Below are 71,214 nucleotides of genomic sequence, written 5' to 3'. Positions count from 1 at the left end.
GGGGTTTTATTGGGGTCAATCACACAGCTAAGGCACACCCGTGTGACTGACCCCAGCTCTCAGACTCCAGCTGCCCCAGAGCCGAAACAGGCATTTAGCAAAAATCACATTGTTAGCATAAACTACCTGATCCTCCTGGTACCATGAGGTCCAACTGTCAGGAATATGAACTAGGTGTCCGCCACACATCACGTTGTTACCATAAATTATCTAATTAGACAAGGATAGCATGGCCCAAGGCCCCAGGTGTACAAAACTACTCATCAGGCAGGGTGTTCAAGGGCTCAGAGCTCATCTCCTGGGAGCTGGCTAAGGGCCCGTCCTGAAGAGCCTTTCCTGTGAAGGTGCAGGGCTCCAGCTACCCGGGTCTGCTGAGTTAACCCTTTCCTGAATAAATATGTCCTCATCTTTTTTGCTTGGTTGCATTTTTCAGGTTCTCTCTCTCTTTGCATTTGGAAGCAGCATATGGCTGGGTTTTGTTTTTCATTCAAATTGATAAACTCTCTTTCCTCTGGAGAAATCACCTTATTTGCATTTAGTGGAACAACTGACCTATTTTAGTGTTTTAATGTAGCTTTATGCTTACTTTTTATTTTACTCTGTTGTTGTCTATTTCTCCTCTCCCTCATGTTTGCTAGTGTGATCTCATAGATGTATATTTCTCTTCCCCCTTTGTTAGTTTGGGCATATTTCCATTCTACTGGTGTTCCCTTTACCTACCCTGACATCCACAGTCAACCACATTTCTTTATCATGTATGAAATGTCATACCAACTATTCTTTCTCCAAGATCTCCATTTCCTTCTTCGGCCAACCCCAGGCATGAGACCTTTAGAATACACTCCCTCCTTACCCTCTCCCCACCAGCTGAGGTAAGATATTGGGAATGCTTTACTCTGCCATCTGTCCCTCCAACCCCTAACTGCTCTATTTTTCTGAAATCATTTAGTAATTCCAATTTCAGAATATGATTGGGACTTCCCTGGAATGTGTGTTTTCTATTTCAAGAATTCTTTTTTTTTCTTCTTCTTCTTTTCCCCAAAGCCCCATAGTACATAGTTGTAGGTCGTTCTGGTTGTGCTCAAGAATTCTTATGTGCAGACTCTATATTATGAATTCCCAGGCGGAATATCATATTATGATTTGCACACACAGACCTCCCACCAAGGTTTATGAGTCACCGCCAATTCCCCTGTCATTGGAGGTGGTTGTCTGTGTGATGTCTCCTCCTCGGGTGGGGTAGGTGCTGATGACTTCTTCTCTTCCTTGTGTATCTGCAAATATCATTCTTTCACTCTCGTGGGTGACTAACATCTTGACTGGGTGTAAGATTCTCGGCACATGGTTCTTCTCTCTCAGTAATTTGTATCAGGTTTTCCATGGTCTTCCAGCCCCCAGCATTGCAGACAAAAGGCCCAATGACAGTTGATTTTATTCCTTTATAAGTAATCTGATTTTTCTGTCTGGAATCTTGTAATATATCTTCTTTGTCCGTGGTGTTCAGGAGTTTTACCGGGATACGCTTGGGCATGTATCTTTCCTGATCGGTCTTCACTGTGACTCATCGAATCTTCTCATTCCACACACTCAAATCCCTTTTCTCCTCAAGGAAATGATTCTCCATTGTCTGTACATCGTCTTTCTCTCATCTGCTCCCTTTCCTCCTTCAGGAACTCCTATCCTGGATCTGTCCTCCAGGTCGCTCTTGTTTCCCTTCATGATTTCCACCCTTCTTCATGTATTTTGGTTCCATGGTTTGAGCTGTGGCTCTCATTTGGTTTTCCACAGCACTCTTGCTAGCCAGCTCACCTGCTCTAGGTCCCAACAGTGACTATAACAGTGACTCATTTAAATCATCTACTGAATTTTTGGCTTAAATATATGTATTTTTAAGTTCTAAGATATCTTTTTTTGTGCTATTCTTGAAAACCTCAAGGTACTCTTATTTCTTTTTTGTCCAAGAGGTAGCATAGTGTAGTGGTTAAGACCATGGTTCTTGGGGGCTGGCCCCGTGGCGAGTGGGTAAAGTTTCGCGCGCTCTGCTTTGGCGGCCTGTGGTTCACAAGTTTGGATCCCGGGTGCAGACCTACACCACTTGTCAGCCATGCTGTGGAGGCATCCCACATAAAAAGTAGAGGAAGATTGGCACAGATGTTAGCTCAGGACTAATCTTCCTCACAAAGGAAAAAAAAAGAAAGAAAAAAGTGTGGTTCTGGAGCCAGCCAGACACACTGCCTGGGTTCAAATCCTAGCTCAACCTCTTACCAGCCATGTAATCTTTAGCAAATTATGTATCCTCTTGGTGCCTCCATTTCCCTATCTGTAAGACAGGTGTAATAATAATGGGGTTGTTATGCCAAAAACTGTAAATTCTTCACAATCTCAATTTTGTGCATCTTGCTGTCTGACCACAACTTCTGTCTTTGCAGTTGACTCTCACTGCTATCACAACCCTGATGATCCTTGGGCCTCACTTGTCTTCACTCCACTGGAAGCTCCTATTTGAGCTTCAAGACTACTGGAAGGAATTATACCCCCTCCTTGCATTCACCTTCCATCCCCCTGCTCCTCTCAGTTTTTAGCTTGCTTTACCAAATCACAACTCTGGTTATACGAAATTCTCCTCCCTTCCACTGTGCATTTGACCATGGGTGCAGAAAACACACGTCCAAGCTGATGGGCATCACTCTAAATGCTATCCACAGACCTCCGTGGGCCCTTCCCCTGCCTGGCATTCATTTGTACTTCACTTTCCTCCCTGTCTCCCGGCCCTCCATTCTCACTTCCCATGTAATCATCCACAGTGGCGAAGCTCCCATGCCAGCTGCAGCTGATGAATGAGCACCGTGGTTTGTGACAGAGTTAAATTTCAGAGCTCTTCCAGCATCTTAGGCAATTCGATTTTGCCCCCAAGTCTTGAAAGGGCCTGAGATTAGAAAAGTGCTTAACCCGCCTGGGTGCTTGATTGTTTAATTCAAAGAAGAAAAGACTGTTTGAAAATTTCTGTGCTAGACAGCATTCCTGACGGGACCGCTCCTGGTTCCCTGCGCTAGGCTTCAAGGAGCACATGGCGATGGGCTACGGAATCGGTCTATCAGTTGCGTTTGCACAGTTTTCAGGGAAAGGTCTCAAGTCACCTATGTGGGAGCAAAACTGACAAGTGGTGGGGTCCCCAGCCCTACCAGGAAGAAAGACTAGGAGTTCAAATGAAATTAGCTTCTCCCCACGAATGCTCTCGTGAGTGGAATGTGTTCTGTGAATCCAGGAAATAGAGTTTGGGGGTGAACTATTTCTCCTACTCTCTCTCCAGGAAAGGAAAGTCAAGTCAAGCCTTAAAACAGCCAGACTTCTCAGAACTGAGGTCATGCTCATTGACAAATGCGTTTTTACACTGGGATTTTTATCTTTGTGTACCTTACTGTTTTCCAGAATGCGTCCATCAGCCACTCCCAGTTGGAGGGGGATTCCCTCCGTGTGAACAGCCTTCGTGTCCAGGAAGTGGTCCCAGAGGAAGAAGGAAGAGCTAGCCCACCTTGGGCAAAATTCTCAGGGGCTTATGAAAAGCAGGTGTCAAAGGGCAATCCCAGGGAACTTACTGGGCACTGTGACCTCGGAACTGGTTCTGCCGAATGAGTCCCTGGAGTGAGAAGAAGCCCCTAGCTTCGATCCAGCAGAGTGCAAGGAGAAGCCGGATCGGCAAGCTGAAGCGGGAGTGGTGTCGGTGGTGGAGCCCACCCCCGCTTTAGCTGTTCCCACTAGTGGGACAGTTTGCACCTCACAGGGAATTGTTTACCTGGGCAGTTAAAAAGGCAGGATTGCGTGGTGTCTGTGGGCTGCAGGAGACAGACGGGTCCTTTCTCTGTTGACCCTCGCCACGATCACTCAGGCTTGAGTCCAAACTCCGTGACCAGGAAGGAAATGTGGAAAGGATCAACGGGCCACACGTACCCCAACAACTCCCAGCAGCCAGGTCCCAACATGTCCAGGTGGTAAAGACGAGAACCTGCAGCCAAGCATCAGGGCAGAAGTCCTTGTCTTCCCGTGGACATTCTCTAGAAGAGAGTAACGCCGATCTGGGCTGTTGGAGCAGCGTGCACTTAGGAAGCCAGTCGATCCCAGGCTTTCTCCACGCTTGAGTGGCTTACAAAATGTGCTTGCCTGAGTCCAAGGCCGGTGTTAGGGAACTGCGGGGGACGGTCAGAGATGAGAACAGCCAGGCTTGCTCTGAGCTTGTGAGGCACGGCTGGCGAGGGTGGGGGTGTCTCTCCAGCCTGTCGGGCACCATGAGTGGGCAGGCTGGGCAGAGGCAGGAGACGGACGCACCGGGCCCCCTTCCCTTCCGTGGTTCATTTTATCCCCCAACTCTGCGTGGGAACGTGGCTTTAGGAAGAATAACACCATCCTCGTCTTCCTGCTCTGGGGATCTGAGAATAAGTTAGGATCTGCAGAGAGGACAGTTACCCAGGATAACTTTCTGGCAGTGAATTTGGGTGAAAAGGTAGAAACATAGATTTCTAGTGTTCATGGCCCTTTCTCAGGATTCTCTCTACCCAATGAGGGCTGCGCGCCAATGGTGCCTCCCTCCCTGTCGCTTATCTCCTCTTGCGTCGCAGCAGAGGGTAGGTGGCAGGACTGTTTCTAGGGGAGAAGTCCTTTATCTGGAAAGAGAGGGTCAGGGAAAGGAGACTGCTGTGTCCCCGACCCCGTGTTACTGTTTTACCTTAATAAATATGTATAAGGACTATATTTGGCTCATTCCTAACCTTAATACCATAAACTGATTTTTTCATAAGGTTCAAAGAGCAGTCCCAAGGTTTGTTGCCCACCAGAGAGCATGTGTGTAGGTGCACACTCACCTCATACACACCCACACGGCCTCATCCACTAACACAAAGAAGATGCGTGCCAAGTTCTAAGGCCTCAGATGACTCAGCCAGCCTGCCGGTTGCCTGGCCTGTTGGCCTCTGTTACCAGAAGAGAGTGGAGGTTTGGAAGAAAGGAGGAATTGGAAGATGACCCCAATGCCCTTCCCACCAACCACCTACTTCCTCTCCTAAGCCGAGCAGCAGTGGGGCTGGCTGGCAGGAGGGGCTGGGAGGGCCGGCCAGGCCTTGGTTCCACAGGATTTTGCCCCACTGGGCAGGATGAGAGTCTGGGGACTAGAGTTAAGAGCCTGGGGCGAGGAGAGAGCGTTTGTGGGTGGAGATCTGGGTGTCCTGGAGGGGCAGTGGTGGCTGTGAGAGTCTCCATGGAGGGCCCACTGTCTCCCTGCCCCTGGAGGCCCCCCTGGAAGGGATGAGGCACTGAGACCCCTCTATCCGTGGACTTGCAGAGTAAGAGGTCTTGCAGCTGAAAGATACCAGTACTAAACCTCACTGTAACCACGGTCTAGGAACCGTGCTAAGCACTTGTCTTAGCTCAGTGAATTGTCACAACAACCCTATACTACTACTTCTACTGTGTTTCCATTTTACAAAGGAGAGAAGTGAGGGACAGAGAGGTTCAGCGATTTGCCCAAGGTCACACAGCCAGCACGTGGCAGAGGTAGCTGCCAAATCCAGCAGTTTGGCATCTAACCACCATGCCACACTGTCCTTCTGGGCTCAACTGTGGTTTACTTATTACATGTTGCTGGCACCACTAACCCTCATTGAAAGAAAGTAAAGTTATACTCCTTCCTGATTCCATATTCAACAAGAAATTACAAATAAATTAAATGCTAAATATAAAAATAATTAAATAAAAAATCATGAAAGAGAATTTAAGCAACTGTGTTGTCCCGTTAGGATGGGGGAAAACTTTTAAGCCAAGATAATAAATCTGGAAGGTATGTTAGAAAAGACAGATGTATTTGATTTTATAAAATTTTCTGAATGACAAGTTATACTACAAATGAAGTCAACAGAGTAACGGTAAAAAGCGGAGGTGTTTTCAATTTTCAATGCATGTTGAAATACTACTAAAAATGCTTTTAAATTTAAGGAAAAAATAGTAAACAAGTAGAAAAATGGGCAAGACATGTGAATAAGTATTTCATAGGAAAGCAAATAAGAAGGCTGATAAATATATAGAAGGATGTAGAACTTTGTTAGTAGTGAGAGAAATGCAAATTAGAATAACATGATTTCCAAAGTTAAGAAGTGATACCCATTATTAACGAGAATTGGAGGAAAGATCTTATATACTATTGGTGGAAAAATGAATTGTGTAGCATTTGGAGACAGCAACCCAGTAATAACTGCTATAATAAAAAATATGACCCATGCTTCTTCCCAGCAATCTTACTCTTGGGCTCTAACCTAGAGAAATCAAAGCACCAACACGGAAGGATTTATGCATATAAATTGTTCTGCACAAAACTGGACACAAGGCCAATACTCATCAGTTGGAGAATGTTTAAATACACTTCGTACATCCAGCTAGAGGACTATTATGCAGCCATTGAAAGCATGAGTTAGACTTATGCTAGTGACTAGGAAAGATTGTCATGACGTGTGCTTTTTTTTCCTTTTTCTTTGGAAATAATTGCAGACCTTCTGGAAAGTTGCGAAAATAACGCAAGGAATTCCTGTATTCCCCTTCACTCAGATTCCGCATTTGTTAGTTTTTTTACCACATTTAATTTCTGTCTCTCTCTTTCTCTGGGTAGATGTAGATAATTTTTTATGATTCTTCTTTTTGCCTAAATATTGCGCTATGTGCTTCTTAAAAATGAGGACTTTCTTTTACATAGTGCAAATAGCAAAGTCAGGAAATGAAAATTGTTATAATGCTATTATTGTACTGATTGTACCACTGATGTCCTTTTCGGAAAAAAGAAATATTAGGTCTCTAGAATACAGTTCAGGATCAACCCAATTCAGGATCCACATTGCATTTACTGGCCTTATCTCTTCAATCTTCTTCAGTTTGGGACACTTCCTCAGTCCTTCATTATTTCTCTTGACCTTGATCTTTTTGAAGAGGACAGGTCAGCTGTTTTGTAAGATGCCCCTAATTTGGGTTGTGTGATGTTTCCTCATGATTAGATGCAGGTCATGCATCTTTGGCAGGAGTATCACAAGCGGGATGCTAACCTTTCTGAGTGCCATCATGTATTAAGACCAGGGCTTTTTAGTACATTCACAAAATTGTGCAGTCATCATCACTATCTAATTTTAAAACATTTCCATCAACCCAATAAGACCCCATACTCTTTAGCCACCACTCCCTATGCCGCCAGCTCTAGGCAACCACTAATCTACTTTCTGTCACTACAGATTTGCTTATTCTGGACATTTCATGTAAGCAAAATCATGCAACATGGGTCCTTTGTGTGTCTGGCTTCTTTCACTGAGCATAACATTTTCAAGGATCATCCATGTTATAGCATGTCTCAATACTTCATTCCTTTGTTTGCTGAATAATATTACATTGTATAGATATGTTGTATTTTATTTATCTACTCATCTACCGAGGGAAATTTGCATTATTTGCAAATTTTGACTATTATCAATAATGCTGATGTGAAAACTTGTGTGCAAGTTTTTGTGTGGACGTATATTTTCATTTATCTTGGTTACATACCAGAGAGTGAAATTGCTGTGTCATATGGTAACTCTATGGTTGAAATGGTTGTATTAGTCAGGGTTCTCCAGAGAAACAGAGCCAATGGGATGTGCATATATAAAGAGCTTTATTGTAAGGAATTGGCTCAAGCCATTATGAAGACTGGCAAGTCCCAATCTGCAGTGTGGGCTGGCAGGCTGCAGACCAGAGAGCCAGGGGTGCCGGCAATGTCTGAGGGCAGGTCACTGGAGAATTCTCTCTTGCTTGGGAAGCCTAGTCTTTTTGTTTCAATCAGGCCTTCAACTGATGGGATGAGGCCCACCCATGTTATGGAGGGCAATCTGCTTTACTCAAATCCACTGATTTAAATCTCAATCTCATCCAAAGACACCCTCACAGAAACACCTTGACTAATGTTTGACCAACTCTCTGGGTGCCCTGTAGCCTGCCAAGTTGACACATAAAATGAATCACCAGGATGATGTAATCTTAAGTGATAGAAGCAAGATGCAGAGAAAGGTATATAATACACGCCTTTTTTGTAATACAATGATCCCAAATCCCTGCTTATATTTGTCATAGATGAGTGAGCTCCGGAGAAGGGAAGCAGGGAGGCACACCAGCTCCGGGAAGTTGCTGGGGAACTGTGTGCAGACAAGCAGCAAGTGAGGAGACTATGTTTATGAAAGGCATGTACAGAAAAAAGAGCATATATTCTATGTAAAATTTTAGATATGTGTGTGTGCATTCATCTGCAGATACATAAAAGATGGTCACTAAAAAGTTAATGATGTTTCTATGTAGATGGCAAAGTTTTACTTTCTCCCTTTTAATTTTATGTAGCTTGAAAGCTTTTCAGTGTGTATTATTTACATAATTTTAAAAAGCAACAAAACTCTTTTCGTTGTAAAAAATTGAGACTTTGAGGTGAGGTCTCAGACCTTTGCATTATTTGGCATTTTCATGTCCAGCCCTCATGTGCCCCGCTACTCAGTGTCCTGCCTCCTTGTCATGCCAGCACGATTCAGTGACTACTGGCCATCCCAGGCCTTTCAAAGGCCTCGAGCACAACTACCAGCTTTTATCACAACTCCTTGCTTACTAGGAGTTAGGAGCTTGTGCCATTATTTCACATGGGAAATGGGAGGGGAAGATATCGTGACTAGGTGATTTTTTTTTTTTTTTTAGGAAGATTAGCCCTGAGCTAACTGCTGCCAATCCTCCTCTTTTTGCTGAGGAAGACTGGCCCTGAGCTAACATCCATGGCCATCTTCCTCTACTTTATATGTGGGATGCCTGCCACAGCATGGCTTGCCAAGTGGTGGGTAGTTCTGCACCTAGGATCCAAACCGCGAACTCCAGGTCACTGAAGCCGAATGTAGGAACTTAACCACTGTGCCACCGGGTCAACCTCCTGACTAGGTGATTTTGAAGGGCTGTTCCAGCTCGAAGATGCTGACTCCGAGTCAGTTACAGGACTTGGAACCACCCTTCCTCTAGGGCTCACCCCAGCTACAGCAGCTTGGGGAAGTTCCCATAGGACCTCGCTAGGAGGCCGCTGCTCCAACAGCCTGGCAGAGAAAAGAAGGCAGTGACGGGCCCAGGCCCCGAGGTGGGATGAGCGTCTGGAGTGATGGTCCTGAGAGTCCTGCCCGGCCTGCTGTTCTGGAAGCAGAGCGCAGGGGGTTTTCCCCTTGTCATGCCTGTCCGCCTGGGGGCGCTGGGGAACCTCAACGAGCGCTGTGGCATCAGACGGCCAGTTCCACATAGACCCGCCTTATCAGCAGGCTGTTCTGTGTTTGAAATGACACAGTGTTTGGTTGACATGGCTGTGCTCTGGCCGTGCCTGGTTTGGAACCACCCCCAACAGGTGGCACGAGCCAGGCTGCCCCGCTGGTTTCAGGCAGCAGGCGGTGCTTCCTGGGTCACTGTTGTGGACTGAATTGTGTCCCCCCCCTCATTCATAGGGTGGAAGCCTAATCTGGAAACGCTAATTCCCAATGTGACTGTATTTGGAGACAGGGCTTCTAGGAGGTAATTAAGGTTAAATGAGGTCTTAAGGCTGGGGTACTAATCACATAGGATTGATGCCCTTATAAGAAGAGGAAGAGATTTCTCTCTGTGTCCTGTTCCTGTCATCCCCCTCCCTGTCCTGTCCTGGATGCACAAAAAAGAGGCATGTGAGCGCACAGCAAGAAAGCTGCTGTCTACCAGCCTGGCAGAGGGTTCTCACCAGAAACTAAGCCTGATGGAACCTTGATCTTAGACTTTCCAGCCTCGAGAACCGTGAGAGAAGAAATCCCTGCTGTTTGAGCCCCGCACCTGTGGTGTTGTGCTCTGGCGGCCCCAGCGGAGCTGAGGGACGCGCTCAGCTTCTTCTCCCCTCCTGCCCCGTCCTTCCTCGCCGATCTGGGCCGGTTGCTTTCTAGTCTGCGGCACCATCATCAGTGCCATCCTCAGACCAAGGCAGGAGGGACCCCTGCCCCAAGGTCTGTGCTTTTGAAATCCCTCCTTCAGGCAGAGAGAGGAGTCTGTGAGGTAATGGGGCCGGCCAGAACCCGTGTCCCTCTTTCCAGACCGCACTCTGGGGACCTCGGATCCTGGAATTCCCTGATCACATTGCCCTGAGTCTGTTTCCAGGGCCTGTGGGGGCCTCTTCTCTGGTCTGTTACCCTGAGTGTGGACTTTGCTGTGTGTGTATACTCTTTGGCCTGAGGAATGGCCAGGGCATCTCTTGGGGTTGGGGGATGCTGAGCTAGAGAGTGAACAGAGCTTCTTGATCGGTGGACTACGGGGTCCATCTTTGCATGTGAGGTCCCTTGAGGTGCTGGACAGGGCCTGGGGTGAGAGGAGGAGGGGATGGGCTGTCCTCAGGTCTCCACATTCCTGCCTAGAGCTCCTAGTGGGAGTCCAGAATCCCTCCTTCTTCCAGGTTGGCATGTTGGTGAATTTGCTAAGGTAGGAGTACACATATTTCATTGCCCTGTGTGTTGCCTGAGTCATATCTTTTAAAGGTTTAGATTTAAAGTACGTAGGCCTCCATCTGTGGTTTTGTCCTGGGCCCTGCAATGTTAGGGGCAGGCCAAGATGTCATCACAGGAATTCTTTTCTTTGTCACTTTCTTGAGATAAGCCCCCTATTTGCCGGGTCACCTGTTTATCCACTAGCTTTCACCGGGTAACAAACCACCTTGAAACTAAGTGACCCAAACAACAAAGATTTTGATTATTTCTTATGATTTTCTGGGTTAGCTGGGTGATTCTTCTGGTCTGGCGTGGCTCAGCTGAGGCTCCTGTCTCTACATGGCCCCTCATGCTCCGGCAGGCCAGCCTGGGCCTGTTCACAGGGTGAGGGGAGAGTTCCCAGGGCGAGAAGAGAAGCTGCAAGGCCTCCCGAGAACTATGTAAATTGTCTTTTTGCCACATTTTATTGGTTAAAACAAGTCACAAGGCCATCCTGATTTCAGGAGTGGGGAAACAGAAGGAGCTGCAAAGGATCTGTGGCTTTCTTTTTTATTTGTTTCAATCTATCACAATATGTCTTCTTACTTTTTGGTTTATTCCCTGGTTCTGCAGGAGCACAAATTCCAGTGGTTTTTTCAGAAGGGTGCATGGGAGCTAAATGTTCTGAGTCCTTTCATACCTAGAACCAGCAGTGTGATTTCGTGTGGGGATGGTACACTCAGTAGTCTCAGTGTGGGGACTGGCCACACCAGAAAGACAGCAGCTTCCTGCTGAGGCTCTGTGTCTTACCTGGAGGGACTAGAGACTGGAGCCCGCAATCAGCCACGTGAACTAATATACCTACATGATGGATAAAACTCTGGAAACACCAATAAAAACTCTGGACAGTGAGGCTCAGGTGAGTGTCCCTGGTTGGCAATACTTCATGCCTGCCATCACATATATCACGGGAAAGTAATGCGCCCTGACTCCACGGGGAGAGGATGACAGAATCTCTGTGTTTTGCACTTTTCCTGGGCTGTGCCCGATGCACTTCTTCCCTTGGCTGATGTTAACCTGTAGCTTTTACCTGTAATAAACTGCAACTGTGAGTATAATAGCTTTCAGTGAGTTCTGAGTCCTTCTAGCAAATTATAGAACCTGAGAATGGTTTTGGGAATCTCTCAGACTTGCAATTGGTATCAGAAGTGAGGGAGGTCTTGTGTGGACTGTGTCCACCAGTTTGACCAGTGGATAAATTTTTGCAGTTTCCCGGGGAAAGCTTTCTTGTTCTCTGATTATTCCTTTATTTTAACATCTTATTCTTAAAATATATACCTGGAGGGTGGGTGCAACATCTTCCCTTATTTCTCCAAGGACATTCTAGGGTTTTGTTTCCTGTTCCCTGTTTCATCGCCCTTCAATTTTCTGTGGATTTGTTTGTCTCTTTTGGTTCCTCTCTTTCACGTTGGGCACCTTCCTGAGCTGTCTGGTGATTCAGCACTGTCCATTCATGTTAGGAACGAGGCATGAGATGGCAATCAGAAGCCCTGTGTCCTGTGCAGGCCTTGTGGACTGGGGCTTCATTAGGGGGACCAGATGATCGGTTGGCCTTTCCATAGGAGGATCCCCAAACCTGGAGATGTTTTCTCGGGGATTTGCGTTGAATTTCTCACAAGCCCTCAGACTTCTTGTGGTGGAGGTGATATAGACCCAGCTAACAAAATTCTGGAAACAGAATTTTGTCTGGATCAGATTAAGATTTATTTCTTTTGTCTTTGGCCCTGAAGTTATACTGCTCTTAGTATCCTGGAGTCTGACACCCCTATGGTTCAATTTACTCAAAGAATATACTTCTTTCTTGTGGGTTGGGTGGGGGTGAGGATGGGAGTGTGGAGGAAGGCTAGTCACCTCACTGCTTGGAATGAGGAGGGACCTGCCACTCTTAGTTGGGAGCACTTGATTCAGCAGTTACATACACTGCCATGTGCTGTTCTCCAGTGGCTTTTGTCCACGTCTTTTCTCCTCAATGAGTATCAATCAGTCATAGTGCTTATTGGGATTATTCCAGGTAGCCAACATTAGGTCAAGTGTTGGGAGAGATCAAAAAAAAAAAAAAAGGCAAAGTCCCTGCCTCAAGGAGATTAGAATTTTAAGAGAAAGGATAATTGCACACAAATAGCTACAATACCAGATGTATGTCCTATCTACTATGGGAGAGAACAACTATGAAGTTGTAGGAGTCACAGAGAGGAGAGAGTGCTTCCAGCACACCATCAGGGAAGGTTTCCTGGAGGAAGTAAGATCTGGCTGAATTCTGAAAGGTGAGGTGGGTTCCCATAGGCAGAAATGGGTGTGGGTCAGGGAGTGAAGCGTAGAGGAAGTGGAAGGCTTCTAACCTCTTTCCATGTGTTTTTCCACCTGGAACATCAGCTTCTTTTTTGATGTCGTGGTGTGCAGGTTGGTCCTTGGCACATGCTGGGTACTTACATTCAAAGGACTGGAGCAGGCTCTAGGACAGGCCTCAGGGACTGACTCCCAGAACAATTCTGCAGAACTGGCTCACCAGGGGAGCTGCTGTCTCTGCCGTGGTCAGGCAGGTGGGAAATCAGGAGACCACCCCTGGAACCACTGAGTTAATGGCTTATTAAATAGTTTGATCTGAGAGTGGGAAGCACTCCCTCCTCTTAGTGCAACTAGCTTTCAACACCCACAAAGCTGATGAGAGGCCCTTGAAATGCTTTTCAGAAAAACCCAATGTCTCTATGGTCGTGCTTGTAGGTAGCAATAGCAGAAGCTACTGGACAATGGCTATGCTGCCCTTTGGCATCTGGATCCATGAGGAAATGCATCTAATTGATGGGACCTAGTTTGCACCTAGAACCCTAGCAGCAAGGGCTTTTAGATCTGCAGTACAGGAAGACAGGAATGGGTACCTGACGTCTTACCATATCTTCCACATGTCTTAAAAATAATGTGATTGGTCTTGGACCTCTGGAATTCCGTTAACAGTGTGTCTTGCAATACCCACTTCAGCTTATAGAGCATATTTATGGTGATAGTCTGGATGGTGTGGTTCTTTATCTGGGCTGATCCGTAGCAGAATGCCAAGGCTCTCCGTCTTCCCACTTTGGTATCGCCGGGGTCTGGGACAGTGGATTATTTGTTGTTCATAGAGAGTAAAAATTCTATCCAAAAGTTTTGCTGAGGAACAGGGAGATGGTGCCTCTAGAATCTGTGGCAATTATATTGGGTGCCGACTCTGGGATGGGAGGGCAGCACTTCTTGGTAAATGTGTACTCAAGATACACCTTTGGGGCCGTTTGTTCAGGTGAATGAACTAACCACACGTCGGAGGTTCCTCCAACATGCTATTCCTTCTGCCTAGAACAGCAGCTCCCTCACTTTTGTACCTAACTACTCACTCTTTAAAGCTCAACTTCCCTGGAAAGGCCAAACATCCCATTGGGAAAGCAAGTCTTTGCAAACCAAACAGGAGCTGGGGTTTGCTTGATCCAGTGGCCCTTGCTACATGGTGATATTTTCTTCCATTGCTCACCTTGAAGGGCTGCAGATTGATATTGTCAAGGGCAATAGTGGGTTCCCACGGAAGGGGATGTGATTTCTAAGATGGTCTATGGTTGGCTCAGCCACGGGGGAAAGGACAGAGGAGGGAACACCAGGATGTTCAGGCTGACCCTTCTGCCATCAGTCTAGCCCGGGCCAGAAGTTGCTCGAAGGCTGGCTTCCCTCAGCAGGCAGGCCAGCAGGGTGGGTGAGGCCTCCCCGGGCCTTTGAGAAATGGAGAGCCATCTCCAAGGTTATCTCAAAGGTGACCTCACTCATGCCCCTCACTTGATAGAGGGAGAAACTGAGGCACAGAGACGCCATAACTTATGTCCAAAGTTGTTTCTTGAGTTCTGCAGAGTGAGAGCTAGAATCCAAGGCTTCTGATTCTTCAAATTTTCCTCCACTGCAAGGGCTAAAACATCTTGCGTTTTAGCTGATGAGGTCGTAAAGGAGATGGCTTTTTTTTTAAGCCAATTTGTAAAAGCAGATGCTGTGACTGTGGGCTTTGTGTACCTTGAGGTAGTACAGATCTTCCCAGACACTCTTGAGGATCCTGGCATCTTGATGTCTGGGAAGGCAGGAATTGCTGGCTGTGCCTTTTGCAGGTGAGGAGGTGAGGACCGAGGGAGGCTAAGTGATTTGCCCAAGGACATATAGTGACAGCAGGACCAGACAGTGTCTGCCTCCGAGCTGCTGCCTCTCTTCTTGTCATGTGCCTGCTCACTCATTCTCTGAAGGCAAAGCTTCCCAAAAGATAGCCAATATTTTCTTTGGAAACCCTGAGACATGGGTCCTCCTCTCAGCATTGTGGGGGTCTGCGAGCTGACCTCAGAGTCTAAAGAATTTAGGTGCCTCTGGGCCAAGGTCATGCAACTGCTTGGCCTAAAGCGATGTTTCCCAGGACCCCCTCCTCCAGCCTCTCCCCTGGAGCTGGGAACTAATCCTGGCCACCTGGCCTCTGGTTAGCGGCATTTCATAATATGTTTCTGTTTTGCATAGAGTAAACCACATGCTGTTTCTCAACCAGGCAGAGAAGTTCTGGCATCGCTTCTTTGCAAGCAAAATACTGTTAGGCAACCCCTGTGTTGAAACACAGCACAACTTCTAAAACAAACCCGGGGGTTCTGGCTTTTGTCCTGAAGATTCAGCCCTTCACATGTGTTCAGTGAAGACCATCCTGATTTTGAACACTGAAAGACGTGAGCATGGAGAAAGGAGGCCATACCACTTACTAAGGGGGGTGGGGGCGCTTGGTCAAAAAACCTCACATGCTCTGAGTCTCAGTTTCCACATCTTTAAAACTGGACTCAAAGCATACAACTTGATGAATGTTAGAAAACGAAATGAAATGATATCTTTGAAGCACCTAACTCTGCCTGCCCTGTTTCCAGCTTCCCCACCCCGACCAAGTGAGTTCCCAGGTCCCCACCCCACGAGACCCCTTGTGGGGTTGAGGAGAGTAACTCGCTCAAGTTCCAGCAACAGCAAAGAATTAGCCAAGGTGTCTGGTACTAGGGTGGGGTGGGGATGGGGCTTGTACCACACGAACCAAAATCAACTATAAACCAGTTGAGATTAATCCATAGGAGGAAGAGGGGAATTGTTCACACTGTTGCTTTCCCTCTCTGGTGTGAACAATTCTAGAAGGAAGGCATTCCGCTGGGTAGTTAAGAGGCTTTGTGCTGAAATGTCAGGAGCCGGATCTGGAAGGCAGGGACAGGATATTTCTAGCTGTGTGGCTTGGTTAGACCCCTGATATCAGCCAGGGTCCCAGCAGGAAGCATAGGAGGGCTACTTTCCAAAGTGAGGGCAGGGTAGGGGGCCATGGGGGTGTTGGGACAGCCAGATACACAGTGGGCTCTGTCCCACCCCTGTGGAGGGCAAGGAGAGAAGAGGCTGTTTCCTGAACTGAGTGAGAAGCAGAGCATGGGAGTGGGGATGCCTTCCCTGTCTCATCTCACCTTTGATCTCCCACCCTGGCCTCCTGGAGGCTCAAGAGAAAGCCTGAGTGGTGCAGTGTGTGGGGCTCAGCCACCTGGCCCAGAGCAGGAGATGTGTGCGTGCATGCGCATTTGAGCATGCAGGGTGGAAAATACCAAGCTCATCCCTGAACTGCTCTGAGCCTCACCTATAAAAGTGGGAAGACAATCCCCGCCCTGCCTACCTCGCATGGTGGTCCTGTCAGCACATGAGCAAAGCTTCTTGAACTTGTCAGCTACGGCATCTCTGCCAAGGGTTGATAGGGGAGGCCAAGGGCAGAATGTAGCCCTGAGAATAAAGCATGAAATGTATTTGTCTTCTTCCATGTTAACTTAGAAATTAGTGTGAAATTTTGAATCCAACTGCGTAATATAATCACCATTTGTTTTCCTTACAAATAATATTTTAACTAACTTCTCAGTTGAGTACTCGGGGAGAATAAAGCATGTTTAACTTATGGGTTCATGTTCCAGTCATCCCCTCCTCCCCCAAGCTAGGACTTCTCCAGATGTAGCATCCCACCCTAAAGGAGCCACAGTCCTCAAGCCCGGTCTTCCATGAAGTGGGACTCTGAACAGCCACCCAGGTCCTGCCCTGGATCACACTGGTGAGCACACAGCAGGGCCTCATCCTCCATGCTATTCAAGGTTAGAAGGCACATGACAGCTCTCAGGGGGCCTACAGCTGACAGCTTCAAGTCCTTCCTAGAGGTGTGAAGCTGCAAGGGGGCAATAGCTGGACTAATATCAGGGGACCCAAGGTTTGGGGGTATCCTACTCCACTTCGAGAAGATGGAGGTGAGGCTAGTTTGTCCCACTGGGAAAATAGAATTAAAAATTGATGAATAAGTGAAAAGCGATAGGATATATTGGAGTATATGAGGAAGCCATTTGCTTTAAAACTAATATGGCCTGACCTTGTTTTTCCAGAAAGGCCTGATGTGGCCTGTTGAGCATGCATTGTACATCTGCTTTAAACATTTACAATATCCCAAAACCAAGAATGATGCCTTCAAGGATGGGGATGTTGCCTCCCCCTATCAGCATTTCTTTAAGGATAAGCATTTCTTCCCAGAAATGAAGGATTAATTACTGACTTGCTTTCACTCTTCTTGTGACCCCTGACCTGCTGACCACCGATTTGCTGTGCTCACCTTGTGACCACTGACCTGCGATGCTAGCAAAGCATCTCATGACAGTAGTAAAAGAGACATGCCTGTCATGGAACTCTTTGGATGGATGCTCTTTGTTCCAAGATGGTATATACCCACTCTGTACAGCCCGCCTCTTTGGAGCGCTTCCTTCATGGTGGGAAAGTCCTCCTGGGCTATAGTTCTCAAACCTGGCTCATAATAAACTCACTCCAGTTTCAATTTTTAGATTGATTATGTATTGTTTGCCTTGACAAAAATAAAATTTTCTAACCCAGAAAACCTCTCCACAAAGGCAGAAGAGAAAGAAAACAATTTTATTAAATAAGCATAAAACCAGAATGTGATATGCATCACAGGCAACCTGTTAAGAGATTGCAAAGGCAGAAAGAAATTTTACCCCTTATATAGCCAAGCAGATATGACCCATTACATACATGTCCTTGAGATAAACCAGAACTAGTCCTCAAGTAAGAGGACTGGATAGCACCATTTGTCAAACAGAGTTCATCTTAAATTTATCTGGTAATTGGGGTCACCATCTGTCTTAGTTAATTGATTTTATACAAAGGAAATATAAACTTCTCCTATCTTTACGACAAGAAGTAGTTTTACAGCTCAATTCCAGACACCTGCCAAAGTGATACTCCTGTCTCCCACAGAAACTGGGAGACAGGCGATCTCCCTTGATGTTTACCTTTCAAGGAAATGGCTCCCAGGTCCTTGAGAAAGACATGCCTGGGTCATAAAGCTGACAAGAGGCTTATTCAGGTTCTAAAAAAGATTTATGAACATATATTTCAAAGAGACAGAGAAAGAACTTACAAGTTTTCTAAAGTAAATACTCTAAGAAAAGGAAGGGGAGAAAATTCTCTTCCCTTATTTTCAGCAAGGGGAATTCAGCTCCTCGTTTTTAATTTGTATTTACCTTTAAGGCCCCTAAGCGGGAAACGAATAGCAAGTTCCAAGGTGAGGGTCGCCATCGTCCAGCTAGCTGGTCTTTTATCTCGTGCACCGAGAGGACCTGAGGGTGTGATTTAGACTAGAGTGAGGGCGGACAGGCAGAGCAAGGCAGGGTGTGCCGTGGGGTGGCAGGGGTGGATTCAGTCTTTATGGGGCTCTTTGTGGCTAACAAAGAGGTTGAGGTTTGGGAGATGTGGGGCTAAGACTAAACTGGATAGCCAAATTGGGTTTCTGAAGATTCAGTATTAAGATTTCTATAGTCAGAGAGCAAACTTAGTGGGACTCAGACAACCCCTGCTTTCTATTTTAACCCCCCACATCACAGGTTGAAACCCCTCAGTGAGAGGGATTTGGACGAAGCTGAAGTTGGATGTAGGTGCTCAGTGGGTGTTATTCTGACATCTGTATGGGAAGACAGTGCTCACTGCCCAGTGGGAAGCCTGGATCCCATGGCCCAAGTCTTTCATTGAGGGACACCAGCTTCCACTGGGCCTGGTTCTGTCCCAGCTCAGCAGCCTCAGGCTCTCCTCTCAGGCCATCCGGTTTCCTCAGGCTTCTGAATGTTGCAGGTGCTGAGGGCCCAGCTGGAATCTGGGAGTGGCAGGAGGAAGAAAGCCTGCTTTTAGTGTCTAATCCTCTCTTTCTGTGTTCTCTTCCTCTGCCCTCAGGCAACACCTGTGCTTCCTAGAAAAGACACACTCATCTTTTAGGTTGTTTTTCCTAGCTCCTGCTCCTTTCACATGGGTTTTTTTGTTCTTTCTCTTCAGAGACAAGAGAGAGAAAGACAGGAAAACACACACACACACACACACAGGGACACATGCACACGGAATGTGAGAGAGACAGACTCATTCAACGGTTTTCCTGGTGATCTAGGACAGTCTTATATTTTTCTCATATGCGGTTGAAGATCCACATCAGACTCACGTGAGCAGATGCAGGGGAGGGATAAATTCTCCCCTACCCTTCTATGTTCTTCTGGCTGGTCTAAGGATTAAATTGACATGTCACAGATCAACAGGAGAAATTCCAGTTTAATTTCATACATATGAGGGTTCCCCAAGAATATGGGGGCCCAAGGACAAATCAGGCAGTTGAGGCTTATACGCCTTCTTGAGTTAACGAGAAGGGGATAGTGGTTTGGGACTTCAAAAGGGAAAGCAAGTCACATGCAGATGGAAAAGCAAATATTTGGTAAACAAATGTTTGCTGGGCCATGTAGAGACAATGGGATACAGAGCAGACTGCTCTCTAGGCCCTGCCAAGTCTCCCCCATGACCTGTAGCCCATATTCTCTATAGATATCTCTGGTGATAGCTGTATTCCAGGAGCAGGCCCTTTATCTAAATTCTTTTAGGTAGTTAAGGGGGTAAATAACAAGAAAAACTTCCTGAGTCTTCTCTTAGGAATCAGTCTAAATTAATCTTTATGCCAAGGAGACACATTTTGAGGTGGCAAATTATGCTCCCCTACAGTCCCACCTTTGAAACTTCTCCAAGAAGTTCTCAGTCCAGAAGCCGAATTGGTAGATTGTTCCATCTCACTGAACCAGTCTCTTAATCCTGACAGTAGGTCAGTTTGTTTAAACTCATTTTGGAAGGCAGTGATGCAGGTGGACTCCTAAAGTTAGCCCTATAAGGTGCAAGCAATTAAATATTTAATAAGAGGCATTTCTATAGAAACAAAATAATAAAATTGTTAATGGTTAGAACAAATGATAAGCCAGTTGAGCCTAGGGGCAGCCAGTCAAAAAGATTTCTAGATGTCATGGTTGAAACATCTTTTGCAGTTTGAAACATCTCTGATGATATCATTAGGTGTTTGAGTAAACTTTCGGAGTGGTTTACACAGCAACAGGCACAAAGATTGTTTAAACATGGGCTATTATGCTGGTCTCTCTTAAGTTCATATCAAGTTGTTCAGCTTAGTTTGCAAGGCTTCAGGAAAAGGGCAGCTTTAGTTCTCAATGATTCTGAGTCAAAAATGAGAGAAAAATTAGAAACATTAGTTTGGAGAGTTGTAGCCAAATATTTGAGGAAACTAGAAGAATTCAGGATTCAGTCCAGTTTACAGGTGAAAAACATAACCTCAAAGACAATGAACAGAACTAGAATCTAATATCCACAAGTGTGTATTATCATTTCTACTGAAATTATTTTTTCTAACTAAAATCACCCCAATTTTTTTTATCAAAGATAGCCAAGTTAAGACTAACTTACTTGAAAATAAGTCTAGTTTTAATAAGCTTGGCCTGATTGTTTACACAAATGCAGCAAGAATAGCAATTGATCATATAGCCTCTTTTAAATCTGCTTTGGTGGAACTTTTCATGAGGCATCTCCAGATTGAACTTTTAACCACCTCTTGAGACTAAGAAACCAAGCCAATGTTTACCACCAAACTATGCCTTTAGATTTGGGTTAATTCCTCTCTTCTTGAGGTCCCCCAAATATCCTGAGGTTTCTGCACCTGCCAAGAAGTGACCTTCATTACTCACCTGGTAAAGCTGCTGGGAACCCTGTAAGCAAAAAAATTTTTTTCCCCAAGGCCAACTTTTCCAAGGGGACTTTATTGGCTTCCATAAAGTCAGTCTTAGTTCCTTAAAGCTGTCTGGTTATATCTGAGTCTATGTATGTTTCTCTCAAACATGACATTCCAGTCAAAGCCTTGATAGTATAACTAGTGTTTCCAATTGCGTCCTGTTACAAGAACAGATTCTTAGTGAACTTATCTAAATAAGTTTATTGTCATGAAAATAAGAATACTTACTAAGAGTTTCCAAATTCTGGAGGGATTAGGTAAGGAGAAAAAGAGAAATATTTCGATTCTGCTTACAAAGGTATAATTTAACAAATTGCTGTAGGTCATTGTTGGCTTAGGAGAAAAAACATTTCCTTGTATCTGGAAAAGATAAAAGAAAAAAAAATTAAAGAACCAGTAAGATTTCAAATAAAAAACCATAAAAGTTATAATCATCTTTGTTAGTTCATTTAGTCCCATGTAATTAATTCTTGCTGACCTTGATCTTTTGTTAGCAGTTTTATGAAGCCATCAGTTTCTTTGTTAGTGTTCTGCAAATCCTTACCCAGTTCAATGGTATGATCTGAAAGTTATTTGAAACTGGCATTCTAGAGTACTTTATATGAATCCCTTTGAAGATGAAGCATATTTGCAAAAGCATCAGAGTAAAACAATAACTGCCTGTAAATTACACAAGACAAAAAGGCATGGTTAAATCTGATTACAATGCAATTGACAAGGAAATTTGGCTATTTCTGTAACACACATTTTAAGATAGTGACTAGAATTATGACTGATAACGTTATACCAGGACATAGCAAATTTTTGGAATTTCATATAATTTTTAGAACACTTATATTAATAGCATTTGCCCATGAAATGTAACTTACGGTGGTTTATCATCACTTACTTGACAATGCTTCCCATGTAATTTAACATGCCAAATAAACCTGATTAATTTAATATCTTCCTTTTTACAAAAAGAGAGACAAAATCCTTGGAAATGTTCCAAAGGCCCTTTGGAACATTTAAAAGTTAGTTGTGGTCAAAAAGACTTCATTTAGAATTTGATTATGGGAAGTTTGTAAAAAATATCAAACGATTTTAAAACACTTGGTCAAATAGAATCATAGGTCACTGTGAAACAATACTTAGTTATCCACTTAACCATGATGATAATTAAAGACTTCTCGGGCAAATACAGAATGTTAAATAGTTGTAAGTAAAACTTAGCTCTTGTAATGAAAGACTTGATAAAATAACATAGGAAATTATTTTGATAAAACATGAAATCCATGCTTTTTAGGCAGACCACTCAAAGATAAAGAAAAACCTTTCACAATCTCTTCAACAAGGGCACACCAAAAAGCCAAGAAAACTTTGTCCTTTTAAGAGAGAGAAAACAAAATTCTAATTTTGCACCAGCTTACTTTTAATATTAAAACTCATTTACTCAATTAAATTCTTTCTAATCATAGCCAGTTTGACCATGCATAAAACTCTTTTCTCAAGGTTCCTTTTCCATAAACTTTCTATAACTTCTCTTTTTGCATTCAGATATTGTCCTATGCTTATCCTCTCTTTAGGACAAAATTATTTTCTTTTCCCTTAACAAAACACATTTCCATTCCTTAAGCCCTTTTTTTTTTATCATAAATACATTTTATTTTCCTTACATACAAAGATGTTTCCCTTATTACTTCAGTAGTTTAAATTGCACATATTAATTAGAATTTTTAACTCTTAGAAACTTTAATTTCTAGTGAAAACTAAGAAATAAGCAGTTGTGAACTGTTTGTTATACCAATATATATTTTTTGATTGACAAATTTATGAATACATTTCATAATTTCTAGAAACATGTTTCTCCATAGTACAATCTTTCAGTAAAGCACAAGACATTTACTAAGAGATCCAAATTTATCTTTTAGTTGCTCTGTAATAAGAAACCAAAAGTAGCTAAACCTATGTTTAGTAATTAAAGTTCATTATTTTACCTTATTTGGAAGTGATCTAGATATTTAATGAATTTCCATAATTTAATTTATGAAAATTCTAAGGTTTCTAGTTACCAAAAAGATTTTAAAGCTATTTTTAAGCACATATATCATAACACATAATTACTGCAAAAAGAACACCTAAACATTTACCTTATTTATGTTTATTTAAATCATTTTTTCTTGACAATTATGTTTAGATAGCCTACAATAAGTTCATTAGACATTAGAAAAAGTCAGCTGTCATTCCTATCATTCTAAGCTATTATATACACATTTGTTTGCTGAAAAATTTTGTAACAGAAATAACATGAACTTATTTGACTTTTGGTAAACCTAGGTAGAATTAAAAGTTTTATATTTAATGCTGATAACTCTAAAGACATATCTATTTTAGTTAAACCAAACTTAAATTAGCTTTAATATTGAATATTTTCCTAGATCATGTGAACCTGAAAAACATTTAGATTGCTTTCTATTATATTTCTGAGAACTTTTAGGAACACTTAGAGTGCTTATTCGTTTTTAAGTAGAACTCTGTCAATACAAATAATCCATAACCAACCTATAAATAAAAATTGGGGTGAGTTTATTATGAGCCAGAGTGAGGATTATAACCTGGGAAGGCCTTAGAAGGTGTTCAGAGAAACGTAGGTTTCAGTACAGTCTTATATCTTTTCAGAACAAAGAACATACATTAAACACACGTAGGATACATTTCCATCAAAATTTGAAAGAGGTCTTCAGTTGCAAGTTAGCAGGTCAATATGATCTTGATGTCAGGAAAGGGACTAATCTGGGCGTTATCAATAGGGCGTAGGAGGGGAAATATGCATTCTTATCCTAAGAGAGTGCTTTATAAAAAGAGTTTATAGGTTAAGCAGATGTACAATGTGTGTTTGATAGGCTGTAAGTCGGGCTTTTTAGTTCAAGCTGAATCAGTTTTGAACTCAAATAGTTACCCCATATACCTCAATATGTCAGAATTTCTTATCTCAGCTCTTCTAAATTACCTTTAGTAATACTACCCAGAGGTTGGAAAGTATCACACATTTACAACATGCCTATATAGATATACATACAGACAGACACAAAGAGAGATCTCATGGTTTTCATTTTAAAATTTTCCTTAAGTTAGACTTTTGGGCAGGGGGCTTCTACTGCAGTTTACACTTTTAGAGGTTTCTTTTCCACCTCTTTTTTCCCCTTCAGTCAGAGGAATTGGGGATGGTCTAGATAGAGTCCCTGCAGGCACAGGGAAAGAACGTAAATTACTTTAAGGGGGACTTTGGGTTGTCTGTATCTGGTCTCATAGAGATTTGCAAAACAAAGACAGCTGTTTTCAAGTCCTAGCCTGAATATCAAGAGACTGACCCGCCCATCCAACTAAACTTGCTTCTTTATATCAGGGAGATTTCCAACTAAGATGTAAATTAAAGGGTCTGTGTTCTAGAACTTTAGGACAGTTATTTAGACTGAGAGCTCTCTAAAAAAATTTTCTTTTCAATTTAGAAATTTTTCCAATTTAAAACATCATCATCTGCCATTGACAAATAGGATCTTCTCAATAGTGACTCAAACCAATAAGCCTTTTTACAGCTTAACCATGGACACAAGAGGCATCCCCAAGGGAGAGTACAAAGGATGCAGCCCTCAGAAGACCCAAGGAGTTTACTCCCAGAGTTAGCCTGAGAAAGCAAATGTGGTAATTATGAGGGGCCCTGTTTTTAAACAGCTGTTCCAAAACACAGGGTATCATGTGTTTCCCCCCTCTTGAATAGAACAGGGTGACTTGCCCAGACAAAAGTTCATCAAATTATTCTAGATTCTCTGAGCTCATATCCACAGCCTATTCTGCTGCTTACCAGATGCATGTGTATCCTCTGGCTGGCAGAGACCAGAGGGAATATTTTCACTGGTCATAAAGACAAACATAGAGCAAGATGAGAGAGAAACCTCACCGTGTTATTCTTATATGCACATTAACAACTTTAGCTAAGTCTTGAGTCTCTTGGAGTCAAACCAATACCTAAGAGGGATATGCCCCTGGGTTGGAGATTACATGATGTTTTTATGGTGTATCTCCTTGCACAGAAATTTTCTTGAGGTTGGTGGGTGACCTAGTGTCCATCTAACTTGTTCTGTGACCAATTATCCTAGCACAAGTGCCTTTTTTTTTTCTGCTTTATCTCCCCCAACCACCCCTGTACACAGTTGTATATTTTAGTTGCAGGTCCTTCTAATGCACAAGTGCCTTCTTGAGGTGGTGAACACCTTAAAGACTTTTAAATGCTTGACCCATGCCCACGACTTTTGTGGCTTTGGTTTCCAAGATGTCCCTTAGCAACAGCGTTATGACAAACAATACAATAGACAGAGACAAAGACAAAAGAAAACAATGACTATCTCTGGTAGGAATGGGATCAACAGAAAACCAGAGTATTCATTCCAAGTCTTTACCCGAGTCACTTATTCCAAAGAAACTAGCTCCACAAATATTTTCTCCTTCTACTCTAAATTGAGAGAGGAAAAAAACACTGACCACTCTCATTTCCAAGAGACCCTGCAGACAGAGATCCAGGAGGCTGATGCAGTAAGAATGCTCACTTTCTGCTGGCTCTTGTTAGGGGTCCCAGGATCGTTCAGCTGTAGCAGTACTGGAGTAAGCAGCATTTAACCCCTTAGGCTAATCCTGCAGACTATGCCAATTGTTGGGGAGGAAGAAATTTTCCTCTACCCCTCTAGGTTCTTCTGGTTGGCCTAAGAATGGAGTTGACATGTCACAGATTAACAGGAGAAAATCCAATTTAATTTTGTACGTATGGGCATTCCACAAGAACATGAGGATCCAAGGACAAATCAGGCAGTTGAGGCTTATATACCTTCTTGAACTAAAAAGAAGGGGATAGTGGTTCAGGACTTCAAAAGGCAGGAAGGCAATTCACATGCAGATGGAAAAACAAATGTTTGGTGAACAAATGTTTGCTGGGCCATGCAGAGACAACGGGATACAGAGCAGACTGCTCTCTAGGCCCTGCCGAGTCTCTCCCAGCACCCCTAGCCCAAATTCTTTGTAGGTATCACTGGTGATAGCTCTATTCTTGGAACAGGCCCTTTACCTAAATTCTTCTAGGCAGTTAAGAGGGAAATAACAAGAAAAGCTTCCTGAGTCTTCTGTTTCTTAAAAATAATTAACCTAAATTAATGCTTGTGCCAAAGAGGTATATCCTAGGGGGGCAAATTTTACTCCCCTACAGAGGATAAAAATGCAGATTCTTTGACCTTGTATGCTTCCAGAACTGGAAACTCTGGGGGGGGGGGGGGGGTCCAGGAAGCTGCGTTTCTAACCAGCACCCCTCCATGCTTCCTACATTGGCGGGAGCTTGAGAAAGGGGCTCCTCTAGAGACAGTCTGCCTAGGGAAAGGGCACTGTCCTCTGAATCAGAAAGGCAGGACTGCCACTTACTGTGTGGGTGACATTGGACAAACTCCCAACCTCCCTCTGTCAAAGAGAGAGAACTCCTCAGCAGTTTGGGGAGGGTTTCATGAGAAAACGTATGCACAAATGGTCTTAAAACTGCAAAGTAGTATAGTAAAAACAGAAGTAGCATAGCACTGTTTCTGCTTGGGAATCTTCTGGGCCTTTAAGCATCCTTATGTTTGGAAAATACCGAGTCCCCTAAAGCATCAAGCTCTCTTTCTCCCCTAGCTGGGTCCACTGCCAGTTCTTCCTTTTAAAGACGTTCAGAGGAGGCTCCAAAGGGAATTCCAGGACCAACCCGCTCTGCGCGGGGAAGTGCATGAGGCTGCCTCCCAGCCTGTGCATGCTTGGACCCATGCGCTACCCAGTGATGTCATCTACACCTCGCCCAGGTAGGAGGGAGTTGCATCAGCTTCCTCCACTAGGGGCACCATTGAGGTCTAGTGCCCAGGTTCCTCTAGCATGGCTGCCCATGTTCCTCCGGGGTCTCATTTAATGTCCAAATGAACAACTTACATGATATGAGGAAGTAAAGTACACAACCAGGTACTCATTGGTCCTGTCTTCAAGAATGTGCTGATCTTCCCAGTGGGATTCCAGACTTGTTGAGGGCTGGGTTGAATATTCTCATTTCTATTTAACGCTAAATTGGCACTCAGTTAATTCTTGCTGAATTGAAAAGCTTTTAGCATCCTGGTTTTCTCAGATCTGGCCCCGCGGGGATCAAATACGATTAATTTTTAAATAATAATAACAATAATAAATTATTAAGAACTTACTATAAGCACTTACTATAGTCAGACGCCAAACCTAAGTGGGTTATCTGTGAATTATCTCCTTTCATCCTCCCTACAATTTATAAGCAGGTACTTTCACAGCTTAATCTACTGATGAGGAAGTGGAAGCTTCTAGCAGCTAAATCAAGTGCCCAAAGTCACACAGCTGTCAGTAACGGGCTGGGGTCAGACCCCAGTCAGTCCCTTCCCCTGATTCTTTTTCCCCTCAACTAATCAGTACTCCTTTGTAAAGTCAGATGCTGTAGCAATGGCTGCTGCCCTCTCTTCCAGCCTGTCCAGAGGAATTATGGTAAGAAGGAGGGTGGGATCTTGTAGGGAATAGTGTTGTCTACGTGTATGACTTTGGTTTCATTTATTTATGTATTCATGCTTTGGGGTTTATTTTTTTAACCATTTTCAAAAAACAGCCACAAACTCCATGTGATTTGATCTCCACATCAGCCTGGCGAGCTGGTCAGGAAAAATGTTGCTGCATTTTCTTTGAGGAAAGAGACTCGGAGAAGCTATGATTTGCTCGAGGACAGTGGGCTGGGAAGTGATGGGGTTGGGCCTGGAACAAGAGATTGCCCACTCCTGTCCCAGGAAAGGCAAAGAGAGCCAGAGCCCAGAGGGGGACTCGCCGGGGCGGGGGCTGGCTCCGCTGGATCTGCCCGCAGACTCGCTACCACTCCAGCCGATTTGGAGACGAGGCAGGTTTGGGAGAACTCATGTTCAAATTACTGCTAAGAAAGAGAGGATCTTGGAAGGTGATTTTAAGATCCTATTTCTGACTTGGAATGACTAAACCAGCAGCCACAACAATCACAACACAAAAACTTCCCAAAATAAAAAGAATCAAACCCTGCAAACCGGAAGCCTTCTCTGGGGAAAAACAGGCATGCACGGGTCATGTCATGAGTGAGGATGTGGTCATACCTTCCTGCCCCAGCCCGGGGCTGACTCCTGAGATGTGGGCCAACGTGATGGGCAGGGAGCGGAGCTGGCTGTGGTGACAATGATGAAGACAATGGGCTACCAGAAACTGAGGGGTTTATGTTGGGAGAACATCCCAGCTTTGGGGAGGAGGGCTGGAACCTTGGCTAGATGGCTCAGCTGAGGTGCCGGGGCCACAGCAGCTCTTGGGACCAAGAAATGATGTTGCTGAGAAAATGCCCCAGGGCTCCTGGTGCGCATGCTCCCGTGGCTTTGGCTGGATGACTCAAGACTTGAAAACACTAGGCTAGAACACATCTGTGGGCCCCTCTCGGAGAACTGATTATTCTAGCTCCTTCAAAACCTCCCAGGTATGGGTTGAAGTTTGGGACTTGAGATCACTGGGTACTGGCACAAGGTCTTTGGTCTTGGAAATTGAGAAAGTGAATATACAAATGGACAATGGCTGGAATAGATATAAAAACAGAACTCTGACCCACAATCCGCAGTAACCAGCACAGGAAGCCGGCCTGCTATCTCTAATCAGCCAGCACTTCTCTAGCAACCTGTCCGGGAGGCCAAACAACAACCCCTGTAACAATCGGCCCCAAATGGCCAGGATTTGATTAGTAACTGATGGCTTCCCTAATTTTTGTCCCTGCCTCCAACTTAGGATCTGCCAGAGAAAGCCAAATGTGTACCCCTAACCAATCACACAAGATGTCCCCCACCTAGTGAGGCTACCTCCGGCTTCCCCACACAAACAGCCTCCCAGCAGGTCACACCTGAACCTTCCCCTTTCTTTCATTATGAAGCTTTCCCAGTCCTCTGCCTGCCTTTGAGTCTCTGCCAAATCGCAAGCGATGGTGGCTGACTCCCTGCAGTAGCAGCTCTGAATAAGTAGCCTTTGCTGGTTCTCATTAGAGTGGTCTTCATTTATTTCCACAAAAGCATGCATCTGACCTATAAAGAACCCTAAAACAAAGTGGGCAGGGCCAGCTCAGAGGGCTTCTGCCTCAGCACTCCTTCCAGCTTCCCTCAACTCCTGCACTTGGAGCAAGGGGTGGGGGGACACAAGCCTTGGGGGATAATTTCAAGGCCTCTGTCCTAGGCTGGTGGCAGTGAGACAGGAGGAAGTTTCACAAGAGCAGGGAATTTCAGAGAGCAAGGTCCCCCTGAAAGCCAGCTGCTGGGTCAAGGGTCCCCGGAACGTGGCAAACAAGCATGTGTGGCTGCCCTCTTATAGAACCACAGCACAATGATCAAAATCAGGTCGTTCACATGATATGCTTATCTAACTTACGGACCTTATACCGATTTTTCCATTTGTCCCAGCGATGCCCTTTGGAACGAAAGCGAATCCAAGAGCATGCGTTACATTCAGTTGTCATCTCTGTTCAGTCTCCTGTCATCTGGAACGGGCGACGTCTTTCTTTGCACTTCATGACATTGACACTTTTGAAGGGTGTGGGATGGGGCTTCTGGAGAAGGTGCCTCACTTTCTGTCTGGTGTTTGCTTGTGATTAGATTCAGGTTTGTACCTTGGCAGGGGCCCCAGGGGTGAGGCTGAGCTCCCCTCAGTGCCTCAGGGAGCCGCCTTCGGTGTCCACGTGTGACTTCCTGTGTGGCCTGAGTGGAAGCTGTGCCCCAGGTGCTGCCGGCATCCTGGTCAAGAGAGCTCAGTCCAGAGGGCAGCTGTGCCCCAGGAGGCTTCTTGTCATTGCTATCTCAATCAACAGCCAACCCAGGTCAGCGTCAGGTTTTTTGGTGAAAACAGTGACCTATTAATGGGCATAGTGTAATTTAGAAATGAGCTCTCATTTCTGAGATTAAAGGTGTTCAAGATGTGTGGCTAAAATATTTTAGAGAGAATTTCCCATACTTCTGTAAACAGGACGATGCCCTAGTCATCCTGTATCCAGCCTGGGTCACTGGTGGATTCTGGTGGCCTAATGCTGTCTTGGCTTTTGGCTTGAATGAATACTTTGTGCTGGGTAGGTCAGAGGACCTATAAGAATGGAGAACTGGAACTTTCTTGAGCCTACTGAATAGGGTATATGAACATTTTTTTTGTCCTTGCTTGTTAATAAACAAGTTCAGTTAAAAAAAGTCTGTACATGTATGAGCCAAAAGTTGGTCTTGAACTTGTTTTCATCCTAACCTGGTGGCAAGAGGCTGGGTGGAGTGGCCTGTCACCATCTTCAGACTTACTCCCCAGACTTATCTCTCAGATCAGTTTGCAGTTGAGGGAAATTTCTTCAGTACTGTCACTGAGCATTTAAGAAAGCCCACGTACCCCGTATTTATTTATTTATTTACTGAGGAAGATTGGCCCTGAGCTAACACCTGTGCCAGTCTTCCTCTATTTTGTATGTGGGTTGCCACCACAGCATGGCTGATGTATGGTGTATGTCTGTACCTGGGATCTGAAACTGCAAACCTTGGCCACTGAAGTGGAGTGTGCCAAAATTAACCACTACGCCGGGGGGCTGGCCCCCACATACCCCTCTTTTAAGTTTGTGTGAGGGACTCTTGGATGTCTCATGCCATCCTGCATTTGCAAACAGAACACACAGCAAGTCCTCCTCAGAATATAAAGCTGTGATTCTTCAACTCATTTACATATCGGCGTTCCCCCAGACCTTTTTAAAAATCCTGATGCCCAGGCCACTCTTTGGACCTGTGGAATCAGAATGTCTGTGGATGGGGCCTGGGCGTCAGGATTCTCCAAAGCTCCTGGGTGATGATCAGGCGTGGTCAGGGTTGAGAACTGCTGGAGGAAGGATCCTGGGCCCACAGGTGAGTAAACAGCTGGGACCTACCCTCCTGCCACTTCAGAGAGCAGGACCCATGAGGGGGCCAGGAGGACACTGGAATGTTCTTCTAGGGTTGGACACCAGGCAGGCCTGGGATCTGCTTGTGCCGTGGATGCCACCTCGCTAGCTCATCATTTTTGAGTTATCTCCTTCCCTCCTCTCAACCTCTTGGAAAGGTCCAGGTGTGAGCAATGGAGGGAGGCATAGCTTTGACCAAGAAGGCCTGGTTGGGGATTTGGGGTGAGGTTTGGCCCCCAGTACTGGCCAAATTTAGTCCTCACACACCTGCCTTAGCGGCAGACAGCTGCTCCTGCCCACGGTGGGAGGAAGGTGCTCGTGTGAAGAGGCCACGTTGAACGGTCTCTGGAAACTCCCTCTGGAAGGTTTTTGTCTCATGTTCAGTTCCCAAACCTTCCCCTCCCTTCCCACCCTGGGTGCTGGCCTGTGGTGGGGCTGTGGTGGCTCAGTGCTTCAGCACCCTCTGCCCTCCTCCCTTGGGGACACTGGGAAGGGAACGGACATCTGTGCTCTGGCGCAACTATTTTCCAGGGAAAAGCTATGGGGATGTTACTTCTGCCTGGCTCCCAGGGCAGCAGGGGGCCTGAAAAAAGAAACACAGGAATGGCTCCCTTCGGTTCTCAGGAGGAGGCCGGCAGGCACTGGCATTTCAGTTCTAGCTCCCTTGTTCCAGCATTACTGGCTTTTGCACTTCAGGGACGACACCGATGGAGACTCGTTGGCAGTGTAGACTCCCTGAGAGTGGTCAGCCTGAAGGAGCTGCTTGAAGAGGCAGGAGGGGCCGCTCTGGGAGAGGGAGTGACGGGGACAACCTTATATGAGGGTCCGGGGGCCCAGTGCTGGCCAGGGAGGGAAGATGTCTGCAGGATGAGGGCCTCGAGCAAAGGTCCCGGCCTGTGGTTGAAGGGCAGGATGCCTGAGGCCAGCGGGCTGATGGTGGAGAGTGGCAGCCCTGTGGCTAGGCCGGTGTCCTGTAGCCCCAAGGCCACGTCCTGATCTTATCCACTAAAGAGACCACCATGGACCACTCTCACCTCAGACCGGGACCAAGTTCTGGTGGGACCCTGGGCGCTGTGCTGGCTGGGTAACCGAATGCACTCAGGGGGCCTCGAGAAGCCAAGAGCGTCTCTGGGAAGATGAGAAGCATTGTCATCAGAAGGGGCTGCTCTGCATCTCTGACCACGTGCAGAGCAGAGCCCCAGGCTTGTTGGTGCACATGTCAGCTCCCTCCCCCTGGACTGATTCCTATTTCCCAGCCACCACCCAGAACCCAGGATTCTCAAGAACCCTATTGCTCAGACTTCTCAGCTCGCTCTGCCCAATCTGAGCATCCAGTTATTAAAAGTTCATCACCGTGAGAACCAGGCCTCTGAGGAGCACAGAACTGACCAGACGGGGGAGAGGTGTCACTCACAGTTGGGCCTGCGGTCCCCTGGCAACTGGGAGAGGGCCTAGAAATGGTCAGGAGACAGAGGCCAGGCAGGTGGCCTCCACCCCATTCCACACCAGGTGGCATGTGTGGCAGGAACAGGATCTGGATCTGGGAACAGGGTTTGGAGTTCAGAGGTGCTCCTGCTTTGGCACCCTGGCTCTCTTCTTCACTAGCTGTGTGACAGGCTCGCTGCCCCTCAATCTCCCATCACCTCGTAAGGTGAGCGGGTACCACTCAAGGGCATGGAGGGTTGAGACTTTAAACAGAATGATGCGTGTTGTGTATTGAACCCAGTGCCTGGAGCGCGGGATGGGCTTCATAGACATCAGTCCCCTTTGTCTCCTTCTGTGGGAACTGTGCTGACGGCGGAGCTGATCATGAGGAAGTCGAGAGCTAAGTCATCAGAGCCAGGGGTTTGTGGGTATGGCCTGCTTCCTTTGAGATCCATCCCCCAAGGTCAGGCCGAGCACAAGGACCATTCCAGCTGGCACCCAGGCATACCCCAGGGAAGGGGAAATGGGTCCCATTTCTCCAGCTTGGACTTCCCCCACTGCCCTCCCACCTTACTCATTCACTTCACTTCCATAGATGTCACTAGCTTCCAGGAACATGGACCAGTTTCCTGGCCTCTGAGCTATCCTCCCCGCCATGGTGCCTGGCCCTAGATGTCTTTGCACAGCCAGTAAGCAGCTCCTGCAGGTCCCAGCCTGACCTGGGAGAGGGGCCTGGCAGGAATAAGGTCAGAGGCCTGGCAAGGCTGACTCAACACTGAGCCAGTAGCCTAGGGCTCCCTAAATTCCCTCTGACTGCAGTAGGCTGGTCCCAGCACCCAGGGTGGGGCTGTGCCCACGGAGGGGGGCCAAGGGCCCTGGCTGCCAAGGCTGGGAACGGGCAGGCCGTTACTCGGCCCTCCTAGGATAAACAGAGCTGTTTCTAGGTGGGTTTCACCCCGTGCGAGCCAGCTCCCTTGGTACCTCGCATCCTCACACCTTGGGCTGGTTGTCACGGCCAAGCATCAGAGTTGGGGCCGGCTCTGTAGCAGCTGCTGATGTTTCCTAAGTGCTTTACGTTGTGCATAGCACTTTTTGAAATGCTAGTTTCATCCTAAAACAACCCTGGAGAGATAGTATTATTGTCCCCATTTCACAGAGGAGAAAACAGAGGCACAGAGAAGTTAGGAGTTGTGCCCAAGGCCACTAACTAGTAGAGAGTCATACTCACCTTTGCACTTTAACTCCTTGAACTCAGCAGGTGATTAACAAATGTTTGTTGGGCTCCACTGATTTAGCGAATGATATTGCTCGTGTGTCCCCTGCCCTCGCTCACCAGCACCTCCATTTGAGGCTGGCTGCTCAAGATCAGTGGTGCAGACCCTCCTCCTGGGGCAGGGTGTGGGCTGTGCTTCTGTCCAGCTCCCAGCACCCGAGTCTGGGGCCCAGCGCTGCCCCTGGGGTGTGCAGAGGCTTGAGGAGGGTGGGTTTGCAGAAGGCCTCTCAGCTGCCCCACCTGGGAAGACCTTTTCCCTCTGGCCTCATTCCACTTGGCTGGAGCAGCAAAGCAATTAACTTCTTGATGGAATGTGATAGGCTCATCGCCCCCTCCGCCCGGAGTGGAATGTCGGTTGGAAGAAGAGAACGATGGACACGCCTGCCCCTCTCTGCGGTACGCGGTGCTCAGGATGCACTGTTCTGTTGCTGCAGGCTGGGGAGTCAGGTGACAGTTTTGGTCTTGTTGGAGATGTTTGTCATCTTTCTTTGTATTTTTAGTCTTCTGAGAATGTGGACGGCCAAACAATAAATGTTGCCCATTGCCTCTCGGCGGAGTTCTTAGCTGCTGCCTCCACCCCTGCACAGGTGAGCTACACCGTGTCCCAGCACTGAGCTGGCCGCTGGCCTCCTATGGGGCGGGGGGTCTGGGACCAGAGGGCCTCAGTCGGAATCTCAGCTCCAGCACGGACTGCCTGCGTGTGTTAGTTCCCACAAAACTTGGTTTAGAACAACAGCGACGTACTGTCTCACAGGTTGGGAGGCCGAGAGTCCCAGATCACGGTGTCGGCAGGCCGTGCTCCCTCTGACGGCTCTCGAGGAGGATCCTTCTCGGCCTCTTCGGGCTTCTGGTGTTGCCAGCAATCCTTGGTGTCCCTGGGCATACAGGGGGCCACTGCACTCACACAGCTGTCTGCTCCTCCTGTGTCTTCATGTCGTCTTCCCTCTGTGTGTATCTGCCTCTGTGTCCAAATTTCTCCTTTTTATGAATAACACTGGAGTAGACCCCATCCTAATGACCTCATTTTAACTTGATTGCCTCTGTAAAGACCCCGCTTCCAACTAAGGTCACATTCTGAGGTCCTGGGGATTAAGCCTCCAACGTATCCTTTTTTTTGCTGGGGAGATGCAATTCAACCCATAACGCCCTGTTACCTTTGACACGTTACCTGCATACCTCAGTTTCTTTATCTGCAAAACGGGGCTGCTCACACATCATAATACTTATCTCATAGGGCTGTTGGGATGACTAGATAAGTCAGTATGTGCATGAAGTGCTTGGAACAGAGTTAGGCACGTAGTCGACGCTCCCGGAGTGGGAGCAGCTGTGACCATGACCCTCTTCTCGCAGTTGCAGGGCTGCAGGCTCTGGGAGGTTAGGACGCTCGCCGAGGGTTTGAAGCCGGATTAGGAACCCAATCCCTCCAATGCCTGGAAAGAAAGCCGCGCAGCCATGATTCAGGTAAGAGACCTTGGCTGCCCTGTTTGTTTCTCAGGCATTGTTCTGAGAAGCAGATCAGGCTGAGTTAGTGGGGGAATGTGTACATTTAAAAAAAGTAGTTGGAAGTCTGCCAGGTACACTCTGGAAATGGATCCAGGCTAACAGAGTTCTGGGTAGAGACACCTAGAACAAATAATTGCGATTTGTTATCAAGGCATCATCACTTTGTGACCATTTTTCATTAAGTATGTAATGTGTACTCGCTGTACTTTTGTTAGTTTTTTACTTAGCAATACTTTTTAAGACAGATGGAATCCGGATAAATTTCACCCTAGTCCCGTTCCCTAAGTGTCAGCATTATTGACGCCTCTCCTTTGCTGAACCGCTTAGTCAGATCAAGGCTTAGCCGTCCCAAGGGTAATGGGGTGATACACCGCAGACTCCGGGGGTGAGAACAGATAATGCTGGTTGCCGAGACCAAGTCCAGGGAGAACTGACGTTTGATGGCTCTGCTTTGTGGAAGGAATTGTCCTGTGCAGAGGACCTTAGTGTTGGTCATTGGTTAACCAGCATGTCGTTTGTGGTAAATTGATGTTCATTTGTTTTTGACTGTATTACTGTCCTTTTCCTCCATGTGAGTTCTTAGGGCCCAGAACAGTGCTGGGCTTGGAGCAGGTGCTCAAAAACATGTGAGTGAAATGAATGAATGAATGAATGGGGATTCCAACCCAGACCTTGGTCTTCTGTGAGCTTGGTGAGTGGAAATTGGAGTCTGATCACCCTGGTTGACCTGACTGGATGCTGGGGCTTAGACCCGGGAAGCTCAGCTGTTCCGTGAGGCCCATTCTGTTCTAGCCAGGCAACCTTGGCTTCCCCTCTGTGTTTCTCATTAACTGTCCTCTCTGAGTCGGCCTTGGAAGCTTTTCACTCCCTTGCTTGTTCTCCCTGCAGGAGCCAAAGACACAGCCCGGAGAATGTGAGCGGTGAAACTCCTCAGGCAGTGGTTCTCAACCTGGCAGGCGACACATTAGAACCACCGGGGAGCTGAAAAAGTTTGCACTGGCCCCACCCCAGCCCACTGGAGGTCTAATTGGTGAAGAGTGGGCCTGGGCATCAGTCTTTGTTAAAAGCTTCTCGTGTGTGGCCAGAGTTGAGAACCACTGGAATTCTCTCCTCAAATTTCTTCAACATCAATCATTTCGGGGGCTGGTTAAACACCAGCTGTTTGGCTCTCCCCTAGTTTCTGATTCAGTGGTCTGAGGTGAGGGCTCAGAATCTTCTTCTTCTTTTCTTTTGGTGAGGAAGATTGGTCTTGAGCTAACGTCTGTTGCCAATCTTGCTCTTTTTGCTTGAGGAAGATTGTCTCTGAGCTAACATCCGTGCCAATCTTCCTCCATTTTGTATGTGGGATGCTGCCACAGTGTGGCTTGATGAGCAGTGTGGAGATCCGTGCCTGGGATCCAAACCCACAAACCCTGGGCTGCTGAAGCAGAGTGCACCAACTTAACCACCACACTGCCGGGCTGGCCCCAGAATCTGCACTTTTAATGTGCTCCCAGGACATGCTGCGGCTGTTGGTCTGGGCAACGCTTTGAGAACTGCTGCCTTCCGGGCTAGCTCATGACTGCCCTGATTCTCCCCAAGCCACAGGGTTTTCTGCTTTCTGCCCCCACAGTCCTGGCTCTTCCCTCTGCACTGCTCTGCTCTTGGCTGAGCTCTGGGCTACCCCTGACAGGGTGTAGAAAAAAATTGTTTTTATTTACTTTTTTTAAGCCCAAAAGAGATTGGAGTGCTTCAAAAGGCATTCCATCTGAGAGGGAAACGACTCCCCAAATGGGCAACTAAACACATCGCAGTGGACACACTTGGAGGTGGTGGGGGTCAGGCTCTGGACCTGAGAGGCACGCTCGTGGGCAAGTTGTTTGCTGTCTCTAGGAATTGGCTAGCCCTGGGGGGTCAATAAGACCCCAGATGTCAAAGCAGCAGTACACGGCCGCGGTTAATGAAGACATGGGTAACAAGCCAGTTCGCAGAGAAACGGGGAGTGGCTCTGAGCAGAGCAGACATGGCAGCGGTGTTCCCTGCAGATCTATTTTCAATCTCTCTTAAAAACACTGTCTCGTCCATAAAATATGCATTGGTGTGTAACTGCCTTTGTCCTCTAGGCTCAGCCAGTGTCTCCCACGCCAGGTTGGCGGGTGTGACCGTCATCTTCTCTTTCCTTTCTGGAGTGTCCCTTGGTCACAGTTCCTGGACCAAGGCTAGCAGCAGCAGTGTGCAGGTGCTGGCCTCCCCCAGGCCCAGGGTGTAAACACAATAGCTTGAGCAGTGTCGGGTGAGGTGGGGTGATGTGGTGACCACACTGAATGTCATTTCCTGTGAGAGTTGGAGTGCTAGCCCATGACAGGACATTGAGGAACATGGATTCTCCCTTGTGATTAGCTTCAGCAGAGGCCCTCATTCCAGCTGTCAAAGTATGCTGAGCCTGCCCGTGACTGCCTGCCCTGGGGCCGTGAGGGTTTGGAAGACGACAGCTCCAAGTCAGGGCTCTGCCTGAAGTGGGCACGGCTGTTGGAGGGCCAGCAGGATACCGCACTGAGACAGGGTTTCCGTGAGGCTGGGTCTTACATAACGTGACACACGGATGAGAAGGCAGTGGGTGTATCTGGGGCCCTGCAGGGTGACTCAAGCACCATCAATGCTTTCCAGAAGCATGGGGCTCAGGCGTCAGCTGAGCAAAATTTTCTACATTACTAAGAGATTACTAGAATTAGAAGTATTAGAATGAGTAGAAAGCACAGAAATGTCTCATGATTCAAAAAACGAACAGCCTGGAAACTGGACGATATTCTGGGAGCCGGGGATATATTCAGGTGGGAAGTGGTGCGGGTTGGGCGTGGGTGGCCAGAAAGGCCATTGGACCCACGACTTGTAGTCACAGAAGGCTGCAGAGGGTGGCTTAGAAGTTGTAGCTCCACACGAGCTATGCAGACAGTCGCTGAGTTTTGTTGAATCACTTCTTTTCTAAATGTCAACACTGAAAACACAACCCGGTGCCTGTCACTCCGTTTTGGCATGGGTCTGCAACTTTTAATACACTCGGAGCTTCTTTTCAATTTTTTCACATTTTTTGCAGCGGCTGGGGTCTCTCTCCTTGCCGGTTGGAGCCCTGCCACGTGCCAGCTGGAAGCTGTGATCACTGGTTAACCAGTAGCGGTGGGGGGCTGGGTGGGGCTCTGGGGGGAGCTAGAATGAAGCATAGCAAGTCATTAAAAAAAGCAAAAACAAAAACCCGACACACACACCTCAAGAGTCCTAGGATAGGGGCTACATTTTTTTTTAAACCACTTGTATTATGAGTCTAAAGTCAAATCAATAATTCAGTTATTTATAATTTTTACTTCTACCAGGAGCTGGGAGGAGCCAGTGGGATATGGTTAGAAGAGCTGGTGGAGCTGGTGGGCAGTCGGAGGCCGGGAGGAGGACCGGTGATGTGCAGGACAGGCAGGCTGGCTGCTGGGAGGTGGGTGATGGCTGAGGGTTGGCTCTGGTAATAGGCACTGGTTGGGACCCAAAGGGTGTTGTCTGATGGTCTTTCTAGCGCCTCTTCCCGTGGAGCCTGAAGGGTTAAACCTAGCAGCAGCTCTGGTCGTGATGAGCCCTGCAGACCTTCCGCTTCCCACAGCTTCGGTCTGGAGTTCTCTTTCGGCACGGGGTGGGGGGTGGGTCTAAGCACCATGCCAGCTGTCGCAGATGGCAGCATCTCTCAGCTCCAGGTGCACAATAAAGGCATTGTACCTAAGACTGATTTGATTGTGTCCATGACGTCATCTTGATTTGGGTTCTTCTCTGTCAGTTTGGACCAGACTGGGAAGCAACTGGGACTGTTGGCAAGCAAAATCCTCATTCCTACCTTCGCGGGTGGACATGTGAGCTGGTTCTCAGCAGCGGGATAATAGCAGGATGAGTAATCGTTGTGTTACTTATTGACACAGAATAAAGACCAAATCTCTGCCGTGAGGAACTTCCCCCTGTTTCTGGTTCTAAGGAAAAGGAATTTCTCTTTACCTTTCCCACGGAGCAGAGAGTGCGGCTCCACCTCTGTGAGTGGCCTGTTGGTGCCCTGTGACGTTGGTTTCTAGGACTTTTCTCCTAGACAGGCTCTGTCCCCAGCACTGGCATGTCCCAGGCCCAGAACGTGAAAGGGCAAGGTGGAGGGAAGCGGTGGCTCCCATTACATGGAAGGGAGACAGCGGGCCTGCAGTCAGAGCAGGTGGGGCCTGCCTGGAGCCTCCTGAGCCCCACGGCAGAGGGAAGGTTTGGTGTGTGGATGGAGGAGCACGGCAGTGGAGAGCTTTGGGGCATTCAGTACTGGATTGGGGCTGTGCACCCTTGGGAGGGAGACTAAGCATGAAACGGGACCAGCTTCCAGCTCCCCTCCCAATCATGCTCTGGGCCCTGTGGGCAGGTAGGGGTGACAGTGGGCAGTGGGCATTAGTGTCATGGTCTCCTGGAATTCCCATCCCCTCCCAGTATCTGTCACTGAAAACCAAGGTGGAGAGAAGGAACTGAAAAGAAAAGCAAAAGGCTGGAAAGGAAAAGCCTTTCTATAACGAAGATTGGACTTTCTCTGAATTGAAAAGGAAAATAAATCTCTTCTGTAGATCTCAAAATCTCCATGCGTACTCCTTCTATGCCACACTTTCTAGACAACCTTAGCCCTCAGGTGTGAAGGAAATTGTGGCATTCCAAACCATACTCATGTGGAGCCATTTCCTGTGCTTCTGCTTAGAATCATAGAGCACAAACTGTGAGAAGTGGAAGGAATCTTCAAGCTTGTGGAAGGCTGAATAATGGTCCCCTAAATATGCCCACGTCCTAATCCTGGGACCTATGGTTGTTACCTTATATGGCAAAAGGGCTTTTCCAGATGTGATTAAGGTGAGGATTTTCAGGTGGAGAGATTGTCCTGGAGTATTTGGTGATGCGATGATGGAAGCAGGAGGAGAAAGGCCATGTGATGTGGGGCTCCAGTCAAGGAGTGAGGACAACCTCTAGAAGCTGGAAAAGGTGAGAACATGGATTTTCCCCTGGAGCCTTCAGAAGGAAGTCAGCACTGCCAACACCTTAGCCCACTAAGACCCATGTCGGGCCTCTGACCTTCAGAACTGTAAGAGAATTAATTGGTGTTGTTTTAAGCTACTGTTTGTGGTAATTTGTTACAGCAGCAACAGGAAACTGATACAGCATTTTCCTTTTTATGGGGTCTGATTGCTAAATTGATCCTACGGGTTTGATGACCATATTTTCTTGAATCAAAACTAAGGACTCTGATCTGACAAGAATGAGTGACTTTATGGGGATAATATGATGGAGGCTGCCCCATAAAACCAGGGACAAATAGTCCTTGTTCCAAACACATGATGGAGTGGCCAACGCACGCTCTCCTCCTCTCCTCCAAGCTCCTTTCTCACCTTCCCCACACTCTGACCTCCACACCGCAAGGAAGGAACAGGGGTCAGAGCCTCGCCACAAGGGTTTTCAGAGCATGCTGTTCATTTCTGAACGAGAACAGACTTTGGAAAGGCCTCCTGGGTCTAAAAAATGAACTCATTGCTTCAATCCTTGCAATAAACATCCTGGATGACTTTCACCTCAAACCTCAGAGGATTTCGAGATGCTGCAGAACATTCTGTGCCTTGTCTATTTCCCATCAGTTGGTGGAGAAATCGAACCAAATGTACTGGTTACGGCGGGAGGAGGCCAGTGTAGACCATGGGTGGGGAGTGGAGGATGCAGGAAAAGTAGCCATTGCTCTGTAAATACTACCGCAGACCTGCGATCTTCTGGGTGACTATTGGGTCTGAGGCATTAGTTCTTGAAAAGAATATTCAAGCAATTCGTGCGGCTCTGTGATGGAATTTTCCCACAGAAATAAGTGAGATTAGGTAAATTCCTCTTTATGGATCACAAGATCAGCAGTTACACTTCAGCATAGCCAAAAGCAGATTGCACGATTTCATTTCCTCTCTTTGGCTAGAATAAGCTGTGGTCTGCCCTTTGCTATTTAGTGAATAGGATCTCAACAAAGGCAGGTCAGCTGGGACTGATGTGTTTGGTTGACCAGAGCGAGAGTGTGGAGAGGACTGAGTTATTGGCATGCTCTTCATGCTGGGATGATGACGGTATTTGGTGAGATTGTCCTGCTGGGGTGATTACACCCTTGAAACTTAGTTGGCTTGACCCAAAATGATTGAAAAGCTCACTTTTCAATCTTACCATGTCAAAATTATGCAAGAAAAACAGATATTTCCCCTTCAACTGGTCCTTGGAAAGAGAATAAACATGGATACAATGTAGTATTTACCCTTTGCCCAACAAACTCCGTTTTGGGAGCATTCAGAGCTTCCACAAGAACACTATCCATCATGAAGTTATACACATCATTAAATTAACACAGCTTACCCCGTGGTGGTCCCCCTCAGTGCCCAGACCTCAGTTTGCTCTTCTTTAAACTGGGGGATGAATTTGACCACCTGAAGTTTCTGTCTATCTCTAACATTGTATTTTTCTCAGATTTTTTTTTTTACCTAATCTGAGTTGTGACCCCTGAGAGTTATCTTCCTGTTAGCAAAAGGATAGAACTGGGGCCAATGGACTCTTGACTTTGAGCCACTTGCTCTGGGTATGTACTTCCTAAGATTTCTCTAAAAGAGTTTCTGTATCTGCCTTTTCACCTGTAATAACCTCAGTATTTGAATAAATGAGACAGAAAGTGTTATCAAGATTATTAACATGGATTTTTGAGGATATTGGAAGAATGTTCTTTTCCACCCACCAACAGGGGGATCCATTTTACACCTCTGCCTAAACTAGGCAACTCGACCTGACATATAGGCAAGAGGACCTGGAGAGCCAGAGGGTCCAGGTCCAGGCCCCATGCCCTTTGGTCCTGCCCCCCACTTGGCTTCCTGTTCATATCAAGGAGGACACTGGACTGAGAGGTCTTTAAAGCCCCGTCTGCCTGGACAGCAGGGGTTTGAATCATAGGTGGGGAGGCGGCGGCCGCCTCAGCTGCATCAGCTGCATCCTCTCTAACTCCACGGGGGAAGCTCACGAGAGGCAGAGAGGAGCATCAGCGTCACCTTTGGGCCTGCTGGGGCGCGCGCAAGAGAGATTTGTCTTGTACAGACCTCCCAGGGCAGAATCTCCATTTCTGGAGTACAAACTATTCAGTTAGGCAAATTCCACAAACTGTAGTAAAGATTTGGAAAATCACCCCCTTCTTTCACTTAATCAAAAATCATATAAGACTGGGAGGGGGGTGGGGGTGATGCATATGCTTAACCTTCTTTCATCCCAGACGGGTTCCTTGGGGGAAACATCAACTATCCCACTGGTTAATGACCAAAAGGCCTCCTTTTCTCTCTAATGCAGCCATGGTCGGGCAAAACACACACCACTTTAAAACCACCTCTCAGCTGGAAGTACGTAAGTTTCAGCGAGTCACAAAAAAATAGGGAAACTTACAGAGAATTTCCTCGGCCACTTCCCCATCTGAGTGATCACGTCCCCGCCACGACAGCCCGGGGGTGCTCCCCTGTGAGGAGAGAAAGGTGTGTCCACAGCACCCAGCTGGAGAGAGAGTGACACAAGCCTGATTAGGAAATCCCTGGACGATGATGAGGATATAAATCCCTGCCCACACCGCTGAGCTTCCTTCTACCGCAGGTGAAAGTCAGGCCTGGCAGCCGTCCCCAGGCGAGAAGCGACAAGGAGAAAGAATGCAGAGCTACAGGTAAGGGGCTTTTGAGACAGAGAGACAGAGGCAGAAAGAGAGACAGACAGAGACAGAGAGAGATACAGAGACAGAGAGACAGAGAGAGAGACAGGGAGAGAGACAGATCTGGGAGTCAGGACACCTGGGTTCTCCTGATGGCTCTGAACCTCGGGTACCTCTGCTGGGTGACCTTCCTCATCTCTGTGACCTTCAGCTGTATGAAGGTGACCTTGACCTTTCTGGGTCTCAGTTTCTCTATCTGTCAAAAACGGGGCTGGATCAGAGGGTTTCTGAGGACCTTGTATGATTTGAAGCAACGAGCGAAAACATGGTGGAATCCAGTAAGAGGAAACACTGCATTCAGAGGCTTTCTTCTTTGGAAGGGTCAAGGGATTTCCTAGTGTGGCATGTTTTCTTTTTTGAAGTAAGCGTAGCTTTTCCAACGCCGGAGCTCTCAGTGCTGGCTGAGCACCACGCTCTCTGTTGTCTTGGAGGAGCAGCTGGCAGAGTGTGGGGTCCAGCCTGAGCCCCTGAGGCTAAAGGTCTGGGTTCAAGTTCCAGCTTTGCCTCTTTCCAGCTGTCTGATATCACACATGTGTTCGTATCGTAACTGTCTCCCACAATGTCCGAACTCTAGTGAATGAGAACCATCTGAATAGAGATTGTCAGCAGCTTGCCACTAATCTACAGTCAGAAAGTGTTAAGCTTACCTTCATCCCTTGCCTCGTTCTTGTGAAAGAATACAACGGGGCATGATTCTTAAAAACAATTTCTTTTTACTCTCAATGGTAAATAAATTACACAGTTTGTTTTCACCCTCTGGGTGCCTCAGTTTCCGCATCTGTACATAGCGATCTTGGTGATGACGAGGATCACAGGGTGGTAGGAAGAGAAAATGAATCTGAATCGTGTGAGGCACTGTGTGCCTGGCACAGAATGGGTGCTGCCTAAGTACTTGCTGTGACCGTTAGACTGTCTCTCTTGAATCCCACTCCCCCCAGGGAGGCCTTTCCTCTTGTGAGAACCCAAGCTCCCGCAGGAATCCCCTGCCTCCTGCCCCAGCTCTGCCTCTAACACGGTGTGGTCTTGGTCAACACTTGCCATCTCTCTGAGTTTCCCCTTCTGTAAACTGAGGCAGTTGAGTGACCTGATCTTCCAAGACCCTCCCAGCAGCTGTGTCTGCCCTGGGAGGCTGCTGGCTTCCCTCTCCGCAGTCCATCCTGCCCCCACCAAGCTCACCCTTTCCCCCTCTCCTAGCTCTGCCTTGCCCACAGGGCAGTGAGTTCCTTCCCACTCAGTTGGGGTGCTGTTCCCCCTGCACAGTAGGAGGAGTACCTCGGGGCTGGCCCTGGGGCTGAGGGGTTAAGTTCGCAGCCTCCACTTTGGCGGCCCAAGGTTTCCCCGTTGGGATCCTGGGTGTGGACATGGCACTGCTCGTCAGGCCACGTTGAGGCGCCGTCCCACATGCTACAACTAGAAGGACCCACAATGAAATATACAACTATGTACTGGGGAGCTTTGGGGAGGAAAAAAAAAATATTGGCAACAGATGTTAGCTCAGGGTCAATCTAAAAAAAAAACGAAAACAAAGAACGCCTCTCTCAAACCTGGTTACAGTCTATTTTAATTGTATTTTTCATTTTTCAGCCTCTGGCTACCCTAAAAGGCAAGAAGGCAGCTTGATTCAGGCTCAGGGGAGCTGTGAGGATAGTCTCTGCCCCAATTTGTTCCCAACTGGCTTGGGAATCCTGTTCCACACCCCGCCGGCCAGGACACCTTCCCCTCAACCTCCCCACTCCCACCCCGACCTCAAAGCCCAACCGTGTGACAGCAAACAGCTGAGTGATCAAGACCCACAGACCCCTCTCCCACCTCCCCTCCCCCAGGACTAGCGACAATACAGCTGAAGTAGTGCAAGTACCATAGATTCAGGTTACGTCATCACCTGCTCTTTGTATGGGGGACATTTGATCATGGTAGTGCCTCTGGCCAGTGGCTCTCAAACTTGGGCCTGCATCAGCGTCACCTGAAGGGCTGATTAAAACACAGATTGTTGGGCCCACTCAGAATTTCTGATTCGGAGGGGATGGGGTGTGATGGGGACGGGGGGTGAAGACTTGCATTTCTAGTAAGTTCCCAGTTGATTCTGATGCTGCTGGTCAGTGGGACCACACTTTGAGAACCACTTCATTAGGAAATAAGATGTGGTTTCGCGTCCAGTGACAAATCTATGAGGGAATTATTTCAGGACAAGAGCCTTTGGAGGCCTTTTTCAAAACAGAACTCATAGAGACCTTCTATTGGGTTTGCCATGAGTGCTGGGGGGAGAGGTCTTAAATAGGGATTATTCTGTTGAACAGATAGAGAAGTAGGCACGGCCAAAACAAGTGAGTCCATCACTGTCTGAAACAGACTTCAGTCTCCTATCAGTTTTGTTCTCCACCTATGAAGGTGGTCTCAGCGTAGTTGGACAGTTTACACGGTGGCTGACTCCCCCAGAGCAAGTGTCCCAAGGAAACCGGGTGGAAGCTGCATGGCTTTTTCTGAGTTAGCTTCAGAGTTCGCCCAGCGTCATTCTGTTGGTTAGACTCGAGTCACAGGCTGGCCCACATTCAAGTGAGGTGAGTTGGACTCACCTTTTGATGGTGGGGTTGTGTGGTCACATAATGGAAGACCGTATGGATGGGAGATATTGTTGTGGCATCTTTAGAAATTACAACAAGCCACTCTGAGAAACAGTAGCCATGCTCATACAAATCAAGAGACGGAGCTTCTGAAAGAGGGCTTCAAACCTCTTCTGTGGGTAAAGTATACACACCTTTGTGTTGCGCTCCTACTGGCTATCTTCAGCTGGTCAGATCTTTCTATCCTTGTTTCTCCTGTCTGCCTTATATTTTAGATGGGCAAGATTTCTGGATGACTGATAATTCAAATATCTGAGATGTCTACTACACTCAGATTGCAAGAGGTTGAAAGAAACATTCAGTTTAAAGACTGTGCATCTGCTCATAAGTACCTCCTGTCCCATGCCACCAAGAGCGTCCAGTTTCTAATTAACATTACCACAGAGTAGCCCAACAGAGCTGGAACTCCAACACCCGGGAGAACTCAGCAGTCGTGGGTCCTGGCTCTCCCGTTTGCTGGCTGTGGGTGGTTATCCAACTAAGACCCCGACCTGGTACTTTAGAAACTGCAGCTATGCACAGGACTGAAGCCTAAGCTCAAATCCAGACAAACTTAGAGCCCTGAGGTTTGACACCTGGGAGGTATAGCAGAGCTCTCAGTAGCCCACCCTTGTATCTTAGAGGTGAAGAAACCGTGACCCAGATTGGGTCAATGGCTTAGTGGCTTGCCCCAGATCCCATGGCTGGTTAATAGAGTACAGACGGGAATCTAGCCTCGATCTCCTGTTCTGTGTGCTTACAGACTCTGCCGCTGCGATGTCAGTCTGAATGGTAGCATTACAATTCCGCGGTAGGCCTTGAATATGTGTGTGTGTGTGTTTATGATTGTGTGTTCACCCGTTAAAGATACTCCTATAATATAGATATGCAGATAGGCTATTGATTCCCTTAGGTAAAGTTGCACACCGTTCTAGCATAGTGCCAGTGTTAGCTAAGTTATCGACTCTGATATCAGAAAGCTCTTGGGCTGTATGATCGGCTGTTGGCAGGAATTAGTCAGAATGCTCACAGTGGAAGCTCTGACTTCTCACTCAGGTCTGTCAGCTGTGTGTTCTTGAGCAAGTTACTCACCTCCCTGAGTACTGGGGTCTGCTTCTGTAAAATGCTGATGAGAGCGACCACTTGTCTAGTGCTTTCTCTTTGCCAGCTCTGTGCTGACCTCTTTACATACCACATGCCATCTAACCCTACATGATGCATGCCCGGCTACAGCCATTTTACAGATTAGCAGACTGAACCCCACAAAGGCAATATAACCTCCCGCCTGGCTCTGAACCACCCAGCTGGTACATTCACACTTGCTCTGCGAGACTCTAATGTCCCCTGCTGTCCACAGTGCTCCCCTGCATGGGCTCCCTAAGTCTCAGGACTACTGGAAGATGCAGATAGACTTCTTCCTTAGGGTGGGATCAGACGCTAGGGAAGAAGTGGAGCTTAGAGGGAGGCAAATTTGCCTTCTGAAAAGACAGAGAATTTTCTGATCATGAGTACTTCCCAAGACTGGAAACATCCATCTTATGAGGGGTTAGCTTGGCGCTCTATGGAGGATGCTGGATTTGGGAAGACCATTTGGGTGGGCTTTTGGAGCCCCCTCCAGCTCCAGGTTCTGGTGCTTCTACAGAGCAGAGAATGAGTATCAAGACTGAGGATTGTGTTGACTCATCTCATTAGCTCTGTGGCCTTGGGAATTTACTTAATGTATCTGAGTCTATTTCTATTGCTTCATGTTTATAATGGGGATGACGTACAATACCAGGCCCACAAGTTTCGCCCTCTGGAGTTGTTCAGAGAAGCAAATTCCTCTGACACAAACATCAGACTGGGAGAATTTCGAAGCTCGGTGGATGTGTACTGTGGGTTCTGAGGGCCTCATGGATAGAGCTTCCACGTCAGTCATTTTGGAGGACGATGGCGAAGACTCTGGGCCAGAGGAGGGCTCTTGCTGGGGGTTAGCCTGTGGGAGGGCCTGGTGCAGGGGGAAGATGAAGGAAGTGTCTTTGGTTGATGATCCAGCCCACTGTGGGCTCTCAAAGACTCGGGCTTCGAAGGGATGCAAAATGTAGATTTGAACGAAGATTTGATGAGTTGAGTTGATTTACAGAATCTCTTAGTCAATGGTTCTTGGGGTAGAAGTTGGTCAAGGTCAAAAGGCTTGACAGGGAAAGGGTGGTTTTAGAGAGAAGGGATACTTGTGGGCGGAAAGTAAAATGTAAAGCGAACGCGTAGCCCTGGGTGGCGCTAAGTCTTCGACCCTCCAGGTTTTCCCCTTTGAGTTTCAGCCTGACGTGGCCCAACGCCCAGTTCTGCCAAAGGTGGGTCTTCCCGGGCCACAGGTTGTGTCCCAGATCCCACCAGGGGCAAGGACATGGAGGTGCTGTCATTCCGACATGGCCATGCAGACCAGAGACAGTCCCACGTGCTGCTCTCAATTTTCTTAATTCTGGGGGGAAAAAACCCTCACTTCTCTTTTTTCTATAGAATAAAAATAATTTGTGGACAGCCCCCCAAGGGTTCTGCTTTGAGCCAGTACATTTATCAAGAGAAGCCTGTCAAATATTTCCCTGTGTCTGAACCTGGAGGATCCCCCATCCCCCAAACTCTTACCCTTCTGTGCTTTCCAGAGACTGAGTTCAAAATGCTTTTAATTTTGCTTCAGCTCTGAATTTTAAAAAATTTCCAAGCTTAATTTTGATGTAAATATTTGCTTTCCCGTGGGGTTCAGAAGGTTTTATGTTACATGCCTGAAACAACATGTTAGGGTATTTAGGAATTTATTGTACAACCTGGGGGTGACTAAGTGATATGAGTCAGGCCTGATAGCTATGCGTCTTCATTAATATTCAACATCTGTCACCGTGTTTTTGTTTATGCATGACTGTACCGCCTGACTCAGTGATGAACACCTGCCTAAAAGCTTTTGGGAACAAGGTGAGGATAGAAATAAAGAAAAGATTAATCTTCCGGGGAAATTAAGAGATATATTCAAATATACTATAGAATAAAATTTCCACTACTTTGAAATGCCTGAACATTGATCTCTGCAGCTATCATTTACTTACTTATTTCTTCTCAGTCTGTGAAAAAAATGTCTTCCTATGTGCATGCTGAAGTATTTAGGGGTGAAGTTGGCTGATAAATGCAACTTTAATGTTTTCAGGGGAAAATGTATGTGTAAATATGTGTGTGTGTGTAGAGAGAAAGAGAGAGAGACAGAGACAGAGAGACAGAGAGTGAGAATAAAGCAAAATGTTAGTAATTGGTGAGTTTAGGTGAAATGCATGCTGGTGTTATACTATTCTTCCAACTATTTAGTCTGTTGGAATAAACTGGAGTAAACCCCTGCATTCTCTGAAGCTACACGCACCATCTGTGAGCAGGAGGTGATGCCTGGGATCAAGGGCAGGTGGGCGGCTCTCTGGCCCCAGTGAGCGCTGCCCGAGGATGCTGCCCACAGCCTGTCCCACCTGCTGCTCCACCTTCCTGCATTCTTTCTCCTTCCTTCAATTCTTTTTTTTGCCATTTTGTATGCCTGGCTCTGCTTTTCATCGTATTCATTCTTTCCACCTCCTGCATTCTTTCTCCTTCCTTCAATTCTTCACACACTTTTTGTAATTTTCGTATGCCTGGCCCTGTTTTTCACCCTATTCCTCTGTTTTCTTACATTGAGTGTGGTGAAACATGGTTATTTGGGGTGGGGGGGGGGAAGGATAGAATTGTAGCTGAAACACTTGGAAGGAGCTGACTTTAACATTTCTTTCTTCCAGTAAGAAGGTCAACTCAGGTTCAAGCAGAAATGTCCAATTGTCTGTAATTTAAAGACACATTTAAAGGAAGTAGGGCAGGAGAGTAGTGTTTTGCTGCAAACCTCTGCAAAACGAATTCTCTTTCCTCTGGGCTTGCCAAGGACTCACTATTTTCCACACTCAGGCAAATTTGGGTCCAGCCTTTTTCTGAGGTTTTGATTACTGAAAATGATCACTACTGTGTGTTTGTGGTTTAATTGTCAGAAGCCACTTCCTGGAGAGGTTGCAGTGAAGCAGCTGTCTTACACAAGTCCATGGAGAGAAACCAGGACAATTCCTATGGCCGAGGGGCTGGGCAGGGTGGGGGTGGAGGTGGGGAGTGGCCGGTGCTTGAGGACAACATGTAGGATTTTGTTCCACTGGAACAGAGTCCTTGTTGAAACATCTCCGCTTCTCACCCTGACCCGACTGCAGTTTTGAGAAGAGGGTTAATGTCCTTCTCACTCTCGTCACCTGAGGAAGAAAGTGATGGGACTGGATTTCTCTAGGTCTCCTCAGCTCTGTGAGGCTTCAGCCAGCAACTGCCCCTGAGCCGGCACAGCCTGACTTTCTGGCGCAAAAGTCATCTTGAACATCGTTACAAACCTTCCCCTAATCTGAGGCTAAGCCTGCCCGTGAGCCGGGGGTTGCTCTCATCCTGGGGGAGGCTGCACGGCTCCTCCTGCTTTTGGCTAGAGATGCCATGCTCATTCCCCTGTGGTCCTCTTCATAAACTCTGGAAAGTTAATGCATTAGGATTAGGTTCGGCTGTGCATGACAGGAAGCCTGAACATATAAAAAAAAGATAGTTTGGGGAGGGGGGTGCAGCTCCACAAAGCCACTGAGGACTCATGCTCCTTTCTTGCTGCCCCACTACTTTCAACAAGTGGTGTGCACCTTGTGACCCAAGATGGTGGCCGTAACCCCACCACCATATCCATACTGAGCCAGCTGGAAGGAAGACTAGTGGAGACTTTTAAGTCTTTTGAGGAGACTTTTTTTTTTAAAGATTGGCACCTGGGCTAACAACTGTTGCCAATCTTCCTTTTCTTTTTAAGGATTGGCACCTGGGCTAACAACTGTTGCCAATCTTTTTTTTTTTCTGCTTTATCTCCCCAACCGCCCCCCCCCCCCACCCCGCCGCCCCGTACACAGTTGTATAACTTAGTTGCAGGTCCTTCTAGTTGTGGGATGTGGGACGTCACCTCAACGTGGCCTGACGAGCAGTGCCATGTCCGCGCCCAGGATCCGAACCCTGAGCTGCCGCAGCGGAGCGCGCGAACTTAACCACTCGGCCATGGAGCTGGCCCCTTGAGGAGACTTTTAAGTAGACTCCCCAGGAGGATCACACATTTCCACTTACATTTCATTGGCTCAAATTTTGTCATGTGGACACTCCTAGTTGCACGGGAGGATGGGAAATGTAGCCTTGATGTGGGGTGGTGATATGCCTTATTAAGAGTCAGGGGTCCTATCATTGGGGAAACAGGGAGGACAGATATTGAAGGAGGAAACTAGGAGCATCTGTCTCAGAAACTATACTTTTGAAGAGTAAGGGCTTTGGAATCACTAGTCCTGAGTTTAAACTTCAACCCTTTCTTACTAGCAATAAGATATTGGCCAAGTTACTTAACCTCTTTAATCTCTTCTATTATATCATCTGTAAAATTGGCATGATATTCACATCGTGGGGGTAAATGAAAGAACCAGTGCTCAGTATTTAGCATAGTAGCTGTCACTATTACACTAGTTTCTGTGCCAACATCTTTGACTTCATCCACTTATTTGGATATGTGCTGTTGGTTATCCTTGGTGTATTTAACTCCTACCTCTTTCGTATCCTTACTAGAGAACTAGTGAGTCTGGGTGGGACTAGTACAGTTGGGGATGTGATAAGCTAATGCGTGTCCAAAGAGGACAAAGCAAGTTGGTCAATGTTGCTGTGTCCTTTATGCTAACCAAGTAGCCTGGTGACCCTGAGGTAACCTGAGGTTAGAGGTGAAGTTACAGAAAATATTTGTGTTTCAGAAACATGGGAAGGATAGGACCATGTAGAAGCAGGAAGAGCTTAGGGGAGACACCAGCTAAGGCGAAAATCTCAGGTCCTTCAGTCCGCACCCCTGGCTCCTCATCACTCGAGGAGGAGTTCAGACTGCAGCTCTGAGCCCATGCCTTCTGATGGTTCCTGACTGATGAGGGAGGGGTTCTGGAGTGCAAGGGTCACTTCTTCAGTTTGCCAACCCTGCCCTGGCCAGTTAAGAGCCCTCTGGATTTACTGTGAGCCATTCAGAATGAGATCTGTTCCAGGAACAGGGAACAAGTCAAACTCCTTCATGGAAATGGGGGACGGATGATGGTATGGGTTTTTTTTTGGATTCACTCAACGCCCCCAACTCTCTGGTAGACTTTCAATCATAAATATTCCTGGTACTTTCTGGGACTGGGCACCATGTAGGCCATGAGGGCTGTGAATAAGACCGGGCCTCTGTCCTCAAGGCTGTCCCCACCCATGGGGAGCCAGACAAGAAACAGGTGTGGTAGATGGCATGATTGCTCCCATTTCTTTCTCCTCCTGGTGTAACTTTGCAGCTCCTCCCACTAGAGGTAGGGGTATTTCCCCACCCTACTGATGGCAGGTTTGGCCATGTGACTTGCTTTGGCCAATGGAATGTGGGCAGACAAGAGTGAGCTAGTTCTGAGCAAGGCCTCGAGTGTTTTTGCCCACATTGTTTGCATTTTTGCCATCACATGAGAAGATCATCTCCTGGGAAGCCACTGTTCCAAAGAGGATGAGAGACACATGGAGCTGACTTGGATCCCACCTGAAGCTTGGAGCCAAGCCTAACCCAGCCTAACCTAGATCAGCCAACCACCTCTGACCCACAGACTTGTGAGCGAGAAACCCTACACTATTCAGTTTTGGGGTGGTTTGTTGAGCGGCATTCTTGTGGCTTTGGTCAGCCGATACAATAGGCGATTGCGATTGAGAATGAGAGGGAATACAGGGAGATACAGAGGCATCTGAGACTCCAGTCTTGGGGAGGTTTGTGGGGAGAAATGCTTCATGAACTTGTTTAAGTTTCTCCTGGGATGCTCTAGATCAGAGAGTTAGCAGTATATAGAATCCCTCAGCATATGTCAGAATTGTATGTAAAATAAGAGTTAATCCTTAAGGACTATAGAAAAGTTCTTTGACAAGTAAAATATGAGGACCTTTTGATGTCTAATGATTCATTCACTCATTCGACAAATAGGAGTTGGGATATACCTGTGAATGAGATGAAGTAGGATCCTTGCACACATGGGGTTACATGCTAGAGAGAGGAGACACGGTCAATGATGAGTGCCGTAGACAGTGAGAGAGCAGGGAAGGAAAATATGGAGTACTGGGGTGGAAGGGTGGTGCAATTTTACCCAGGAAGGTCAGAGAAGACCTCACCAAGAGTGGCGTTTGAGCAAAGACCTGAAGGAGGAGAGGAGAGTAGGGTGAGCTGAGGACAGCGCATCTCAGGCCGAGGTGAGGGAGCACTGAGGCACACTTCAGGAGAGAGACACTTAGGACGTCGAGCCCCTATTCTAAGACAGTTTGCAAGTGCTCCAGGGAGCGGATGTTAGTCCTGTTCAGTGAATGTAGCTGTGGAGGGACAAATCTAAAAATGTTGAGTTTTCGTGTTGAAAAATCTAGGCAAACAGGTTTCCATCATCAGGTGAAGCCTCCAGAACCTGCCCCTGGGATCACCTTCGTGGTGTTCTCTCTTTGGGTGTCTGTGGCTCCTGGTGACCCCTCTCTCTCCTCCTCTAGGCTACAGGGTGCTGGCCCTGAGATCTCCACTTTCTGCATCCTCCAGAAGTTGTCGAGAACAATGCCCATTTTGTACATGTTGATATTGGGTGTTCCCGCCTTCACCATTCAGCCTGAGGAGCGCACAGGTAAGAAGTGAATCTTTCAGGTGGAGAAGTCTTGCCTGCAGCTTCTCTGGGAAAGCAGTTGTTTATCTGGGGAGGTTTTGTTGTCATCAAAAAGCAAGGTGTGAGCATTCATGCTTGATAAGTGACAAATGCTCCCTCTTGCCCGTCTTCCCTGTTGCACGGTGCTTGCTCTGGACATTGGTCATTCCTGCCAAAGAAGTGAACCAAGGAAGTGGTGCGCTCGCCCTTGATGAAAGGAGCCTTTGGATTGTAACCGTACGTCCTGTCAGAGCTAGGCTCTTTTTGTATCTGAATTCAGCCAAGATCTACTTTTAATGATAGGAGTCAACAAGTGAAAAATATTGCCAAACTTTTTAATCATTTTTTTCATCACCATGTGAACCTGATTTGAATTTCCCATAAAATATCAATGAAACTGATAGCAGTCCTAAACTCTGTTATTTGGAGTTCTGAAATTGCAACAGGAGGTGAAGGGGCACCCAGGGTACAGGCCACTTTGTTAGGGCACGTGGCTTCTTCAGATGTGCCCGTCAAAGGGAAGTTGGGGACCCAAAGCCTGACTGTGGTCTCTCTGTCCTTCAGTGACTGCAGGAAACTGCCAATTTCTTGGCAAGCATTTCAAAACCGACCTCATGGTGGAAGGGGAGCCTGTGGTCCTGAGGTGCCCCCAGGCATGGTATAGGTGGTTGGACTCTGCCAGCTCACATGTCAACGTGACGTGGCGTAAAAACGATTCTACTAGGATGGTTCCAGAGGAAGAAGAGACGCGAATGTGGGTCCAGGACAATGCTCTCTGGATTTTGCCGGCCTTGCAGGGGGACTCTGGCACCTACATCTGCACTGTCAGGTGAGCCCCTCTGGGGCCACGGTGGGGAGGGGGCTCCTTGCAGAATGGATTCTTGCATGGTGCTTCAGTGATGATCTGGATTTCAAAATCCAGTGTACAGGGGAGACTCCACCTTATGTCCTCCTCACTGTTCCTGAAATACTTTCGATGGGAGAACCTTCCCCAGATGTCCTCATGGCTCACTCCCTCCCTTCATTCAAGTCTCTGCTCAAGCGCCACCCCATTGGAGAGGACTGCGCTCCCCACTTGACCTAAAGCGGCACTCCCGTGACTCTCCCACCCTGCCATTGTTTTCCTTCATCTGACACACACACGTGTTTGTGTATTTACTGTTTCCCTCCCCAGGAGGAGGACAGGGATGTGGTCACTGTTTTGTTCACTGCTAGATCCACATGGACACAGAAATAGATAGAGAACATGGAATAGAATTCAGACCTGGATGAGACTTTAGGAATAAGTTAATCCAACCGATTATTGTACATGTGAGGGAACCAAGCTCACTTCTAATGGTCTCCCAGGTGGTGGATGTGGAGCTGACACCAGACCCCACAGCTCTCAATATGGGATCTGGTCTCTTTGTCTTGTTGCTTTTTTTTCTTTATGCATAACATAAAATTTACCATTTTAACCCCTTTTAAGTGTACAATTTAGTTGTGTTAAGTGCATTCACATTGTTGTACAACCATCACCAATATCCAGCTCCAGAACTCTTCATCTTCCCAAACTGAAACTCTGTACCCTTTGAACAACTCCTCATTTTCCCCACCTCCAAGCTCCTGGCAACCCCAATTCTACTTTCTGTCTCTATGAACTCATGTAAGTGGGATTATATAGTATTTGTCCTTTTGTGGCTGGTTTATTTCGCTTGGCATAAGGTCATCATGGTTCATCCATGTTGGAGCATGTGTCAGAATTTCCTTCCTTTTCATAGCCAAATAATATTCTATTGTATGTATATACCACATTTTAGTTATTCTTTTATCTATCAGTGGACACTTATCTTGGTTCTGCTTTTTGGCTATTGTGAGTAATGCTGCTATAAACACTGGTGTACAAAAATCTGTTCAAGTCCCTATTTTCAATTCTTTTGAGTATATACCCAGAAGTGGAATTGGTGGACCATATGGTAATTGTTTGAGGAAACATCATACTGTTTTCCCCAATGGCTGCACCATTTTACATTCCCACCAGCAAAGTATAAGCATTCTAATTTCTCCACATCCTCACCAACATTTATTATTTTCTGGGTTTTTTTGGTGGTGGTGGGGGTGTGGGTAATAACCATCCTAGTGGGTGGGAAGTGGTATACGGTTGTGGTTTTGATTTGCATTTCCCTAATGACAAATTATGTCGAGCATCTTTCCATGTTCTTTATTGGCCATTTGTGTACTTTCTTTGGAGAAATGTCTATTCAAGTTTTTTGCCCATTTTTAATTGAGTCACTTGTCTGTTTTTGAGTTGTAGGAATTCTTTATATATTTTGGGTATCAATTCCTTGCCAGATATATGATTTGAAAATATTGTCTCCCACTCCATGGGTTGCCTTTTTACTCTGTTGATAATGTCCTTTGATGCACAAAAATTTTTAATTTTGATGAAGTTCAGTTTATTTTTTCTTTGGTTGCTTTCGATGTCACATCCGAGAAATCATTGCCATATCTAATGTCATGAGGCTTTTCCCCAGTGTTTACTTCTAAGGATTTTTATACTTTCACTCATGTTTAGATCTTTGATCCATTTTGAGTTAAGTTTTGTGTATGGGGTAAGGTCGTAGTCCAACTTCACTCTTTTGCATGTGACTATCCAGTTTTCCTAACACCTTTTGTTGGAAAGACTCTCCTTTCCCCATGGAATGGTCTTGGCATGTCTTGCTGTTTCTTGAAGGAGAAAGCTGTGTGCCTAGTGTCGGGGATCTTAAACATTTCCTGGCTTAGTTCTTCTGAAAGGATTAGGGCAGACTATAGGCCTTACTGTGAAACAGCGTTCCGGGCCTTCTCTCTTCAGCGGCTGCCTCCATCTTTCTCCGAGGCTCTCCTCCCTCCTTCTGCCAGCCCACTTCACAGGCTCTCCGCGTTTCATAAGCTCCTCTGATTTAAGGAGAAACCGTACCCATGAACATTTATGTTTAGAAAGAGAACCAAAGAAAGCGACATTCTTAGCCCAAAGGAATTAGTGGTGAAGGGGAGAGTTTCAGACAGCATCGGCCCCAGTCCTGGATGGCATGTGTGTGTGTTCAGTGCTGTCAGTGGACCTGCCTAGGAAGCAGGCAACCAATTGCTCATTTCCATATCAGGGAAATGTGGATGTCTGATTTCACAATGACCATAAATGCATAGTTCTCTTTCCTTTTTAGTATAAAAAATTTTGTTCTTTTCTAAGGAGCACTGCTAGAAAAACTTAATAGTGTGGGAGAAAAAGAATGGAATTTCGAGTCAGAATGATATGGATGTGAATCTCCACACTCTCCTTGTCCGTCTGGGAGGACCTTGGTCTTATTCCTCAACTTTTATATTTATGGGCCTCAGTTTTCTCCTCTGTGAAGAGGTTTGTTGGGAGGTTCTGTGAAGTCACAGCATGAGAAGCATCTGGTGTGAGGAGCACCATAGTAGACAGTCAATATACACATGGAATTTCTCTTTCTCTCCCAAAAGACGATACTTATCGACTACTGAAGTGATCATATGAAAAATCAGAGAGATGTGAGCTGAGTCATGTTTGTCTTAAAGTTTTTTTCATACTCAGTTAAGAAGATTGTACCTAATACCCTTATTTTACTTTCTGGTCTCGTAGAACAAAAGAGCTCTGAGAGTGTGGGGGCAGTGGAAATCCCAGTGTGGGCTGAGCTTTCTTAGCATGTGGGAAAGTTTACTTGGCTCGTCTCTACGACTGTCTTCTGGCTCTAAGACTGGGTGCTAATAGAGTGAGCATCCCCAGCAGTTGCCATAATCCCCTCTGGCATATAGTCATAGGGCACGAAACTGCCCCGTTCCTGTGATTTTCATAATTTTGTGACCTAGAATCCACATGGCCTTTCTGTCAATCAGGGGGACGAGGTGATGCTGCTGAACCAAAAGCCCCCAAATCTCAGTGACTTAAAACAACAAAGGCACATTTATCACACAGGCCACAAGCCTGTGATGGGTCGGCAGACGCTCAGGGACCCACGCTGAAGGAACAATTGTTATTGCAAATGTTGTTAGTCGCTGTACCAAAAGGAAACAGGTCCGGGAGTGTCTCTCCTGGCTGTTAAAATTGTGGTGTAGAAGTAACATACATACGACTCATTGACCAGAAAGAGTCCTATAGCTGCACCCACCCACAGTGGGGCCAGGACGTGTGATCCCTCTGTGCGCTCAGGATGGGGGAATTGGACACATTTGGTGAACAGCGCTAATGACGACACCTCTTTGTTGTGGGGATGTCCCACTACATGGGAAATATGCTTGGTGATCAAAGTATTCCCACCTATATTTCTTTTGAGTTATTTTTGTGGCGTATCTTGCCCAAGGGGAATTACCAGATCAATAACGTGAGTAGGTTTGTAACTCTCAATACACCAAGTGCGCTTGCTTTCTGGGGCTATTGCTCTAATTTGCGGGTTTTCCCACAGCCCTACTGGGCTTCCAATCTTGATTTGACCTCTTAGTAGCTACACAGCCTTAGGAAATTTATTTCTGTATACCTAATTTTCCTTATTCAAAAATGATATAATAATAATTCCTACCTCATAAGGTTGGAGAATAAATGAAATAATGTGTGTAGAGCATGCAGCACGGGCCGGGCACGCACCTCCTCCCTGCGAGCTAGCTGTGGGACGACACTTCCGGTCGTGCACTGTCCTTTAGACTTGTCCTCATTTGCATTTCTATGACTTGCAGTAAGATTATGCCTTTTTCAAGGTGACAGTTAACTTTCTGCATTTCTTTGTGCATAAAATGTTTGTATATCTTTTTCCTTTTTACAACAAGATATGACACATGATATAGATATTGGCCTTATCTATTTGAATTAATTCTTTTTACTTTCAGGTAATAAGCTTTTATGACTTATTTCTTTCACATATATTTTTCACATTTTCTTCCTTCTTTCGATATAAATTGTTTTACATTTTGCTGTGCAAGTTCCTGTTCATTCCTGTCCCCCTCTTATACAACACACATTCTCATTGTCTCTGCAGATGTCCCGTCTTTCTTAGGTAGCCAGGAACTTAGCTGAAATAATTATATTTTTATGTTTTTATACTTAAAAAATAGTTTTAATTAATATCCTCTGTCCTTCCCTCTATTTCCTCCATATTTCTATCAGTGTTTTGCCTCTGTTCTTTTCCCAGTTCTAGGGTCTTGCTAGAATTATGATAGTGTGATTATAGTTAGGCCAACCAGAAAAAAATGTAAAAAATCAAATAAACAAACTTATTAATTTCCTTTATGCAGTTTTGCAAAAATGTTTTATAGCTCTTACACAAAGCTCTCAGCAGTTTTTGAAATTTGACTTCAGTAAACGATTCCCAAAAGAAGTAAAGGAAATTTTCTTTATACGGAAACAGCGGCTCTTAGGAAGCACCCTCTCCATTTGGATATGGTTCCCTGGACCAGGGAGTTGGAGCATGCTGGGGCCGTGCTCAAGGACCCCCAGAACCTGGAAGGGTTTAGGCCCCTTCGAAGAGTACTTGGGGACTTCTGAGTGGCCCTGGACGGCGTTGAAATCAAGCTTGTGGGGGGTCCTTTGGGAAAAACGTGGACTACATCACCATTTCTATACAGTAATTCTGATACGGCACTTTTTCATCCCCCAAGGATTCAAAAGGATCTGGGACATAACTATTGCAATACGAATCAAGAAAATGCAGGATGCAGGATTTAGTGGGACTGGGGAAATTACTCATTTCATTTAGTTTTGCTTTTATTTAACCTTGCCATTTATTGTCATTTTTCCCCTTTTAAATCAGAAACGCCTCGTACTGCTATGAAATGTCCACTGAGCTCAGGGTTTTTGAGAAGACAGAAGCTGCCCTGACTTACATCTCATACCCGCAGATCCTAACCTTGTCAACCTCTGGCTTACTAGTTTGCCCTGAGCTGAGTGAATTCACCCGGAACAAAACTGATGTGGAGGTTCAATGGTACAAGGTACATCTTTAAAAGTTGCCAGTTAATAAAAATCTTTTTTACTAGCCATAGGAAAGACATAAAATACCCATTCAGAAGACAAAACATTTGCTTTTATATTTCTGGGTTTTTAAAATCAGTTAATTATAAAAGGGTCATGATTAATACGTTCCATTGATCCCTGTGTGGCTTGGATGAGGGTCCTTAGAATAGTGATCTGAGAAGACAGAATACAAAATGAATCCAGAGTAAATAACAGCTGGAGAAAATAGCTTTTTACTCTGTCATCTGTCTATAAAAATTTAGAAAAAACTGCTAGTTTATTTAAGAACTTTATACACATATTGATGGAGTTTTTTAAAAGCTCCTTTGGGTTAAAGGAATAAATGTAAACTCAATTTGTTCTCTTGCCTGGTTGAATAAACACCATGATCAGATCACCTGTGTAGACCAGGCGTGGGCAAACTGCAGCCCGGGCCCACACCAGGCTGCCACCTGCTCCTGTATGGCTCGCAAGCTTAGGATAGTTTTCAGTTTTTTAAATGGTTAAAAAAAATGGAAGGAAGAATGATGTTTTGTGACACGCGAAAATGATACAAAATTCAAATTTTGGTGTCCATAGATAAGATTTTACTGGAACACCGCTGCGCTCACTTGTTTCCACACTTTCACACTGCAGTGACAGAGTTGACTAGTTGGACAGAGGCCACGCAGACCATAGGCCTAAAGTATTTACTATCTGGCCCTTTACAGAAAAAGTGTGCCGACCCCTGATACAGGCCATAGATTGATACTGAAAAGTACAGTTATTTGTTTAATCATTGATAGAAATTAACCCTTTAATCAAGAATTAGGTTCATTTAAAAAACTTATATGGAAATAATGAAACAGATATATATATATATATATATATATATAACACTACATTCTAACATGTTTACTGCAGCATTGTTTATAAGAAGATATTAGAAACAAGGCAATGTTCACCATTAGGAATTGGTTAAACTTAAGTTTCTCACTGGGAATAGTGGAATATCACATAACTATTTACAAAAATGAGATAGTTTTATATGTATCAACATGGAAAGATATATACAATTTTGTTATAGTTTTTAAAAGGCTTTAGATGGTATATGCTGTATTTCCCATTTATGTAAAAATATTGTTACCTGTATTTAAAAATATGGAGGAATATACAATGAAATGATAAAACACATTTTGGGAATAAGAAAGGACCGTCAGTTTCTACTTTTCATAAGTCAGTATTACATAATTCTTTTTACAACGTCGAATGACTTTGCTAATCGCCAAAGGAGTAAAGATATTTCTACTGTGTAAAAAAAAAAAAGCGAAGAACTTCCTTTAACTTAGGAAATAATGTGTCATTCCTTAATCTATATAAATTTTCCAATATAATCTCAATCAACATTATCTGTAACTTTGTCATAATTATTAAAATGTGCCTTTTCAGAAAAAAAAGAATAGGTTAACCAGTTGACTGGTATTATGACTTCAACATATATAAGATATCAATTTAATACTGGAAACTTAAATGATTTCCCGAAAGTAGAGGAAAAACGCCAGCTCCTGTGAATGAGCCAGCCCCACTAGGGGGCGAATTCTCTCTTGGTTCAGGAAGAAGGTGAAGAGGACAGGCGCGAGGTCTCACCGGTAGAGGAAAGAGCACTGGGTTTGAGACCCTGCTCCTTTGTTTACCTTTGTGCTGCCTTGGCCACGTTATTTCGCCTCTCAAACCTGTTTCCTCTGCAAAATGTCATTAGTCTCTCCTCCTGCCCGGGACTGTCTGGAAGATTAGATGGAGCACGGTGTATGAAGCACCTAGTGTGGGGCTTGACCTACAGAAGGTGCTTGATAAGTAAGGATGGACAGAGAGATCATGGTGGGGCTTAATAATATGTGTTCCCTTCATAATAATGCGAAGCATTGCTGAGCTAGTCATTGCTTGTACTGTGTAAAAGTCTGTTGTAAACCCCCTGACTTGTACCCCAATGATGTAGGGACTGTTAATAGCTCCATTTTACAGATTAAGAACCGGAGCTACAGAAACGTAAGGAATTTGCCCAAGGTCACACAGTTGGTAGATGGTGACGCCAAAACCCTAACTCAGCACCCCAGGCCCTGGGCACCAGTGCCCTGCAGGGGATCCCTGGTGGCTCACGGGCCTTGGACCAACTGTGGTGATGGGTCCCATGTGGCATTTTTCATATTTGACCACTCATGTTAGGAACAATAAAACTCTCAATTATATATATTGTGCGGTAATACTTTATGAGCCATGTGGCTGACAAACCATTCCAGTTATGTCTGCGTTCCCATTCAGGGTAAGATTCTGAAATGACTCAGGGTTCTATTTGACTATAGCAAGCTTTCGATCATCATGGTTTTGACAGTGATGTTCCTGAGAACATTTTGTGCTCGTTCGGATGTTTTCTTAAATCCCGTTCACTGTTTCTGTATTATTGGAGGCCTTGCTCTTGAGAATCTATTAAGCAGAACCCACAGTACCTTTGTCTATATGAAAAAGTGTGGCCTCATTTCTCACATTTAGTTTTCTCTTGCAAATTTTTCTCCATCTCTACTGGCTCATAAAATTGAAATGAATTTTAAAGTAGTTACTGCAACATCATCTCTTCTGAACATTGTTTTCCGAGTCACCAGGACTGCATAACAGCCCCCCCCCCGGGTATTTCCTAAGGCCTGTAGGCAGCTATTAGGCCATAAGTGTGCTTGTATTTTAAACGCCCTACTTAGTCAAAGGAGAGTTTCTTTTTTTCCCACTGTGCTTAAACAAATGTGCTTTAAACATCGTTGTTCAACAAATCCAGCAATTTTATTTGTTTCATATGTTAACAAACTGCCTCTCCTAAAAATACAGTTAAAATTATATCCAAAGTCCAACATTTGCAAAGTAAAAGTAAATTCCAGGGCAATTCTTGGGTTGCAAATTCAACGTTGACTGACAATACTGATGCTGTTCATAGCTTTTGAGATATAAATTAGTATAAAGTGTAACTTTGAAAAACATTTTCCCTAAGGATTCTGTCCTTTTGGATCAAGACAACGAGAAGTTTCTAAGTGTGGCGGGACCCCCTCGTTTACTTGTACAAAATGTGTCTATGGAGGATGCGGGCTATTACAGCTGTGTCATGACCTTGACCCACAATGGCACACGAGTCAACATCACTAGAAATATCGAACTCCGTGTCCAGAGTAAGTACTTGCCGTCAAGGTACCCCTTCACCTTGGGTCACTAACAAGCACGCAAAGAGCAAATTAGAGTTCGCATAGAATTCCTTGAGTGTCTTTGGTATGAAAGGAAGACAGATACGTCAACTGTCTTAAAGCATCAGCCTAAGAAGACTGTGACACTTTGAGAAGTAGAAAGCGGGGTGTTAACCTACCATGAGGAAAGCTGGATCCCTGGGTGTCGATAGGGTTCCAAGTCTGAGGCCACAACACACCACTAGAGGGGGCCAGGCAATGGTCCACTGGAAGGTTCTCTTGGAAAGCCCCCTTTGGAAGGTCTGCAGCTCCAGGGCCAGCCGTCAGAACATAGTTGCCGTAACTTTATGTGTAATTCTAGGATACCAGGATTTTCTTGGACTCTTCAGTTAGAAGGCATATTCAGTAAAAATTGCCCTTTTTTCGTCTCCCCCAAGGCATGTCTACTTGCCTTTGAATCCAGGCTTTCAAATAGTGTGCGCTCTCTTTGCTTTAAATGATTTCTACCTGAACAATGTAGTGAACAGAATCGATTAGCATTTAAAATTTGCTCAGCCCTTCCTCCGCACCTCCTCGGTGCTGAACGAGGGCATGGTCCTCACTTGGTCCAAGGGCATAAAAGCATTTAAGTCTCGACTCTGTCCTGGAGAGCATGCCATTTTTCTTCACTTTATATACTGAATACACAATTGGAGTCTTTTAAGGGCAATTCAGAGAGCTTTGGAAGTCTACTAAAGTTAAATAATTGGTCTATGGGGGAAAAAGACTTTTTTTTCTCACAGAGAATCCAGAGATTCAGTTTTACTACAGGGAAAATCATGTCTCCCATGAACTGAAATCTCTAGATTATTTTTCTTTTACTGTCTTGAGAGAATTCATTCATATCAACCGCCCGTTCCCCCGCAGGGAATCACCGAGACTTCCCGTGACTTGGAAGGGACCCGTCATTATTCTGTTTGTGTGATTCTGCACGGGAACACTAGGGGGCGGCCAACCTACGTGTTATCCTGTGTTGTGCTCACACTGTATCCCTGGCATTCTCACAGGGTGGTCCTGGGCCAGCAGTGCGGCATCACCTGGGTACTCACTGGACATGCCAAATCTCAGGCCCCACCCAGACCTGATAGCCGCGCGGGTGGGGGTCGGGGGCGTAGCAATGCCTGTTTAGGAAGCCCCCACTCTGATGCGTCCTCAAGTGTGAGAACCACTGACATACTTAGTCCATGAGGCTGCTTTCTGCCCGCTCCATGCGCCAGCCTCTGTAACAGCCATGTGGCTGTGAGGGGAGGGACAGGCTCCTGGTCACCGTCAGGAAGCCGCTGCTCCTTAGGCTCTCCCGCCATGCTGCCTAATGCTTACTCGCCTTAGGGCTTCCAAATGCTCTCGGGTGGAAGAAGCGAGGATGGCGCGAGCAGTTGCGGAGGCGGCAGCCCTTCACCCACTCTCCAGCCATCCTTTTTGTTCCAGTTCAGGTGCCAGTTTCTTCACGCTGCTGGGAGACCCTCCTCTTGTGGAGCTGGGTTCTGATTCCTGGGAGGTCCACCTCTGCCTCCCCAGAGTTTATCTCAATTAACAAGACCCAGTGGCCAATGCTGGGTCACTATGTTTCTCTCTCACTGCGGGATTAGCGTTAGGCACAGCTGCTCCCCAAGCCCGTGTGCCTTTGTTTGGAGGTGATTCTTCGGTATTCTGTGTCAGACACTTGAGGAAACAGAGGTGGAGTGGGGGGAGAGATTTTAGGGCAAGTAGACCTTGTGGTAAAACCTGTCCCGTGGACATCAGGAACGTTACCATTAAGAATTTATCCAGGAAGCCAGGGAGGGGAATGGTTAATCGTTTATCACAGAGCAAAGAACCTCTGTCAGCGGAATGTGTGTTCAATTGTGGCCTCTTCCAGTAATCTCTCTTCTGGGAAAGGCATTGGCCAAAGATGCTCAATTTGTGGAGAGGCTGTTTCCTTTGCCAGACAAAGGCCAAATCTCACAATCGCTGGCCAGACTGGAAAGGATAACTTGGTTAATTATTTAAACAACGGAACTCGAGCCTCAGCTTGAAATGAAGGCTTTCCTAATTGAGTCCTTTTTTTCTCATTTCTTTCTCAGAAAGAAGAGAGGAGACTGTTCCTGTGATTGTCTCCCCCCGCCAGACCATACTGGCTTCACTGGGTAAGGCTGCACGACTGTGTTGCCCACGGGTGTGTCTGCCACTGCACCCGCCCGGTTGGTGTGAGGCGGGCTGGGTGGAGACCCGGAGCCCCAGCGCAGGGGGCTGAGATAACAAATGCAGGAGCAGTCCTTTGTCAAGTGTGGTTAGAAATGGCATGGTTTGAAAACAGGTATACTTTGCTTCATGAAAACTCTATCTACAAAAATCCAAATGTAAATTCTGAACATTTTGGTGGCAGTTACTAACTGTTCTAAAGGATTAACGGCGTGACTCCCGTACGTAGCCAGCACCTGTAGTATATTTAAAATAATTCACTTTACCAAAAGTTGGCTGATGCTCAGCGTTTCTCTGAGATTCCGTTTGTAAAGAGAGGCCAGCCCTGCCACTGCTGATCCCTCAGAGATGGTTTCTTGTTGCTAAAATTGCTGGTCAGCTGGTCAGTGGGGTAATGGAAATGATTGACAGGGTTTTCTGTTTCCCACCCTGTTGTGAGGGGGGCCGTCTTGGGCAGCACATGGTTCCTTATTGTCTACTGGGATGCCATTCAGTCTCAACATTGACCCTGTAGAAAGGCCTTATTTCTCCCATTTTCCAGAAGGAAAAGCTGCCCAGGGGGGTCATGGTGGCTCAGGGATGGTCAAAAAGCCACTCTTAGGTCAGGCTGGGGTCCACACTCAGGCCTGTGTGTCTGTGAAGCCTCTACCTTTTCTACTTGTTTGTTTTTGTCTCAGTTTTTAGGTCTTCTGCTCATTTGTTAAACCCTGGCTGCAGAGTCCTATCTATCTATCTATCTATCTATCTATCTATCATCTACCATCTGTCTATCTCTTCTGTTTGATATTGGGCTTATATTTTAAATTTTAATGGGTGGCTGTAAGAAGGATGGCTTTGCAGATACTGGGTTCATTGCCTGCCATGTGAGTTGCAGCTCCCAGCAGCTGCCTTGGCTCTCAGAGCAACCACCTGGAAACCTGGGGAGGTGGGGACACGGGCTAGTGCTGACAGGTGTCCCCTGCCGATGGGGGCTGAGTTTCTCACCCTGTTGCTTTGAATGCACTGACCCATGTGGCAGTCACATGAGGCCAGAGTTAATGTGTTGCTTTTGGCTGAGACGTCTTTAAGGTCATAGGGGCGGTGAAGGAGGGGCAAAAACCAGCTTTCTGAGCCGGAAGTGGGGCCAGGTGCATTAAAAGACACCACACAGGGAGGCATATCAGCGAGGAGGTAGAAGCAAATGAGAAGGATTTGTTCATTTTTTCCCCTTCTCTCCTTTGGTAACTTAAAAAATATAACTTATAGATTGAGGCAGGGGGCCCAGTGCTGTCACGTTGCACAGCCGTAGGAGGCACCACTCAGATAAAATACAGTGGCTTTTTAAAGGGCTAAGCCCACATGAGCATGATCTGAGAGCGGAGCGTTCCCAAGGGGACCATGAGAGCTGAGACCAGCAATAGGCAGAGAGGAAGAAACCACACATTAATCTGGATTTTTTGAGGTAACTAGAATAAACTGTGGAAGAAGACAGCCCTTGAAGTCAGAATGCCCCATAGGAGCTGAGTGGCCTTGGGGAAGCCACTTGCTTCCAGGTTTTCATCTGCCACGAAGACCAGTTGAAGGAACTGGAGACACTTGGTAAATACTGATGCTCCGTGTGAATGGAACTGTTCGAGGGAACTAAGTTTCCTTCTAAGAAAAGAATCGACTGTTGAGGGGTATTTGAGGAGATGGGGAAGGGGCCACTGCCCTGATGTGCGGGCGGACACGAGGAGCTGGGGAGACCCCTGTTCGCCAGCTGGGTTCTGACTTTCGATGTGCTGTGTCTTGCTGTACACAGGGTCAAGACTGATAATCCCGTGTAAGGTGTTTCTGGGAGCCGGCACACAGTGGACCACCGATCTGTGGTGGATGGCCAACAACACCAACATAGACATTGCCTACCGGGGAGGTCGCGTGACGGAGGGGCAGCGCCAGTAAGTGGGCGAAGATCTCCTTTGTCAGCTTAGAAGAGTCTTCTGGGCAGAGCTGTTGTGAGGCCCCTGTAGGCTCTACTCTTCCTTTTAGAGACAATGTCATGTCCAACCTATCAATACGACACATGTTCCACATTAGAAATAGTTTTTTTGGCTCTAAATGGTTGGAGTTTTAGAATTTTAAAAATTGAATTTTGCTAAGATTTATGAATCGTTCTTGAGAATCTAACTTTCTATATAACTATAGAAGCTGCAGCTGACAACTTGGCATTGGCGTTGCATTTTCTAGCTGCTTAATTAAACATTCGTTTCTTGGTTTTTTGCAGTTTTTGGAAAAATACTTTGGAGTTAATACATTTCCATTCCCCACTCTGCAACCTGAGTGTCAAACATTTTCCCAAACCCTTAAAAGGACTCTGGCACTTATCACTGTGTCGGAGAGCCTTCTCCAATTTTCAGGGAGCCGTGGGCTGCCTCAGTCTCTCAGGAAGGGTAATAGGAAAAGAAAGAAAGAATTCTGTTCCCAGAAGCTTTCGTCTCTGGAAAGTGTTTTCTCACTCTCAAAGCAGAGCAATCTGACCTTGTAAATGGGAACCATTTGTTTATGAGGAAGGGAGACCATTATATCCAAATTATAAAGTACTTTTAAAATTATAGTTCACTACTCCGAATTAGCCTGTACTTTTGCTGGCCAAATTTTTGTCTTTTTGGAAAGACTTATCAAAAAGTCCTTTCTGGATGCAATTTAACAGATACAAATTACGTGTGGTTAGCACAATTGTTTGTTTGCAAGTCTTCGTTGAGAAAAGTTTGGGCACCGATAACGTGCCTCATGTCAACGAACTCACACTGCACATCTACTTGAAGGAGTCTGTTTTTCTCCTGTAGACAAAAAAAGTGGTCTTAGTGGATCCACATCAGCAATATTTTTATCACACGGCTGGGTAATAGAGAAGCCTTTCGGATCCCGGTGACGTTACCCATGGCAGTCGTGCTCACTAGAGCCGTTCCTCCTGGCTCGACTGCAGCCTCCGCTCTGCACTCGAGATTCCAGAGTGAGGGTTGGCAAAGGGCTGGATTCCTGGAAACTGCCTGCCCTTCAGTATGCAAATGACTTATTGGTGATACAGTCATGTTTTCCAAAACTAGACCTTTTTATTCCCACTGCTGCTTCTTTGTCCATCAAGAGCCTTAAGAGTTTTTCCATTATCCAAACTAAGCTGGCTCCTAAGTTCTTCCTGTAACAAGTGTCCTGTTACAGCGACCAACATCTTCAGTGTCTCTCCGACCTTGAGGAACAGGCTTAGAAAGTCTCCCGAATAAGTAACAGTTGTAATGGTAAGTTCTCCTAACTTTATGAATCTCGGAATCAGTCTAAGCACAAGGGATCCTTCTGGCCAAGAACGCTTGGGTGTCTAGGTTGTAAAGATGAGCCTGCATTTGATTCACCATGTTTAAGTAAATGTTTTCTAACCCAGGGAGTACTCAGAAAATAATGAGAACTACATCGAAGTGCCATTGATTTTTGATCCAGTCATAAGAGAGGATTTGAACACGGATTTTAAATGTGTTACCTATAACACACGGAGTTTTCAGACGCTACATACCACAGTCAAAGAAGGTATGTATTTTGCAGACAGTAAAGGGGAAAACGACATGTTGAATGTTCTGTGGATGCTAGACAAAGCTACTAGGTCTCCAGATGATTACTTAGGAGGGCCCTTGTGTTTCCTGCTGGTGGAGTGTTTGAAAGCAAATCTCTCATTTTTTATGACTTTTGTTGTTGTTGTTGCCAGCCAGGAGGCTGGCTTTGAGAAGTTATACTCAAATATAGCAAGCTGATTTTTGGAAAAAAGATACAATGGTTCTGTGATAAACTTTAAAAAACCCTGTCCTCATGTGATTCTGCCTTGGATCAGCAGGACTAGCTGTCCTTTCACAACCCCTCAAGGAGGGGGAGACATTCTTTATCGCAAGGCTGAGATACTGCATCCTCTAGGAGCTGGGGACTGAAAGATACCCTGGGCTCGGGGCAGCTTTAGGGTTAGAGTCATCAGTCAACAGGAAGTGAAGTGTGAGAGCATAGCCAACTCGACCTCGTGTCCATTTAAGGACATTTAAAAAAGAAGAAAAGAAACACCTGTGTTATCATTGTGATCAGATTGATTCCTTCTCAATGCTTAAGCACCAGGCAGGAAAGGAAGATGCAGCTAATGTAATCTGTTGACAGCCAGGAGGATAGCAAGGGGCAAGCCGGAATGATCCCCAGCTGGAATCTCATCATGCCTTCTGGGCAGTCTGCAGCAATCAAAGAAACACACATTACTCAACATTCTCCGTGTTTTCTGGGGAGGCAGCTGCAGACACACTTTTAATTGGAAAGCTGAGGATCTGGTTAAGCCTCAGGGCAGAGAATGATAACACGACACAGCTTTTCTCCACCTGTGGTCTGTGCCCCAGCAGCATCACCCACTTGAGTCACTAGTTGAAAAATCCCTGGGCTCACCCCAGATCTACCCAGTCAAATTCTCCTGGGGTGAGGCCAAAGACTGCAATTAGCCAGCTCCTTTTGTACTAAAGTTTGAGAACCATTGTCCTAGAACACATACGCAAAGGCTGAGATTTCAGATCCTATCCATGAGAGAGTTGGTACAGGCTTGGAAATGGAGGAGTCCATAGAAAGCAGAATCCACTGCAGGGCTGAAATTAGTGACCCAAAGGAACCTGTGGTTTGTCCGTCCTGACGCTGGGAACCGTGAAATGTTTCTATAACACTAGCCCTGCCCCTGCGTGTCCTTCGCTGCGTTGGCTATGACTGATCTCCGAGGGCAGAGCTGACAGCTGTTCACCAGGACCGAGAGGTGCATCTGAATGGCTGCTCAGAAAATCAAAGCTTCACTTGTTTCTAAGCTGTGGAATTTTAAGGTGTAAGAATCATCTGGAGAAATAGTCTGAGATTGTGTTGATTCTTGAATGCCTAGACAGACTATGATAAATCGTAGCTTAAAAATGTAGAATTCTGACCTCATCATCACTGTGTCCAATAGCACTCATGTTCTTGTGTTTCCTTGTTAACTCTTTATTCAGTCTGTTCCTACATTTTCATAACACAGAGGTACCAAGGAGTAGGATATAAAATAGCTGGATCTAAGCAATAATCTGGACACCTAAGGCTCCTTTATTCAAAGTTTGTTTAGTTTTCTTTTTTACTTTATTTAATCCTCATGACACTCATGCTCATTGGAAAAGGGCACATTGTACCTGGCCGTGTCACAGTTGGCTGGTTGAGACCTAAACAGGTGATATCATATGTACACTACTGAGCCAGTGGAGCAAGGTTAGACCCTTACACCTGCCCTGCACTCCCGTGTTGTTTCTCTCTGGTGGATGTTTTTTTTTTTTTTGAGGAAGATTAGCTCTGAGTTAACATCCATTGCCAATTTTCCTCTCTTTGTTTTTTTCTGCGTGAAGAAGATTAGCCCTGAGCTAACATCTCTGCCAGTCTTCCTTTATTTTGTACGTGGGTCGCTGCCACAGCATGGCTTGTTGAGTGGTATAGGTCTGCGCCTAGGATCTGAGCTCGGGAACCTGGCTGCCAAAGCAGAGCACAGCAAACTTCAACCACTTGGCCATGGGGCCGACCCCTCTCTGGTGGATTTTTATTCTACCTTGCTTGTTTCCCAAAGGCCACAGATATTATTCTCAAATATCCTTGATCTTAGTGTAAGGGACAAACTCTCTCAAAATCAATGCACGTTTCTTAGGAAAAACAAACTCTACTTCCTTTCTTCTCTGTAAACCTGCACTGCCCTGTCCTCTTTGGCAGTGAGAGAATGTTCAACCCCTGATGTCACTCTGTTCTTCCTACAGCTGCCACGTTCCCCTGGGGGACTGTACTGGCCCCTCTTTTGCTGGTCTTCTTGGTTTTGGGAGGAATATGGATGCGCAATCGGTGCAAACACAGAAGTGGAAAAGCGTATGGTTTGACTGCATTAAAGATTGAGCGTCAAGTTTTTCAATCTTATCCAAGTAAAATAAAGGAAATAAAATAATTCAAATACAAACGATATGCTTTCTTATGGAAGTGGCTCTGCCTTTTTGAGAGACTCTGTTATTTTCTTCGGTTGTTTAACAAAGCTGCTGAGTTTATAGTGGGTTTGTAGTAAAGCGCTGAAGTATTAATGTAAAATTTATTCTGAGACTGATTGACAGGAGCAAATGAGGAGCGTGTGGGTGGGGTGAGTAGCGCTCTGCTATGTGTGACCTATTTAAGAGTGAGGGGCCTGAATAAGGCCAGAATAAGAGTTGACAACATCTAAATGAGTTTTGAAATTCATTCATTCATCATTTAACAAAAATGTATTGAAAGTGTATTCCAGCTATGCTCTATGGGAGGTGTTATAGATACAAAGATAGTTAAGACATAATTTGCCTTTTCAGGAAGATGGAATTTCATTTTGAGACTGGAAAGGATGATTTAGAAATGCCGAAGAAGAAGAAAGAGCAAGGATTGCTGAATTTTTTCAAAAGGATGATCCAAAAGATAGCAATTAAAAAAGAATAGATTGTCAGGAAAATACACGTTAGAACATATTAGTGAACTGAGAAATAGACTCAATTTCATAACATAGCTTCTGAAAATAAAGAGAAAGGAAGAGTATTGAGATAATTGCATACACATTGGGAAAAAATAATCAAAGCTTCTGTTATACCGTATACTGGAAAAAAATTCCAGTTAAAGTAAAAAAAATGAAATTACAGGGAAATCAGCATGACTCGCTCCTTTGCCTATTCAAGTCTGTGTTCAGGTGTGACCTTCCCAGAGCCCCTTGTAAATCGCACCTCTTTACGTTCCTCTCTGTCTCTCACTCT

At 46.0% G+C, this 71,214-nt stretch overlaps 1 protein-coding gene and 1 long non-coding RNA gene across 4 annotated transcripts; one reads left to right on the top strand and one right to left on the bottom strand.

Moving 5' to 3' along the window:
- Positions 1-17,488: 17,488 nt before the first annotated feature.
- LOC124240260 (uncharacterized) lies at positions 17,489-19,878 on the bottom strand. The gene is made up of 2 exons (XR_006888819.1): positions 19,635-19,878; positions 17,489-18,744 (listed from the first exon to the last, which is right to left on the bottom strand). It is a non-coding gene; the product is annotated as an uncharacterized LOC124240260 (long non-coding RNA).
- Positions 19,879-34,834: 14,956 nt separating this feature from the next.
- Positions 34,835-70,409, top strand: IL1R2 (interleukin 1 receptor type 2). Of its 3 annotated transcripts, none has more exons than XM_046662619.1 (9): positions 34,835-34,853; positions 52,881-53,008; positions 53,591-53,855; positions 58,804-58,984; positions 62,020-62,194; positions 64,309-64,371; positions 66,207-66,342; positions 67,821-67,963; positions 70,213-70,409. In XM_046662619.1, exons 2-9 carry the CDS (start codon positions 52,942-52,944, stop codon positions 70,392-70,394), a joined length of 1,212 nt encoding a protein of 403 aa, XP_046518575.1. In that variant the 5' UTR covers positions 34,835-34,853; positions 52,881-52,941; the 3' UTR covers positions 70,395-70,409. The 3 variants fall into 3 exon arrangements, with proteins under 3 accessions (XP_046518575.1, XP_046518573.1, XP_046518574.1); XM_046662617.1 differs by lacking the exon at positions 34,835-34,853 and adding an exon at positions 42,504-42,630; XM_046662618.1 differs by lacking the exon at positions 34,835-34,853 and adding an exon at positions 51,829-51,968.
- Positions 70,410-71,214: the final 805 nt, after the last annotated feature.

Source organism: Equus quagga, chromosome 5 (assembly GCF_021613505.1).
Source record: "Equus quagga isolate Etosha38 chromosome 5, UCLA_HA_Equagga_1.0, whole genome shotgun sequence".
In the NCBI taxonomy this organism is placed as follows: Eukaryota; Metazoa; Chordata; class Mammalia; order Perissodactyla; family Equidae; genus Equus; species Equus quagga.
Note: the sequence above shows the minus strand (reverse complement) of the source record. Positions and strands in the feature narration are given on the sequence as shown.

Coding starts and splice junctions, on each gene's coding strand:
- IL1R2 (XM_046662617.1), top strand. Junction 53,856..58,803: donor ACCTACATCTGCACTGTCAG/GTGAGCCCCTCT, acceptor CTTTTAAATCAG/AAACGCCTCGTACTGCTATG. Junction 66,343..67,820: donor GTGACGGAGGGGCAGCGCCA/GTAAGTGGGCGA, acceptor TTTCTAACCCAG/GGAGTACTCAGAAAATAATG.